This window comes from Schistocerca serialis, chromosome 3, assembly GCF_023864345.2.
Source record: "Schistocerca serialis cubense isolate TAMUIC-IGC-003099 chromosome 3, iqSchSeri2.2, whole genome shotgun sequence".
In the NCBI taxonomy this organism is placed as follows: Eukaryota; Metazoa; Arthropoda; class Insecta; order Orthoptera; family Acrididae; genus Schistocerca; species Schistocerca serialis.
Genome location: NC_064640.1, coordinates 938030946 through 938103034, shown reverse-complemented (window position 1 = coordinate 938103034; position 72089 = coordinate 938030946).

Sequence of the window (72089 nt, the reverse complement as noted above, 5' to 3'; positions counted from 1 at the left end):
AAAAAATGTGTAAAAGTCACACTACCGCTATTAAACAGCACGCTGATGCACGAAACTGAAGAAAACGTCCACAAAGTAGAAATGACATGCCCAAACCATTTATCAAAGTGTTATTAAGAGGAGAACTTCAAAGCGACTAGTTATCAATAAATATTTCCATATCCTGCCCAGAAAAGAACCAAGAAGCAAGTAAGAAGCAGAGAAAAAGCAGGAAGAAAAGAAGTTGAAGATTCGCAAGATTGAGACCAAGAAAGAAGATGAGTGAAGAATAGACGACATATCTTCCCAAATCCCTATCCTATTGTAAACTAGTCGTCTGCGAAGTATTACAATGAAAAACGACCGTTTTCAGCGACACATAACGATGACTTTCATGCATACAAAGCCAGTAAACCACGAGATTCTGCACTCACAGCTCCATTCCATTATGGGACCACGACAACAGCAACACACACTTGCAAAGCCAACAAGGAACGACAAACGAAGCTGTACATCAAATACTTGCCCACATCCATCTCACTCAAGTCCATCACCTTCGTGCAAAAAACATTCGGCAACCACATGCTTAAACATTCATAGGATTGTGTGAATGTATGAAATCAAATTATGTGATGTAGGAATTGTGCTAAATAAACGTGTGAAAAGCTAAATAAGTTAAGCATGCCAGACAGCTAATAAACTACAAAATAACAGTCATTGACTATGGACTTAAGTAAAAAACAGACTATCGATAAAAATAAGTCATCAGTTCTGAAATGGACAGTATATAAAGAACAAAAGTAAGGCATAATAAACACTAAAACTATATGCCACTTATTTTCTCCTCATAAAAATAAAAGAATAACTATATTTTACTCATTTTCTCCATATAAAAACAAAGAATAAAAAATTATCTTGTTGGATGTTTTCCGTTTTTTTTAACATTTGTACCATTTGTTAGGATAATATCTCAATAGTTGTGTATGTATATTTCTTTGTCAAAGCAATTCTTGGAAATAATTCTTATTTGTTAGTGAAACAATGTTGAAATGAGTGTCTAGAAACAAAAACATTTTACTTGTACATGACATTTAGAAAATGTGTTAGGAATAGATTTCACTTAATTGCTACATTTATAAAAACAATATTTCTAAGAAAATCGATGTGAAAGACTCCTCACTTTCGATAACAAACTTCTTAAAAAAAACTTCACAATTAAATAAAGAAAGAAAATAATTAAACTATAATAGTTATAATAAAATAAAAATATTCTTCTCTTGTCAATATAAACATATTTTTGATATAATGTGAAAGAATATAAAAATATAAATTAGTAATACAAACTAGCACAGAACAGAATAACGTGGCTGAACAGTAGGCAACAAAATTTAGATAATGGAATAATTTTTGACTGACTTAGACAACAATTCAATCATTGCCTAACTTCAGTGCAGAAATTAAGTTCGAAGGGTGGTGATATGTAAAGTGTCAGGCAAATCCAACACCTTCCACGAAAACCCTGACATGATAAGCAAATCCAGTAGTACGTCACACAGCTCCGAATAAATCGTGACACTTTCCACGAAAACCCTGACATGATAAGCAAATCCAGTAGTATGTCACATAGCTCCGAATAAATCGTGACATTAAATTAACCAAAGTAATACGAGTAACAAGTGAGCAAATGGAATACCACAAAGTAACACAAGAATGCCTAAATGCATGTCATACCTTCCCACCGTGAGACAGACGCAGTTCCGAGGGGAGAAACGAGAACAGAAGCCGAGAGCAGAACCGTGTTAAGCTGGAAGGCCCTACGATAAGGGATGAACACCCACGTCGCCAGCTAACCGCTAGGACCACCCCGCAGCCCACGTTAAAAGCTAGAGCCCTCCAGAAGAACAGTATGGATCTTACGATAACACTAAAAGGACCACACCAGCTGCAAGTTTTAGTGTGAGACTTTTTCGCGTCTCTGTTACATTGCAAACTTTAAAAACATTGCCCCACCATGAAAAGTATAACGTTTCTCATTGGATAGACAGAATTTTTGTAGGCGGAGCTTAAGGTCAACATTGAGACCCTGATTGGTCAGATAATAACACAGCCAGATAGTTTTTTTAAACCAACTTCGGTAAATTGTAGTAAGGAGAAGTTAGCAGAGAGTTGCTTCCAAGACCGCGAGGTGAGGGGAGCTGTGCTGATCGCCGCCCCCTGATGAACACCGACAAGGTAATGAACGCACGCGATGGCGCATAACAGCGCATAAAGCTTCACTCAGAACTGCAGAAGTCTCATCTGTTACACCCCCTTTTTGCGTAATACTAGTGTCGATCGTCAATTAAAGCTCACGGTGTTCACATTTGCCACTTGAAGTAAAAATCTGAAACGCGATGATTTTTCTGTTATATAGTTACTGAGAAGCCACATCAGCCACTGCAATTCACGGCAAGTTAGATAAGTAATTAAAGATAATTGAGGGTCACTGTAGACCATTTTGATAGTTTTCTCTTTTGTGAAACTTAATTTAAACCTAGATTATAGATGTGATATGGCATAGGTCATCCTTCGATCCATTATAGAACTTGGAAACCCATTCAGTGAATATTCGTTCACACTTTTGTTGAACGGAGTTGGTTTTTACCATCCTGTATTAAAACATTTCCTTTTATCAAAAGTGCAATTTATAAACAATGTTTTGTTAGTAGAATAAAATTTCCAATGGTAAACTTAACTGCTTTTTCGACGTTATTTTACCAGCTAACTAAAAATAGGAAAGCCTTGAACCCCTTCCACTAAATTTAGTTAGTATTAAGATTCTTTTACAGGGAGTGCAGTGGAGCTGACGCTGAAATCATTAAGTATTTCGTTATATCATCGCTAGTCTCACTCAACTCTTCTGAACTCTACATGTCATGTGTGGTCTGGCATCTCCTTACCAGCAACAGGTCCCAGGTTCAAACTAGTCAATTCCCTAAAAAACACGCTCAGAGCGTCGTTGCGCGAAAGTGGTAGGGAGACACGATATAGAACAAACAGACACCACGCAGAATGTTAGAGGTCTCATGGGGAGCGTTCAGGGCGCGCTATCCTCTGTGCCCTCCGAGGCTCAGATGGATAGAGCGTCTGCCACGTAAGCAGGAGAGACCGGATTAGAGTTCTGGTCGAGGCACACATTTTCAGCATGTCCCAAATGAAGTATATCAATGCCTGTTTGCATTTGGGTGTCCATTTAACTATCATTTCATTCTATCGGAGCTGCATGGTCCTCAACAGCAACTGTCCTTTTGGGAACAGATACTACCTTCATATACAGGCAAAATTATTTTTCGACGCCACTGTCGACAAAATGGGGCATTTTTCAACGTAGCAGCCATCCAAAGCCCGTTTAATCACCCTGTCACAAATGAAAGGCAAATTTTCGACGAACATATCACCTACAGACACACAAGGGAACGACGCATCTCTTGCAGCCTATTTTTCACAATTTGATAACAAATAATGTGCTTACTTGTACAAAAAATCTTATTTAATGAAAAGTATCTACTTCTATCATTATCTCAGAATTAAATATTTAAAAGCATTATTTACTTTTATACACACACCAAGAAAAGTTCTGCGTCACCTCGGTTACGAGAGTTCCGGAACCTGTACAGAAAACTGGAATAGAGATCAGCATAAACATCATTGCCACCCTTTTTATTGCTCATTGAAACCACAAATTGCATGTTGTACCACCATAGACCGAGTTCTTCAGTGGTGATGGTCCAGTTTGCTGTACACACCGGTACCACTAATACCCAGTAGTACGTTCTCTTGGACTGATGCCTGCCTGTATTCATCGTGGCATACTATCCGCAAGTTCATCAAGGCACTGTTGCTCCAGATTGTCCCATTCCTCAACGGCGATTCGGCGTATATCCCTCACAGTGGTTGGTGGTTCACGTCGTCCATGAACAGCCCTTTTGAATCTATCCTAGGCATGTTCGATACGGTTTATGTCTGGAGAACATGCTGGCCACTCTAGTCGAGCGATGTCGTTATCCTGAAGGAAGTAATTCTAAAGATGTGCACGATGGGGGCGCCATTTATCTTCCATGAAGACGAATGTCTCGCCAATATGCTGCCAATATGGTTGCACTGTCGGTCGGAGGATGGCATTCAGGTATCGTAAATCCGTAATAGTATGTGGCGGGAAGGGGTGTGGGAGGGTGCAGATCTGAACAAGACATGGCAAGGTATCACAGATATGCTCAACAATGTTCATAACTGGGGACTTTTGTGGCCAGCGGAAGTGTTTAAACACAGAAGAGTATTCCCGGAGCCACTCTGTAGGAATTCTGGATGTGTGGGATGTCGCATATTCCTGCTGGAATTGCCGAAGTCCATCGGAATGCACAATGGAAATGAATGGATGCAGGTGAGTAGTGGGACAAGACAGGCGCCACCCCACGTTTCATTGTTGTCAAATTTATTCAAGATGGCGGATCCAAGGTGGCGGCGATAGATATTTCCAATATTGCAATGACGTCATTTTGGGAAGTTCAAATTTGGCGGGAAAATAGGTCAATTCGGCTACCTCCACTAACCTAACCCCCTCCACTCCCCCGTCCCCGCCCTCCCCAAGAAAAAGGCGGGAATTCAAATTCCAGCAGGACAATGGAACACAGCATGGCTACCTCCACTAACCTAAGAAAATAGAGGGAAAAAAGTCACTTGGATTATCTCCAATAACCTAATTCATCCGACTGCCATTTCTTCCTAGGAATTGGCTGGGCATGGACAAAGAATGTTCTAGGATGCTGGATAGGATGGACTTAAGTCACCACAAAGTCCGTAGTCCAACTGACCTAGTACACAGTACCGCAACCAAGGGTGCTGTCGTCCCTTCCGTGATGTAATACAAAATGGAGGTCTGGTGTGGGGAATGGCGGGAAAATGACTCACCTTGTACTGAAATGCTGGAGAGAGGAAGGAGTGTACATTATTTATTTTTTGGAACAGTTTATTCAAGGATGAATTTCACATAGACTATTTACTACACTGATAAAAAACACTCACCCTGGCATGCTTGAGGTCACAGTAAATAGTCTACAGACCTGCAAACTACTCGTAAGTCACCGAAATAATGCAGTTCACTGATGTGCAGAGACGCAAACAACTCGTAAATTTTCAAAATGATGCATGTAAAAGGCTCTGCAAACACGCTTGCTAATCGTCAACTGTCGAAATAATGTATTCCACAGCCTACAGTCCTGTTCACAAAATAATGCGACAGACACGAAAACAACTCGTAAATCAACGAAATGATGTGTATATAATGCTCTGGCAACACGCTCACAATACTTAAACAGCTAAAAACAATGATCTGGACAAACACTCAGTGAATGTGAAAAACGCTTTCGAACTATGATCAACCGTGACGTATCAGGAACTGCTCCCCTACAGAACTCCAAGGCGTGCATGCTGGGCGGCATGCTCATGCTGGTCCCATACAGAAGATGCCTCTGGGCATGCATGTTTACCACTGCTGGTGCGATACGTGTGGTTACTGACGTCAGAGGCTGCGCTATAGAAATATGTGCCAGAATGACATCGACTGCTCTCTCCTTCACGATCCTACCAGGATGTGCCAGCTGTGTCTAGCCGTGTACACACGTTATTCTCCCCAGCATGACTGACACATCGATGCAAAATGTCCACATAGCTACACAACATCGCAAGGACATCTAAAAGGTTCTCAGTGCTATACTGATATCACATTGCTATGTGAAGTAAGAGCCAATTCATCCTCTCAGAAATGTATAGCTACCCAGAAATAGTTAACAGTCGCTTTTGTAGGAGCTTCCATGGTGTCTCAGCTTGGCTGCATAAAAATTCTTGTCCTAACAAAATGTGTTTACGAAAATAGTGCTGAATAACATCGAATGAATTCCTCCTGACGGTCCTAATGTGGCACCCCATCCAACATCCTGCAAATCTTTTAATTCCTGCCCTCAACAAACATCGCGAGCACGCCAACGTTCCCACTGCATCCCGGCACAAAGGATGACTTGTGAACTGACTGAGCTCTATCATTTGCTCTTGTTGAATTTACCCTCAGAACTACTGTCTTTCTTTTTCTTTCTGCAGATGAGACTTTCAGTGGCAAAAATCTTTTTTGTACAGATCACCGTATTCCACCAAGAATTAAACCCTGCAAAGTGGCCTACAGATAATCAAATACAGAAAGACTCTTACTCAATCACACTGCTCTGCCAGTGAAGATGGGGTCCTGAATGTTAGAGCATGAAACCGATCTCCAGCCCAGAAATATGTCACCGCGTACCATATCGATGTAGTGAACATACAATTTGTATCCTGTGCCATACAAAATCGCCCCTTTTACATTATTCGTATAGCTATCGGCTGCCAGACACTCTTACATATACCACGATAAAAGACAGCATAAGCACATGCACCATAGTTATAGTCCTCACAGTACTAGATATTTCCTGTGAGGTCAGTCAGTCATCCACTCCTGATGCATGACCAGTGTGCCCTCAGAGGACTGAAGTCACTCTCAGAACCATTCTACGAACACGGGGTTACTGCTTCTGGTCCCGACCTCCTTGGTTGCTTGTTTTTTTACACCCATTTCCAGACTCTGGGATTATAAGAACATATGTAATTTGGGATATCAAGCACATACGAATATCGCTTGCCTAGCAGTATCGCTAACGTAACATTACTCCAAAGATATAGACTGGAAATTATTTCTCTTGAAACCAGAAACTTTAGCAAGGTGGAGCATGTTGTTAGCCACTAAGTTGTTAGCCCGTAGTCTAGGGGTAGCGTCTTTGATTCATAATCAAAAACGTCTTCGGTCCCAGGTTCGATCCCCGCCACTGCCTAAATTTTGATAAATAATCAGCATTGGCGGCCGAAGACTTCTGGCATAAGAAGTCAGCCTCATTCTGCCAACGGCCTTGTCAAAGAGGGCGGAGTAGCGGATAGAGGTTCAGGGCACTCTCTTGTGCTAGGGGTGGGAAATTGCCCCTAAAGGCGGAAGAATCAGCAATGATCAACGACATGAGGATGCAGAACGCAATGGAAACCACTGCATTAAAGACACGTAACGTGTGTCCACAGGACATGTGGCCTGTAATTGAAGAAGTGTCATGATGATCTCTCCATTGGCAAAAGATTCCGGAATAGTCCCCCATTCGGATCTCCGGGAGGGGACTGCCAAGGGGGAGGTTACCATGAGAAAAAGATTGAATAATCAAAGAAAGGATAACGTTGTACGAGTCGGGGCGTGGAATGTCAGAAGCTTGAACGTGGTAGGGAAACTAGAAAATCTGAAAAGGGAAATGCAAAGGCTCAATCTAGATATAGTAGTGGTCAGTGAAGTGAAGTGGAAGGAAGACAAGGATTTCTGGTCAGATGAGTATCGGGTATTATCAACAGCAGCAGAAAATGGTATAACAGGTGTAGGATTCCTTATGAATAGGAAGGTAGGGCAGAGGGTGTGTTACTGTGAACAGTTCAGTGACCGGGTTGTTCTAATCAGAATCGACAGCAGACCAACACCGACAACGATAGTTCAGGTATACATGCCGACGTCGCAAGCTGAAGATGAACAGATAGAGAAAGTGTATGAGGATATTGAAAGGGTAATGCAGTATGTAAAGGGGGACGAAAATCTGATAGTCATGGGCGTCTGGAATGCAGTTGTAGGGGAAGGAGTAGAAGAAAAGGTTACAGGAGAATATGGGCTTGGGACAAAGAATGAAAGAGGAGAAAGACTAATTGAGTTCTGTAACAAGTTTCAGCTAGTAATAGCGAATACCCTGTTCAAGAATAACAAGAGGAGGAGGTATACTTGGAAAAGGACGGGAGATACGGGAAGATTTCAATTCGATTACATCATGGTCAGACAGAGATTCCGAAATCAGATACTGGATTGTAAGGCGTACCCAGGAGCAGATATAGACTCAGATCACAATATAATAGTGATGAAGAGTAGGCTGAAGTTCAAGACATTAGTCAGGAAGAATCAATACGCAAAGAAGTGGGATACGGAAGTACTAAAGAATGACGAGATACGTTTGAAGTTCTCTAACGATATAGATACAGCAATAAGGAATAGCGTAGTTGGCAGTACAGTTGAAGAGGAATGCACATCTCTAAAAAGGACCATCACAGAAGTTGGCAAGGAAAACATAGGTACAAAGAAGGTAGCTGCGAAGAAACCATGGGTAACAGAAGAAATACTTCAGTTGATTGATGAAAGGAGGAAGTACAAACATGTTCCGGGAAAATCAGGAATACAGAAATACAAGTCGCTGAGGAATGAAATAAATAGGAAGTGCAGGGAAGCTAAGACGAAACGGCTGCAGGAAAAATGTGAAGACATCGAAAAAGATATGATTGTCGGAAGGACAGACTCAGCATACAGGAAAGTCAAAACAACCTTTGGTCACATTAAAAGCAACGGTGGTAACATTAAGAGTGCAACGGGAATTCCACTGTTAAATGCAGAGGAGAGAGCAAATAGGTGGAAAGAAAACATTGAAAGCCTCTATGAGGGTGAAGATTTGTCTGATGTGATAGAAGAAGAAACAGGAGTCGATTTAGAAGAGATAGGGGATCCAGTATTAGAATCGGAATTTAAAAGAGCTTTGGAGGACTTGCGGTCAGATAAGGCAGAAGGGATAGATAACATTCCATCAGAATTTCTCAAATCATTGGGGGAAGTGGCAGCAAAACGACTATTCACGTTGGTGGTTAGAATATATGAGTCTGGCAATATACCATCTGACTTTCGGAAAAGCATCATCCACAGAATTCCGAAGACGGCAAGAGCTGACAAGTGCGAGAATTATCGCACAATCAGCTTAACAGCTCATGCATCGAAGCTGCTTACAAGAATAATATACAGAAGAATGGAAAAGAAAATTGAGAATGCGCTAGGTGACGATCAGTTTGGCTTTAGGAAAAGTAAAGGGACGAGAGAGGCAATTCTGACGTTACGGCTAATAATGGAAGCAAGGCTAAAGAAAAATCAAGACACTTTCATAGGATTTGTCGACCTGGAAAAAGCGTTCGACAATATAAAATGGTGCAAGCTGTTCGAGATTCTGAAAAAAGTAGGGGTAAGCTATAGGGAGAGACGGGTCTATACAATATGTACAACAACCAAGAGAGAATAATAAGAGTGGACGATCAAGAACGAAGTGCTCGTATTAAGAAGGGTGTAAGACAAGGCTGTAGCCTTTCGCCCCTACTCTTCAATCTGTACATCAAGGGAGTAATGATGGAAATAAAAGAAAGGTGCAGGAGTGGAATTAAAATACAAGGTGAAAGGATATCAATGATACGATTCGCTGACGACATTGCTATCCTGAGTGAAAGTGAAGAAGAATTAAATGATCTGCTGAACGGAATGAACAGTCTAATGAGTACACAGTATGGTTTGAGAGTAAATCGGACAAAGACGAAGGAAATGAGAAGTAGTAGAAAGGAGAACAGCGAGAAACTTAACATCAGGATTGATGGTCACGAAGTCAATGAAGTTAAGGAATTCTGCTAGCAAGGCGGTAAAATAACCAATGACGGACGGAGCAAGGAGGACATCAGAAGCAGACTCACTATGGCAAAAAAAGGAATTTCTGGCCGAGAGAAGTGTACTAATATCAAATACCGGCCTTAAATTGAGGAAGAAATTTCTGAGGATGTACGTCTGGAGTACAGCATTGTATGGTAGTGAAACATGGACCGTGGGAAAACCGGAACAGAAGTGAATCGAAGCATTTGAGATGTGGTGCTACAGACGAATGTTGAAAATTAGGTGGACTGATAAGGTAAGGAATGAGGAGGTTCTACGCAGAATCGGAGAGGAAAGGAATATGTGGAAAACACTGATAAGGAGACGGGACAAGATCATAGGACATCTGATAAGACATGAGGGAATGACTTCCATGGTACTAGAGGGAGCGGTAGAGGGCAAAAACTGTAGAGGAAGACAGAGATTGGAATACGTCAAGCAAATAATTGAGGACATAGGTTGCAAGTGCTACTGTGAGATGAAGAGGTTAGCACAGGAAAGGAATTCGTGGCGGGCGGCATCAAACCAGTCAGTAGACTGATGACAAAAAAAAAAAAAAAAAAAAAAAAAAAAAAAAAAAAAAAAAAAAAAAAGTAATTACAAACTTATCCGTCTGCAAAGACCTTTACATGAAAAGTCGAAAAAAATAGAGGAAACTGAAATTTCCACTTGCGAATGCTGTTGTCAGTGATGTAACAGATTCCAAATCTTCCCTATAATTTACAAAGTCAACTAAGGTGCTTCTCTTGTCTAGAGAACCAGCAAACGTGTCTTCCACCTGTCTTTCACCTGCTAGATGCACACACCACAATCGATGTTCCCTCAAATAAATAAAGGTGCGAAATGTGCAGAAACAATCAACTGGACAATTTACATGGAAGGTTCTAATGGTCCAGTGCCAACACACATACAAATTGAATCTTCTCAAATATCCACATGATTACAAAAGCTGCCCAACACATCCTTAGTACTAGTTCGCTATGCGGCCATCTAGAGGACAACGCAGTTAAGTCAGCTACACTCCTGCATCCCAATAGACCTTTCCATTTTGACAGCTCCTGCTGTTAATGAGCCACATGAATCATTCCTGCCACAGGCCAATGGCAGTGCAGGTAAAGCAGGCATAGGCAGAATCATCGTCCTAGGAAATCGGTCATATATATATTTTATCACTATACTTACAGTTAAATGTTACAATTGCGGTCTCAGTTGAACGATATTCGACAATGAGCAAAGTATCGAAAATACACCATGCCAACAGCTGTGATTCCGGAAAGAGAAATATCTGCACGAGTCTTATGACTTGACTACTATCACATTATTCCACATCAAATCCACACCTTTCTTACGACTGGACTTAGTCATTTCCTTTGCACATCTCGGAACACAAACACATACTTTATAAGCCTGATGCTCAAGGCAAACCTATCACACATCCCCTAGTATTAAGTATAATACTTCGTCAATAACTGTTTGCTGGCGATCTGAAATAATAGTGACCAAAAATCCATGACCCTGAATACAGATGCTGATCGCTGGAGTGTATAGTACCAGAGCAACAGTGTGGTACATGTTGGCGGCTGTGCAACCTAGTAATAAAATGATGGAATTTGGAAAGTGATTTGGCTAAGGGTCATGGTATGAAACCGATATTGGCAACTCCCTCACGCCGCCGCTAGATATTTCTCCAGTATTTGTAGTTCCTATGCATCTAGCAACTACCTAAAACGACATTGGAATTTTACTGTAGCAGATAGGTTCGATAAAAGTGACTTGTTTCGAGATATGAGAGTGCCAGAAATATGATTAGCCAATGGCTGTAATCATTAAAGGATTTCTCCATAGGATCCAATGAAGTTATGTGGTTGAATGGAAAGACTTGATTCCAAATCCTAAACTGCATTTCTACCGAAAGCGCAGCACTAGATATCTGAAAATCTAGTGTATATTTCTTACGACCACAATCAGCATGCCATTAACTACTGTTTGTGATCCTTTTCAATCAACCATCGTCTGTAACCCAGTCAATATATCGCCGAACCTCTGACATGGCATCGAGACATAATGTGTGAAAAATACGAGTACTGGAGAAATATCTTTTGGCGGTGGTGTGAGGGAGTCGCAGATACCGGTTTCATACCATGCTCCTTAGGCAAATCACTTTCAAAATTCGGTAATTTTATTACAAGGTTGCACAGTAGGCGATATGTAACGGCATTGTTGGTCTGATACTATACATTGCGGCGATCATTGTCTGTATTCAGTGTCAAGGTATTTGTCTGGAGAAAACCACTTCATTATTATATGTAGAGTTATAAAGCCGGTATAGCTTTTAATATGTATACTTGTATGAACCTTATAACCTAGAATATTTTCGGAATTATATCGCACAAGTGATACTGCTATGCAAGCGATATTGGTATGTGCTTGATATCGCGAAAATGGTATGATATTTTGGCAAACCATGCAAAATTACATACGTTCTAGTAATCAAAGAATCGCAGTTGACCACAGTTAGAAAGTGTTTGTACGTGCACTTTGTGTTTGTACAGTGCAATATTTTTGGCTGTTTAAGCGTCGTGAGTGTGTTGGCAGAGAATTATATACGCATTATTTCGCATTATTTTGTGAACAGGTCTGTAGGCTGTGCAATGCATGATTTCGACAGTTGACGATTAGCGAGCTCTTTGCAGAGCCATTTACATGCTTTTTATTTTGAAAATTTACTAGTTGTTTGCATCTCTGAACATCAGTGTACTACATTATTTCGGTGATTTACGAGTAGTTAGCAGGTCTGTAAACTATTTACTGCGACCTCAAGCACGCCAGGGCGAGTGTTTTGTATCAGTGTAATAAATAAACTATGTGAAATCCATCTGTAAACAAATTGTTCGAAAAACAAATATTGTACACTTCTTCCTCTCTCCAGCAGCCCAGTACAAGCTGAGTCGTTATCCCGCCATTCCTATTCACCCCTCCAAACCGCCATCTTGAAATACGTCATGGGAGGGATGACAGCCTGTGTTGGCAGTACTGTGTATTAGGTCAGTTGGACTCTGGACCTCATGGTGGAGACTCTGCATGGAGGTATTGCCTCTAACTGTTTAAATAAAGCTTGCCTACAAAATAAAGACTTACGTCCATCCTATCCAGCAGCCCAGCACAGGCTGAGTCCTTTTCCCACCATTCCACACACTAGACCGCCATCTTGGCTTACGTCACAGAAGGGACGACAGTACCTTCTAGTTGCGGTACCTTGTACTGGGTCAGTTGGACTCTGGACCGTGTGGTGAACACACTTTATAGTAGTGGCACTGCCTCTAATTGTTTAAGCAGAGACTGAAAATAAAGACTTATGTCCAGTCTATCCAGCACCCCAGCATGTTCTTAGTCCTTTCCCAGCCAATTCCTAGAAGGATGTGGTGGTCAGATGACTTAGGTTAGTGGAGGTAACCCAAGTGACCTTTTTCACGCCATTTTCTTAGGTTAGTGGAGATAGCTGTGGTGTTTTGCATGTCCTATTGGAATTTTAGCATCCCTCCACTTTCTTGGGGAGGGAGGGGAGGGGTGGAAGTGGGAGGGAGTTAGGTTAGTGGAAGTAGCCCAATTGACCTATCTTCCCGCCAAAATTTGAACTTCCTGCCATGACATCATTGTGACATTGCGATATCAATAGCTGCCATCTTGGATCTGCCATCTTGAATAAATTTGGCGACAATGCAACTTGAGATGACGTTCCTGTTGTCCCACTACCCGGGTAATCAGGCACGATGATTACATTCGTGTCACCTGTCAGAGTCGCATCTAGAAGTATCAGAGGTCCCATATCACTCCAACTCCATACACCCCACACCATGACAGAGCCTCCACCAGCTTGAAGAGTCACCTGCTGATATGCAGAGTCCATGGTTAAAAAATGGTTCAAATGGCTCTGAGCAGTATGGGACTTAACTTCTGAGGTCGTCAGTCCCCTAGAACTTAGAAATACTTAAACCTAACTAACCTAAGGACATCACAAACATCCATGCCCGAGGCAGGATTCGAAACTGCGACCGTAGCGGTCGTGCGGTTCCAGACTGTAGGGCCTAGAACCGCTCGGCCACCCCGTCCGGCGCAGGATCCATGGATTCATGGTCCATAACTATACACGTCTTTCTGTTCGATGTGATGTGAAAGATATTTGGTCTGACCAGTCAACATGTTTCCAGTCCTCAATAGTCCAATGTCAGTGTTGACGGGCCTAGACGATGCATAGTGCTTTGTATAATGCAGTCATCAAGGGTACACCAGGGGACCCTCGGCTCCAAAACCCATATTGATGATTTTTCGTTGAGTGGTTCGCACTCTGACACTTGTTGATGGCCTAGAATTGAAATCTACAACAATTTGCGGTAGGGTTGCACTTCTTTCATGACGTACGCTTCTGTTCAGTCGTCGTTGGTCCCGTTCTTGCAGGATCTTTTTCTTGTCGCAGCAGTGTCAGAGCTTTGATGTTTTACCGGATTACTGATATTCACGGTACACTCGTGAAATGGTCGTGTGCGAAAATGCCCAGTTGATCACTACCTCGGAGTTGCTGTGTCCCATCGCTCGTGCGCCGACTATAACAGCATGTTCAAACCCACTTAAATGTTCATTATCAGCAATTGTAGCAGCAGTAACCGATCTAACAACTGCACCAGACACTTGTTGTCATATATAGACGTTACCGACACCAGCGTCTTATTCTGCCTGTTTTCATATCTGTGTATTTGAATATGCCTGTGCCAATTTCTTGCTCTCTTCGAAGTATAATGTGATGTTAAATTATCGTTTGGTATCATTTACAATTTCCAATGTTGTTAGTCCGTATTAATCCGTATGTGTTGCCCTGGAGATGCGTTCATTCGATCTTTATGATTCATATGGTCGATATTCAGTATTCATTCGCACACATTTATCACTCATACTTTGCATTTTGTGATCTATATGTGTGTGTTTACAGAGTGTAGTGTTGCCAACTTTTGTTCATGTTGTTTGTGTGGTATGATAATTTTCATTTTTTGTGTTTGTGTATATTTTGTTAAGTGTCGTTCCTTGTGAGAGAAGTTTTTTTTTTAATATGTGTATATTAGAGTGTGTGTGTGTGTGTGTGTGTTTGTGTGTGTGTGTGTGTGTGTGTGTGTGTGTGTGTGTGTGTATGTATGTGTATTTGTGTGTGTAAGATAGGGAAAGGGGTGTAGGGATAGAGAGAGAAAGATATGTATGGGGATGGATAGAAAGACAGAGGGAGAGAGAGAGAGAGACACACAGAGAGAGAGCTATATAACGACAGAGAGAGAGAGAGAAAGGGGGGGGGGGGACTCAATAAGAAAAGGAGATGGAGATGCGTTAATTATGTACTCTGGTTGTCTTTCAGTTTTCTGTTTGTTATTGTCGTTGTGGCTCACATTACCAGGGAGGTATCTCTTGAATCGATTTGGTCATTAATTACTTTCTTGCCACTGCTGTTTGTATGTGAAAGTTTTCTATTCTCTAATAATTTTTGTGTCTTGTTTCATGTTGGATAGTTCATGTCCATGTTTTATCACGTGTTCAGGAAAGGCAGAATGGCTAGTTGAATAATTGCAGCTCCTTGCTCCATGCAGAGCCTTGTATGCTATAGACCCAGAATCAGCTGGGACAATGAATGTCATTCTGTGGAGTTCAGCATGAGTCTCGCTTCTGTCTGTCTCCTTCAGATCGAGGCCAAAGTGTCTATAGGCGAACTTGTGAATTTTCACGGCATAGCTCGTCATCTCCCGGAATTATAGTGTGAGTAGTTATTGGAAACGACAGGAAAACTGATTTTGTAGTCGACAATAAGTGAAAAGGATAGTAAACTTCAATGTCATACCCTTCGTGACCGCGGTACCAATGGCCTGTTGTAGTGGGATAATGTAAATTGACACCACCAACGCCTCGAATAATGGACAGGTCCTTGACAGCATCCTCCAGTAACCTAGATCTTTTGCACGACGCGATGGGTTGAAGTACAGTTCCACACCTGACTCCAGCCAGCAATCCTCATCAAATGTCTCTGCATGTGTTTCAGATATTGCAAGATATTCCTCAAGATGACAGTAGGATGGTGTTTGCTTCCATGCCACAATGAATATTTGTGACAGTGGTCAGTGGAGCTAACATCACACACTGATTTTAATCACGAACATCATTTACCAATTAAATGATACTTTAATACAAGTTATGGAACAAACAACTCCAAGAAAACTCGATGAACATCGCACCGGTGCTTCAGAGTTAGTATTGCCACATTCTTGTTGTACCCTGTAAGGGACCAATGCTCAGCTGAAAGAAAAAAACAAAAGGGAATTTCATTTTTTACCTGTGATAAATGAAATACAAATGTTTTTGTGATTTATTGGCCTTTGTTAAATTTTAATGAAGAAAGTGTGAGTTTTAATATGATTTTGTTAGAATTTACATATTAAAAAAATCAATGCAGGTACAATCATAATTGAAAATGGCCATTAATTCACTTTTTATAAAATTATGGGTACATTTATTTCGTACATCATTGCATTTTAATGCCCTCTGTGAATAAACCCTTTGTAGGGAGTGGTTGGAACTAAGAAGACTAAAGACGAACGGTAATACGTTAGAGATTTCATTCTTGGAAATCATTTCCATGATTTTCTTCCATTTCTCAATCGCACTCTTAATTTTGTCATCAAAAGACTACGCCATGTCCAGGCTTCGTTTAATTATTTGAAATTCTTCGTATAATGAGTCCATGTTCAGTTGATCGATTCTTAAAAGTTCCGCAGCTTTTGGAAGATAGTCGTAACTTTTTGATGATTTTAAGTTAAAGACCAGCATCTTGTAAAGGATATTGTTTCCTTAGAAATCATAACGTGGTAGCAAATATCCGATAAAATTGGTGCAGCACTGTAGATAATCGTTCAGAATAGATTATTTTGCGTTAGTGCTTAATTCACCAATTGTTTCTCTCGTCTTACTTTCGAAAAATTGTCTTTTATCCTTTATTCAGTCTTTTCCCAAATCCCGTACATTTCAGCATGTATCTCAACAACTGACAGAGAATCTGACTCAGTTTCCTTCATTGTGGTTTCTACCGAAAACATAACTTTATGCAGAAACGCCAAATACGCCTCAGTTTTTTTCTCCTCTTCTTCACATGTGGTTATCTTTTCTAATAGACTAGGACATTCATTGCGGAATTCCAGAAAATGAAATTTTAGTGCAGGCCATGTCTGTCATACTCTTTCGACAGCAGAACCAAGACATAAAAATCTCATGGCATCATGTTTTAATATTTCTTCCTATTGCATCTCATTCGCTTCAAACTGGCGTTGCAAGTCCTCTCTTCGTTTCGCATATGTGCTGAAGTAGCTGTATATTTTGGATAACAAACTTTCTACGTCCATTTACAGTGTACCAGTACTGTATTTTGCAGCATTGTGGAGAATATGGAAGAGCAACCAGATTTGACAATTTTATCATTTATACACTACTGACCCTAAAAATTGCTACACCACGAAGATGACGTGCTACAGACGTGAAGAAAATACTGTGATATGCAAATGATTAGCTTTTCAGAGCATTCACACAAGGTTGGCGCCGGTGGCAACACCTACAACATCCTGACATGAGGAAAGTTTCAAACCGATTTCTCGTACACAAACAGCAGTTGACCGGCGTTGCCTGGTGAAACGTTGTTCTGATGCCTCGTGCAAGGAGGAGAAATGCGTACCATCACGATTCCGACTTTGATAAAGGTCGGATTGCAGCCTATTACGATTGCGGTTTATCGTATCGCGACATTGCTGCTCGCGTTTGTCGAGATCCAATGACTTAGCAGAATATGAAATCGGTGGGTTCAGGAGGGTAATACGGAACACCGTGCTGGATCCCAACGGCCTCGTATCACTAGCAGTCGAGATGTCCGCCCCGGTAGCTGAGTGGTCAGCGTGACAGACTGTCAATCCCAAGGGCCCGGGTTCGATTCCCGGCTGGGTCGGGTATTTTCTCCGCTCAGGGAGTGGGTGTTGTGTTGTCCTAATCATCATCATTTCATCCCCATCGACGTGCAGGTCGCCGAAGTGGCGTCAAATCGAAAGACCTGCACCAGGCGAACGGTCTACCCGACGGGAGGCCCTAGCCACACGACATTTCCATTACTAGCAGTCGAGATGAGAGGCACCTTATCAGCATAGCAGTTACGGATCGTGCAGCCACGTCTCGATTCCTGAGTCAACACATGGGGACGTTTTGCAAGACAACAACCATCTACACGAAAAGCTCGACGACGTTTGCAGCAGCATGTACTATCAGTTCGGAGACCATGGCTGCGGTTACCATTGACGCTGCATCACAGACAGGAGCGCCTGCGATGTTGTACTCAACGACGAACCTGGGTGCACGAATGGCAAAACGTCATTTTTTCCCGATGAATCCAAGTTCTGTTTACAGCATCATGATGGTCGCATCCGTGTTTGGCGACATCGCGGTGAACGCACATTGGAAGCGTGTATTCGTCATCGACATACTGGCGTATTACCCGGCGTGATGGTATGGGGTGCCATTGGTTACACGTCTCAGTCACCTCTTGTTCGCATTGACTGCACTTTGAACAGTGGACGTTACATTTTAGATGTGTTACGACCCGTGGGTCTACCCTTCATTCGATCCCTTGCGAAACCCTACATTTCAGCAGGATAATGCACGACCGCATGTTGCAGGTCCTTTACGGGCCTTTCTGGATACAGAAAATGTTCGAATGCTGCCCTGGCCAGCACATTCTCCATATCTGTCACCAATTGAAAACGTGTGGTCAATGGTGGCCGAGCAACTGGTTCGTCACAAAACGCCAGTCACTCCTCTTGATGAACTGTGGTATCGCGTTGTAGCTACATGGGCAGCTGTACTTGTACACGTCACCCAAGCTCTGTTAGACTCAATGCCCAGGAGTATCAAGGCCGTTATTACGGCCAGAGGTGGTTGTTCTGGGTCTGATTTCTCAAGATCTATGCACCCAAATTGCGTGAAAATATAATCACATGTCAGTTCTAGTATAATATCTTTGTTCAATGAATACTCGTTTAACATCTGAATTTCTTCTTGGTGTAGCAATTTTAATGGCCAGTTGTGTAGATAAAAATAGTGTATAAATGGATTTTACATAATGTGAAGGACAATCAAACAGCGTAAAATCAGAGATGGTAAAACATTCTATATTAAATGTGAGTGATGATGATGACTGCCATACTCCTTTACAGAGCGTAGGGGAACGATGCAGGAGACCCGCACCGCTTTACTAGGCAAGGTCCTAGTTTTGTGGTTTGCCATTGCCTTCCTCCGACCGTAATGGGGTGAATGATGATGATGAAGACGACACAACAACACCCAGTCATCTCGAGGCAGGAAAAAATCCCTGACCCCGCCGGGAATCGAACCCGGGACCCCGTGGCTCGGGAAGCGAGAATGCTACCGCGAGACCACGAGCTGCGGACTAAATGTGAGTGAAAATCCAAATCTGCAATAGCTTTTTACTCTGTTTTCACTATGTCACGACCGGTTTCATAGTTCGCAGGGATATCTGCAGGTCATATCTGCATATAGAATAAATGTAAATAAGTAAAAGCACTAGTTGTCAACATAACCTATCGAACAACGTAGACACTAAAGTGATGTACTCACATAACTAATACTTCATGTGCCACGAATTCCAAGACACAAGTGCGCGTAAAAACATGTCAACCTTGGTTAAACCTCGGATGAAACGGTAGATGGGCATCCGATCCGAACTATGCACACATGTCCAAAACACAGTCAAAAGACGAGCCCAGACAGGACATGACAATCCACATATGACATGATGAAATCTATGAGCACAAAACATTGCAGAATGAACGTAATGTAAATTAAAACACAGCTCGTGATGTTAGAGTACAAAAGAGAAGAAACCCACCATCATCAAAATCCACGGGAGAAGCAAAGGATTAAAAAACACACAATACTTGGGAGTAATAAACATACTAACTACAGAACTACACGTTACATTGCTAGCCACACACTGAATACTGTGAAGTCAAGTACGCTCCACCCTGTCGCGCGTTGAAGATCGCGACATCTAGCAGTAGAAACCAAATTAAAAGGACATGCAGGTAGGACCTCGGGAATTACAGTAACAAAATGGATCGCAATGTCAAATAACAATCCAGTACAAGAGACAGAAAATATTAACCGTATTTATGAGAAGCAAGATGCAACTATAAAAACTTACAGCTAAGGAAACTGAACTACCTGGTTCCATCCACAACAACATAACAGAAACTGACTGAAGTTCTTGTCCTTAATGGCAAAATATATTAAACCAATAAAAATATAAAAAAATTATAAGAATGTAAGAAATATAAAAACAAAATATCTAAAATGGTTCTAAGTAATACTAGACCAAGTTAACGTAAATATCGACCCTATCACTCTTTTAAACATTCCAAATTAATATAGAGAATACACAGACCATAAGATGGATCTTAGAGAAACCAGACCAGAGCTGAGAAAGACTAATTCATGGACCAAAACCCTCCTAAAACTAATCTCTCAAACTTGGCCAAAAACACACGCAGGAGGGATGAGGGGTGGTAAGGGGGAATGGGGAGCTAGGGAGAAGGCAGATGTGGTTGGGAATAGAGATGGGAAATAGGAGAACTGGATGTAGGCGACAGGAAAAATTATTTATACTGCATGCATTGAAACACACGTGGACCCTATCAATAGTGAGAAGAGTGTAAGTAGTCGAGATTCAGTAATAGATACCAATGTTCAGACCCGTCTGCCTTTTTCAATATCTGTAAAGGGGACTTCTTGATAGCTCTAAAAATGTGTATCTCTTCTAAAATTTCTAACACTGTCCCTTTATTCACAATGCATAAAATGTCAACGTTGTTTTCTACACTCGTTAGTGAATGTCCAGTTTCCCACAAATGTAACGACAACGTGGGTTATTCACACTGAGGTTTTACTTACACCGCGTACTAAAACCTCTATCTGTGTGACCTATATAAGTGTCCCTATAATCATTAACTGTGTATGCCCGACGTATGATATAAATGGAATAGTTTCTTCCGAAACTTTATTTAAAGACAATCCATTCTTCTCCAGTGTGACTATTAATAACTTCGAAACTTGATTTGCACAATCATCATTACGTTCCACAACTTCCAGTGGACGAATTACAACCCCATTATCATAATCAAACAATTGTAAGTAAATTGGAAACATTTCCCTTTTTTCACATTATTTGAATCCGTCGCTATAGAAAGGTATAGATTTTTTTCTTGGATGGGCTTCAAAACATTTTTAACAGATTCTTTAGCCACTATTTCGCATACAATAGCTTCCGCTTTTGTTCTTTCGCAGCTAAGACTTTTCATTTTTGAATCACGGCAGATATATGGTACGTAATAATTTCTGTGAACAGTCCATTCTATTGTAACTAAGAGAATGCTTTATCCTGTGATAAACAGATGCTATTCCTCTAGCAATAATCTTGTCCGCCTCCTAGGTAGGCTTCGAGAAATATTTGGATAAGGTACTTGATGCTGTGTTTCTAACAATGGCCACGTGAGATTTAGTAGGTGCGTGTTGTTTTACATCAGCAACGCCTCCAAGAGCACACGAGAAATCGTTATTGCACAGGTCACAGTACGTCTTGTACTAGTTTTCATTTACTTGTCTTAACCAGCAATGACTATTTTCCAGCCGGCCGTGGTGGTCTCGCGGTTCTAGGCGCGCGGTCCGGAACCGCGCGACTGCTACGGTCGCAGGTTCGAATCTTGCCTCGGGCATGGATGTGTGTGATGTCCTTGAGTTAGTTAGGTTTGAGTAGTTCTAAGTTCTAGGGGACTGATGACCACAGTAGTTAAGTGGCATAGTGCTCAGAGCCATTTGAACCATTTTTGAACTATTTTCCAGTTTGAATTAACTTAGTGAGCTTTTTGGTTTTCTTAGAAGATATTGCACCGTTTCTAGACAAATTATCTGTGTCACTTTCACTTAAATCACTCATTTTGTCTATAGTTTTAGAAATAATTCACAAGCGTAACACGTTCAACACTCAGCGGTTCTCGCGGAACAAACGAAGTTTTAAACTGATATGACAATCAAGAATGGAATTAAAAAACCCTTCCAGTATTGTTAACACGCTTTGACATAGCATTTAAACGAGTTAGCAAAAGAACAAAAATGTTTAACACAAAATCGTAGAAAGAAAGTCAGGATACAAGATGACTGGGACAGGATTTGTGATTGGTGTAAAGAATGGCAGCTAACTGTAAAAATAGATAAATGTAAATTAATGCAGATGAATAGGAAAAAATATCCTGTACTGTTTGAATACTCAATTAGTAGTGTAGCGCTTGACACAGTCACGTCGAATAAATATTTGGGCGTAACACTGCAGAGCGATATGAAGTGGGACAAGCATGTAATAGCAGTTGTGGGGTAGGCAAGTAGTCGTTTCGGTGCATTGGTAGAATTTTGGGAAGATGTGGTTCATCTGTAAAGGAGACCGCTTATAAAACACTAATACGACCTATTCTTGAGTACTGCTCGAGCGTTTGGGATTCCTATTAGGTCGGATTGATGGAGGACATAGAAGCAATTCAGAGGCGGGCTGCTAGATTTGTTACCGATAGGTTTGATCATCACGCGAGTGTTACGGAAATGCTTCAGGAACTCGGGGGGAGTCTCTAGAGGAAAGGAGGCGTTCTTTTCGTGAATCGCTACTGAGGAAATTTAGAGAACCAGCATTTGAGGCTGACTGCAGTACAATTTTACTGCCGCCAACTTACATTTCTGGAAAGACCACAAAGATAAGATAAGAGAGATTAGGGCTCGTACAGAGGCATATAGGCAGTCATTTTTCCCTCGTTCTGTTTAGGAGTGGAACAGGGAGAGAAGATGCTAGTTGTGGTACGAGGTACCCTCCGCCAAGCACCGTATGGTGGATTGCGGGGTATGTATGTAGATGTAGATGTAAGCGGGTAATAAACAAATAGAAGAATGTAAAACAGACAGGCAGAGGAAAATAGAAAGGCACGGCGCCGCGCGAGAGGGCGAGAATCTGTGAATATCGGCTACACTCGGCACTATGATAAACTAATAGGCGAGCTAGTCGTATCTTCATGCGGTACGTGCGTAGATAATAGGTACTTGCCAGCCGTAGCGCGAAGAATTTCTCAATAATAGTCGAACTAGGCTGAAATACGGGACAGAACTTGTCTCGGCGGGACTTTTAAATGATGCCGGAAATAACGGGACGTCGCGGGTAATACAGGACGTCTGGCAGTACTATTGAGAGGGTAACACTTCCCATTTCAGTCAATGTACGTCACCCACTTTCGCAGCGGAACAGGAATCCACGCGTATACTGATTACTGGATAGGACACCTTCGACTGGTCTCCGTGCTGAAACGGCCGAATGCTGAGATCGGAACTCGTGGACTCTTTTAACGAGATTTCTTTGTCGTCACTTTCCGTCGACCATCTTAAATGCCGTTTACTGAAGAGCTGCGGGTGCGGAGGAACATCTGGCCGATGAAGAGTCGTGATAGTTAGAAGGCAAATGACGGCTAAGAGGAGTCTGCGGCGAAGTGAGCGGGCCGTAAGTTAGGTAAGTGGGCGAGCAGTTAGCGGAGCGGCGCTGGGCGCAGCTGCAGGCGCAGGCGGCAGGCGGCGCACGTGCGCCCAAGGCCACGCGGAACAGGTTCTGGCCTGCAGGGGCGCTGCCGACGACGACGCCGCTTCCGCGACGCCGAGTCCGTGCGTCAGCTTCGGCGCTCGCGTCTTCCGCGACCCAGGAAACATTACACGTCTCGGACCAGACTACAACTAACATCTAATGAGAACTGCGAGAAATGTGTCCATCGTGTAAGTAGATCGTTGTACGCAAAATTCAGATACCGAAGCTGCCGTGGGTCATAGTCAATAACAATGATACGAGACATATACAGAAACAGTCTTTTATCTTATTTATTGGCCTACCCCTTACATCGTACAGGCATCTTATTCTTACAGAAAATACACTACTGGCCATTAAAATTGCTACATCAAGAATAAATGCAGATGATAAACGGGTATTCATTGGACAAATATATTATACTCGAAATGACATGTGATTACATTTTCCGCAATTTGGGTGCATAGACCCTGAGAAATCAGTACCCAGAACAAGTAGCCCTGGCCGTAATAACGGCCTTGAGCCGCCTGTGCACGGAGTCAAACAGAGCTTATATGGCGTGTACAGGTACAGCTGCCCATGCAGTTTCAACACGATACCACAGTTCAACAAGGGTAGTGACTGGCGTATTGTGACGAGCCAGTTGCTCGGCCACCATTGACGAGACGTTTTCAATTGGTGAGAGATCTGGAGAATGTGCTGGCCAGGGCAGCAGTCGAACATTTTCGATATCCAGTAAGGCCCGAACAGGACCTGCAACATGCGGTCGTCCATTATCCTGCTGAAATGTAGGGTTTCGCAGGGATCGAATGAAGGTAGAGCCACGGTCGTAACACATCTGAAGTGTAACGGCCACTGTTCAACGTGCCATCAATGCGAACAAGAGGTGACCGAGACGTGTAACAAATGGCACCCCATACCATCACGCCGGGAGAAAGGCCAGTGTTGCGATGACGAATACACGCTTCCAATGTGCGTTCACCGCGAAGTCGCCAAACACGGATGCGACCATCATGATGCTGTAAACAGAACCCGGATGAATCCGAAAAAATGACGTTTTGCCATTCGTGCACCCAGGTTCGTCGTTGAGTATACCATCGCAGGCGCTCGTGTCTGTGATGCAGCGTCAAGGGTAACCGCAGCCATGGTCTCCGTGCTGATAGTCCATGCTGCTGCAAACGTCGTCGAACTGTTCGTGCAGATGGTTGTTGTCTTGCAAACGTGCCCATCTGTTGACTCAGGGATCGAGACGTGGCTGCACGATCCGTTACAGCCATGCTGATAAGATGCCTGTCATCTCGACTGCTAGTGATACGAGGCCGTTGGGATCAAGCACGGCGTTCCATATTACCCTCCTGAACCCACCGATTCCATATTCTGCTAACAGTCATTGGATTTCAATCAACGCGAGCAGCAAAGTCGCGATACGATAAACCGCAATCGCGATAGGCTACAATGCGACCTTTATCAAAGTCGGAAACGTTATGGTACGCATTTCTCCTCCTTACACGAGGCATCACAACAACGTTTCACCAGGCAACGCCGGTCAGCTGCTGTTTGTGTACGAGAAATCGGTTGGAAACTTTCCTCATGTCAGGATGTTGTAGGTGTCACCACCGGCGCCAACCTTGTATGAATGTTCTGAAAGTCTAATCATTTGCATATCACAGCATCTTCTTCATGTCAGTTATATTTCGCAGCTGTAGCACGTCATCTTCGTGGTGTAGCAATTTTAATGGCCAATAGTGTATATGATTTTAGTAGATCGTTAGTACTATAATATTTATATCTGTTTGCACATAACCATATACACTCATGATGGTGACACACACACTATTGTCCATTAAACTTGCAGCACCACAAAGGCGTCATGCAAAAAACAAACTGCCATCTGTAGGTAACGAAAGTATTATGTTGTCGATTTCCCATTCAGAAATCGCATTTGAGTACTCGAATCGCCTCATGGTACATGGCTGTACCATGTACCACTGCTAGTGGTCCTGTTCCACTTGGAAAAGGGTCAGGGAGAAACGACTATCCTTATGCCCCCGTACAAGCCTTAATTTCTCTCTCTTGTCTTAGCTGTCCTTACACGAAATGTACATTAGCGGCAGTAGACTCTATTTGCGATCAGTCGTAAATGCCACTTCTCTACATCTTCACATTAATGTATCTCAAGAAGAACCTCCTGTTCCCTCCTGGGATTCTCATTTGAGTCCACCAAGCATCTCTGTAATACTCGCGTGTCTATCTAAAAATTGTAACAGTCCCACTCTGAGTGGTCACGATATCCTCCCTGGTGCGGATCCCAGGTGCTCGAGCAGTGCTCAAAGACGGGTAACACTGAAGTTCTATTGGACATCTCTTTTATTCTTGAACTACACTTTCCTAGAATTGCCCGAATAAACCGAAGTCGACCATTCGCCTTCATTATTAACGATCTTACGTGTCCGGTCCATTTCTTACTGCTTTGCAACGTTACCCCCAGATATTTACATGACGTGGCTGTGCCATTACAGCACACCATTAATACCGTATTCCAACAGTACAGGACTATTTCTCCTACACATCTGCAGTAATGTACTTTTTCCTACATTTATACTAAGTTACCTGGATATCGTGCGAAAATAGGGAAAACTGAGATTTGCACGAGCGATAATTTCTAAATCGGTGCTGACTTCTGGACAGAAGCGTTTCTGTCGCAAAGAAATTTATTATATACGAACTTAGAATATGATGAACAATTCTGCAGCAAACCGAGCTTCAGGATATTGTACCGTAATTTTGCGGGTCCTATCTTTCGCCCTTCTTAAATACAGGAGTTACCTGAGCTTCTTTCCAGCCGCAATGGAGTTTGCGATGGCGAAACATTCGCGATGAGTGCAAGCTGACTGTAAGAAAAAGCAACGTATACCAGCATGTGGAGAAATTGGACAGCGGTAGCACGGTCGTTTATCGAAATCACCGTATATTATTCCGCTACATCGCCGATCGCGTTCGTCACTAATAAAGAACTGTGTTGTGAATAGACTTGTCACCAAGAACATTATAACCACCGACCTACTATCGATATGAACCCGTCCAGGCAATAGCAGCGACACCTAGCGAGAAACGGCTGCCAGTCAAACACAAGCACGGTGCATGTAGTATCAGTGAGCGAGATGTCCGTGTCTAGAATGGGGAAGGCGCGCGATCTATCTGAGTTTGACCGAGGGCAGATCGTGATGCTCGGAAGCTTGGCACGAGCATTTGCGGAACGGCACGGCCTGTCGAGTGTCTTCAACATGTGGCGAAACCAAGGTGAAACAACGTCCAGACTACATGGGGTTGGGCGGCCACCCCTCATAACAGATGTTGGAAGTCGTAGGCTGACTGGTAAAGCAGGACAGGCGGCGAACTGTGGCGGATCTAACATCAGACTTGAATGATGGGCAGAGTATAAGTGTGTCTGAACACACAGTGCACCGAACACTCCTAACGATGGGCCTCCGCAACTGACGACTCTTGCATTTGCCAATGTTAACACTACGACATCGGAAACTACGGCTGAAATGGGACCGTAACCATCGGCTGTGGACGTTGACGCAGTTGCAGAGCTTTGCATGGTCTGAAGAATCCCGATACCTCCTTCATCATGCGGATGGAAGGGCGTGAATTCGTCGTCTTCCAGGGGAACAGCTCCTTGACACCTGTACTGCGGGACAGAGACAATCTGGCGGTGGCGCCATTATGCTCTGGGAAACATTTACTTCGGCATCCATAGGTCGAGTGGAACTCTTTCTCAACAAGACAATGTGCCATGTGTTAGGCCAGGTGTGTGATGGAGTGGTCCGAGGAGCACAATGGCGAGTTCCAGTTCCCCCCTACCCCCAACTCGCCAGATCTGAACTCGATCGAACACATCCGGGATGTACCTGAATGTGGCCCCAGAACTCATTCCTCCCCCCCCCCCCCCCGCTCCCGTTCCCCACCGTCCTCCCCGAATTTACGGGAATTAGGTGATTTGTGTGTGCAGATGTGGTGGCAGCTCCAACCAGCGGCCTACCAAGGACTCATTGCTTCTATGCCACGACGCGTCGCCGCTATTATCCGTGCCAAAGGTGGACAACCCGCCTATTACGTAGATGGTCGTAATGTTCTGGCCGATCAATGTACGAAATCGATGGCTTCAGGAGGGTCATACTCAACGGACTGCAGAATCTCAACGGCTCCATGTGGCTAGGTTCCGAGAGGACCGACATATTTGTGACTCCGCCAGGCAGATCGTACAGCCAAATCATGTACCTTAGGTCAGGAAATGAACTTGTTTGGACAAGACAAAAATCTGCTCGGATGGTGTCACGACGTCTGGAACAGCATGACAACCACCGCTACCGCCTCCCTTCACGCGCCACATGGGAGAGGCGCCGATCATGATGCGTCCAATGACCGCTAATGTCCAGTGATATATTTTTCAGTCGGGTATACTGAAACATAATCGTTTCTTGTTGTTCTGTTATGAAGACACATGTTCTGTGCAAGCAGAACGTGGTTACACCTTGTTCTGCTGGGGCTTTGTGTCACCAGTTCGCAGAACGATAGATATGGCGGTGTTGTTAGCAAGTATCTTAACTTCGCTAATTTTGCCGAGAGTATCCGCAATTCGCAGCATTCGTGGTCCTGGGCTGAACCTTTGGGGTTTATAGTACTGACATTCTCGCAATTTTAGAGTAACGTTTAGAAACGTATCACGGGCGTGACACAGAAAATAGCGACATTTCAAGCAGCAAAGAGAGCGAGAATACTACTAATGAACTCGGTCTGAAATCTGATCGCATAGTGGGATAAATTCAGTTTATTTTTGGTTGACGTCATGAACAAATACGCCTCACATGTCTAATGAGTCTCCGTGTACACATCCCAGCTTCACTATCCAAACAAGCACAACCGCTATATCTGGCGCGCCAAGCGGCATAATTTATTCATCATACTCCTAGATGCATACACTATGCATGTATGAAAAGTATCCGGACACCCCCAAAAACATACGTTTTTCTTATTAGGTGCATTGTACTGCCACCTCCTGCCAGGTACTCCATATCAGCGACGTCAGTAGTCATTAGACATCGTAAGAGAGCAGAATAAGCCACTCCGCGGAACTCACGGACTTCGAACGTGGTCAGGTTATTGGGTTTCACTTGTGTCATACGTCTGTACGCGAGATTTCCTCACTCCTTAACATGCCTAGATCCACTGTTTCCGATGTGATAGTGAAGTGGAAACGGGAAGAGACACGTACAGCACAAAAGCGTACAGGCAGACCTCGTCTGTTGACTGACAGAGACTGCAAGTACTGTGACAATCAGGCGGGAGGTGAGAAAACTTGGATTTCATGGACGAGCGGCTGCTCGTAAGCCACACATCACGCCAGTAAATGCCACACGACGCCTCACTTGGAGTAAAGAGCGTAAACATTGGACGATTGAACAGTGGAAAAGCGTTGTGTGAAGTGACGAATCACGGTACACAACGTGGCGATTCGATGGCAGGGTGTTGGTATGGCGAATGCCCGGTGAACGTCATCTGAAATCGCGTGTAGTGCCAACAGTAAAATTCGGAGACGGTGGTGTTATGGTGTGGTCGTATTTTTCATGGCTCTGAACACTATGGGACTAAACATCTGTGGTCATCAGTCCCCTAGAACTTAGAACTACTGAAACCTAACTAACCTAAGGACATCACACACATCCATGCCCGAGGCAGGATTCGAACCTGCAACCGTAGCAGTCGTGTTTTTAATGAATGGGGCTTGTACCGCTTCTTTTTTTGCGTGGCACTATCACAGCACAGGCCTACATTGATGTTTTAAGCACCTTCGTGCTTCCCACTGTTGAAGACAACTCGGGGATAGCGATTGCATCTGTCAACACGATCGAGCACCTGTTCGTAATGCGTAGCCTGTGGCGGACTGGTTACACGACAATAACATCCCTGGAGTGAGTAGCCTGCACAGAGTGCTGACCTGATTCCTATAGAACAACTTTGGGATGTTTTGGAACGACGGCTTCGTGCCAGGCCTCACCGACCGACATCGATACCTCTCCTCAGTACAGCGCTCCGTGAAGAATGGGCTGCCATTCACCAAGGAAGTTTGCAGCACCTGATTGATCGTATGCCTGCGAGAGTGGAAGCTGTCATCAAGGCTAAGGGTGGGCCAACACCGTACAGAATTGCAGCATTACCGATGGAGGGTGCGACGAACTTTTAAGCCATTTTCAGCCAGGTGTCCGGTTACTTTTGATCACATAGTGTATTTCAGTACGATTCACTATCACCTTTGCCCTTAATGTCTAAGAACGGCAGAAATTGGGTTTCTTCTATGGCTTATGCTTTACCCAAAGTGTCATCAAATATAATGTGTGGATTAATGTTACCAGGGAATTGGCCTACGTTAATGTCACGGTAGTGAACACCGGCGAAACATGGAGGCAGATCGAGGGAACGCGGCAGGCTTATATATCAGGATGGCACTAGTCCCTGACGGATTGTACACCAATAGCTTAAAAAACCTTGTTATTTCGCAAAAATGTCACCAACGTACCTTTCGTGACTGTAATGCAGGTCTATTGCTCTGAAATTTTAAGAGTTTTTGTCGCTTTTGGTGATATACAGAGTAGGTTTTGATTTCTTCTCCTGAGTCCTTAATCATGCTGACAATTTTTGTCTTGGTGTATATACTCAAAAACAACACTTCACTTCAGTGGTGAAGGAGGTTGGCCTCGCATAAGTATGCGATATCGCTGACATCCTTAAACTGTGCCATGGAATATTGTGTAACAGCTGTGTTTCCTATACTCAGAAATACTGACCCAACAGATTAAATCTGATGCAAAAGCGGCCGGTTGTTTGATGATAGAGCCTTCAAGCAAAGAGCTCTGGTGGCATGCATCTAGTGATGTTAAAGGAAAGAAGTGGTTGTAGCGTAACACCAGTGCGCAAATGGAGCAGAGAACGGAAGCGACGGGAAGCCTTGAACCGTATGGCTGCGGCAGCAGTCACGACTACATCATTATATACACCGATCCGTGCTCTCCGTTATTGCAATTAATAAATTAGAAACTCCGCTCGGTGTAGTCGCCTGGATGCCATCAAATCTCGTTACGATTAATACGATATATAGGCTACTATTAAAGATATATTTGCGAGCGTGGAGTTCATAATGTTCATAATTTAATGAGATGAATATACAATGCTGTTGCTTCCGTCAAAATAAACTGTACTTAAAACTTCTTCGTATGATTATTCAGCGTGTTAAATATTCGACTCTTTTGATATTACGGCAACTGCTAAGGGAAGGAGCAAGTCGGTTGTACCTTATGTCAGCGCTGTTTGTCGCTCTTGCATGAAAACGTTCCCAATTTATCACAGCTGAAAGTTAACGCAAATCCCCAACTTTTAATGTATGATGTTAGAAACGAAACTTCGGACGTGATGTTTGTCAGAAATGTTGAAATCCTAAAGGCCCCAACCGTTGGCTGGTTAATTGTTTCAAGTTCCATGGATCCTTTGCGCGGTATACCGTGATGATGTGAAACGAGTCATTTTATGTTCACATTACAAATTATTTTGTAAATATGGCTACATGCCGATTATCTGCGGTACCATGGGACACAGAAGTCACTTTTTCTAATTGCAGCATCCGGTAGAATGAGGAAGTCCTAGTAGCTTCATATGTCGCAGAGTGGCGGCTTGGCATATCGAATTTTGAAGTCCGATGACAGTCTCGCTGTGAACAACAAGAATGATGGTTTAAGAATCGTGGAAGAAGTTTGTACACGTGGAAGGGACCTGGGGATCGCGGAAGTTATAGAGTGACTATTTATTGACAAGACAAAAGACAGAGCCGGCCGGGGTGGCCGAGCGGTTCTACGCGCTACAGTCTGGAACCGCGTTACCGCTACGGTCGCAGGTTCGAATCCTGCCTCGGGCATGGATGTGTGTGATGTCCTTAGGTTAGTTAGGTTTAAGTAGTTCTAAGTTCTAGGGACTGATGACCTTAGAAATTAAGTCCCATAGCGCTCAGAGCCATTTGAACCATTTGAACAAAAGACAGACATTTACATGGGCAAATCTGGACTGTTGCAATAATTTATTGGTTATGTATTGCAGGTTAAACCCGAGTAGATTGCAATAAGATAGAAAATGAGGGATGTGAGACCTGCATGAAGTGAAAGAACCTGAAATTGTTAAATGTTTCAGAGCGAGCACAAGAAACATTGGAAAGAAACAGGGAAAGTAATATAACAGAAGTCGACTGGGTAGCTTTCAGTGATGAAATAGTGAAGGCAAAAAGAAAAGGCCTATAGGAATCCATGGATAACACAAGATATGTTATATTTGACTGATGAAAGGAGAAAATATGAAAATGCAAACAAATGAACTACGTAAAAAGATGAGATTGACGGAAAGTCCAAAATGGCTAAGCAGAAATTGCTGGGGGACTAATGCAGCACTGTAAAAGAATGCGTGACTGGGGGAAATAAAGTTGCCGCCTATGGAAAAAGGGTAGATAACTTTGGAAAAGAGAGAAGCAGTTTGTATAATTACCAAGGGCTCGCACGGCAAACCATTACTAAGCATAGAAAGGCTAATCTGAAAGGTGGGAGAAATATTCAGAAGGGCTACGCAAGTGACTCGGACTTGAAGGGAATATTATAGATAGGGAAGAGGAAGTAAATGAAGACGAATTGGGAGATATCATGCAGCGAGGAGATTTTGACAGAGCACTGAAAGACATAAGTGGAAGCAAGGACTCTGGAGTAGGCTGCCTCCCTTCAGTATTATTGATATCCTTGGGAAAGCCAGCCATGACAAAACTATTCCACCCGGTGTGCAAGAAACATGAGAGAGGGAGAATGCCCTCAGGCTTCAAGAAGAACGTAGTAAATCAAATTACTGAAATGGCAGGTGCTGACAGGTGTGAATACGACCGAACTGTCAGTTCAGTCATCGTTGCAAAACACTGAATCGAATAGGTTACTGACCCGAATTATTCACTGAGGAATAGAAAACTGGTGGAAGCTGGTTTTGTGGGAAATCAGTTAAGGTTCCAGAGAAATATAACAGCAAGTGAGGCAACAGTGACCCTTCTCATCTTAGAAGATAGCCTGAAGAAAGACAAGCATCCGCAGATTTACAGAAAGTTGCAGACAATGTTGACTGGAATAGACTCTTTGAAAAGCTGATGGTAGCAGGGAAAAATACAGGGAGAGAAAGTTTATTTATGACTTGTACTGAAACCAGACTACTGTTATAAGTGAAACCAGACTGCTGTTATCAGAGTCGAAGAACATGAAAGGGAAGAAGCAGTTGTGAACTGAGCGAAACAGGATTGTGCCCTGTCCCCGATATTATTAAAACTTTTACCAAGCGCTAAAGGAAACCAGAGAGATCTCTCGAGAAGTAATAAAACTTTATGGCTTGCTGACGAAATTGTAATTACACCAGAGATGGAAAGAAGCATGGAAGAGCACTTGAACAGAATGGACAGTCTTGGAAGAGGTTAAAAGGTGAACATCGACGAAAGTAGAACAAGGGCAATCGATTTAGTCGAATTAAATCAGCAGATGCTGAGGGAATTATTTAGGGAAGGCCAACGTACAGGGGATACAAAGGGTGACAAGTATTGAACAATATGAAATAATATCATCATAACTTCTAAACGGTTGGCGTTAGGACATTCAGAATGCACGGTTGGCCGCGGGGCATGATGAGAATTAGGATGCGCTGAACGGTTTGGTTTAGCGACAAAGCTCAATTTCATTTGGATGGGTTCGTCAATAAGAAAAATTGGTACATTTGGGGAAGTGAGAATCCTTATTTCGCGATTGAGACGTCTCTTCACCCTCAACGGATGAGTGTGCGGTGTGGAACGTCCAGTCATGGAATAATCGGTGCGATATTCCTTGATGGCACAGTGACTACCGAACGATACTCGAACGTTTTGGAAGATGATTTCATCCCCTTTATCCATAGTAACCCTGGTTTCTAGAAGATGTGGTGCGTGTAAGACGTAACTGGAGCCCATCGAAGCAGGAAAGTGTTTGATGTCATGGAGGAGTACTTTGGGGACCGCATTCTGGTTCTGGGGTACCAGAGGCCACTGGCGTGGGTCTCGATTGGCCGCCATATTCTCCGCATCTGACCACATGCGACACTTTTTGTGGGGATAGGTTAAAGACGAGGTGTACAGCAATAACCCCAAAACCATTGCTGATCTGAAAACAGCCATTCAGGAGGTCAACGACAGCGATATTCCGACACTTCAGCGGGTCATGCAGAATTTCGCTATTCGTCTGCTCCAAGTCGTCGCCAATGATGGTTGGCATATCGACCATGTCATAACCTAAATCCGATTATCTTTAGTGACGTTTACATGTTGAATAAAGTGTGCAGTGTGGGCACGCCGTAGTTTGTGACTAATTTACTTCTTTTTCTCATCTAGTTCAATAATTGTCACCCTGTAAAATGCAGACAGGCAACAGCAAGAAAAGTATTTCTGAAGGAGAGAATCCTATTAACATCTATTGCAAATTTGGAAGTCTTTTCTGAAGGTATTTGTTTGGACTGTAGGCTTGTATGGGAGTGAAACGTGGACGATAATCGGTTCACGAAGGGAAAAATAGAAGCGTTTGAAATGTGGTGCTGCAAAAGAGTGCCGAAGAGTAGGTGGGTAAATCGAGTAACTAAGGGTAAGGTACTGAATCGAATTGGCGGAAAAGACAGTTATGACATAACTTCACTAAGAGAAAGGGTAGGTTTATAGGACACGTCTTGAGGAGATCAAGGCTTGAATACTGTAAACATGTTCGAATAGAAGTAGGTTTCAGAAGTTATTCAGAGATGAAGAGTCCTGCTCGGGATAAATTAACGTGCTGAGCTGCATCAAACCAATCTTTGGAATGAAGTCCTCAATAACAGCGGTGCAGTGGGAACAGTCCATAATCGAATTTGTTGGTGGTGATTTGGGGGCATGTCGTTGTTGTTGTTGTTGTTGTCTTCAGTCCTAAGACTGGTTTGATGCAGCTCTCCATGCTACTCTACCCCGTGCAAGTCTTTTCATCACCTAGTAACTACTGCAACCTATATGCTTCTGAATCTGCTTCTGATCTTTTTGTCTCACTTTACGATTTTTATCCCTCATGCTTCTCTCCAGTTCTAAGTTGGTGCTCTCCAATTCTATTCATTACCTCCTCATCAGTTATGAGATCTACCCATCTAATCTTCAGCATTCTTCTGTAGCACCACATTTCAAAAGTTTCTGTTCTATACTTGTCTAAACTGTTTCATTTCCATACATATATTTTCAGAAAATACTTCCTGACACTTAAATCTATACACAGTGTTAACAAATTTCCCTTCTTCGTTATCGCTTTTCTTGCCATTGGCAGTCTACATTTTATATTCTCTCTACTTCGACCATCATTAGTTATTTTTCTGTACAAATAGCAAACCTCATATCCTACTTGAAGTATCACATTTCCTAATCTAGTTTCCTCAGCATTACCTGAATTAATTCGACTACATTCAATTATGCTTGTTTTGCTTTTGTTGATGTTCATCTTATATCTTCCTCTCAAGAAGATGTCCATTCCCTTTTTTGCCTTCGAGAGAATTACAGTGTCATCGGCAAACCTCAAGTTTTTAGTTCTTCTCTGGACTTTAATTTCTACTCTAAATTTTTCACTTGTTCCCTTTTGCTCATTGCTCAGTATACAGATTGAGTAACACTGGGGGTAAACTACAGCCCTGTCTCCCTCCCTTCTCAACCACTGCTTCCCTTTCACGATCCTCGACTCTATTAACTGCCATGTGGTTTCTGTACAAACCGTAAATATACTTTCACTCGTTGTATTTTACCCCTACCACCTTTACTCTTTGAAAGAACGTATTCCAGTCAACAAGGTCAAAAGCTTTCTCTATGTCAAAAAATGCTATAAAAGTAGGTTTGCCTTTCCTTGACCTATCTTATATGAGAAATCGTAGAGTCAGTATAGCCTCGACTGTTCCTGCATATCTCCGAAATCCAAATTGTCCCGAAGTTGACTTCTACCAGTTTTTCCATCTGCTCTAAACAATTCGTGTCAGTATTTTTGCAACCGTGACTTATTAACCTGGCTATTCGGTAATTCTCGCACTTGTCGGCACCTGCTTTCTTTGGAATTGGAATTATTGTATTTTTCTTGAAGTCTGAGGGTATTTCGTCAGTCTCATACATCTTGATCACCAGATGAAAGAGTTTTGTCATGGCTAGCTTTCCCCAAGGCTATCAGTACTTCTAACGAAATGTTGTCTACTCCCGGGGCCTTGTCTTGGCCTAGGTCTTCCATTGCTCTGTCAAATTCTTCACACAGTGTCATATTTTCCATCTCATCTTCATCTGCCTCCTCTTCCATTTCCGTAATATTGCCCTCAAGTACATCTCCCTTGTATAGACCCTCTATACAGGGTGGTCCATTGATAGTGACCGGGCCAAATATCTCACGAAATAAGCTTCAAACGAAAAAACTACAAAGAACGAAATTCGTCTAGCTTGAAGGGAGAAACCAGATGGTGCTTTGGTTGGCCCGCCACATGGTGCTGCCGTAGATCAAACGGACATCAACTGCGTTTTTTTAATAGGAACCCTCTTTTTTATTACATATGCGTGTAGAAACATGAATGTTTTAGTTGGACCATTTTTTTCGCTTTGTGATAGATGGCGCTGTAATAGTTACAAACGTATAAGTACGTGGTATCACGTAACATTCCGCAAGTACGGACGGTATTTGCTTCGTGATACATTACATTACATTACCCGTGTTAAAATGGACCGTTTACCAATTGCGGAAAAGGTCGATATCGTGTTGATGTATGGCTATTGTGATGAAAGTGCCCAACGGGCGTGTGCTATGTATGCTGCTCGGTATCCTGGACGACATCATCCATGTGTCCGGACCGTTTGCCGGATAGTTACGTTATTTAAGGAAACAGGAAGTGTTCAGCCACATGTGAAACGTCAACCACGACCTGCAACAAATGATGATGCCCAAGTAGGTGTTTTAGCTGCTGTCGCGGCTAATCCGCACATCAGTAGCAGACAAATTGCGCGAGAATCGGGAATCTCAAAAACGTCGGTGTTGAGAATGCTACATCAAAATCGATTGCACCCTTACCATATTTCTATGCACCAGGAATTACATTCCGACGACTTTGAACGTCGTGAACAGTTCTGCCACTGGACACAAGAGAAATTACGGGACGGTGACAAATTTTTTGCAGGCGTTCTATTTAGCGACGAAGCGTCATTCACCAACAGCGGTAACGTAGACCGGTGTAATATGTACTATTGGGCAACGGAAAATCCACGACAAGTGGAACATCAGCGACCTTGGCGGGTTAATGTATGATGCGGCATTATGGGAGAAAGGATAATTGGCCCCCATTTTATCGATGGCAATCTAAATGGTGTAATGTATGCTGATTTACTACGTAATGTTCTACCGATGTTACTACAAGATGTTTGACTACATGACAGAATGGCGATGTACTTCCAACATGATGGATGTCCGGCAAATAGCTCGCGTGCAGTTGAAGCGGCATTGAATAGCATATTTCATGACAGGTGGATTGGTTGTCGAACCACCATACCATGGCCCGCACGTTCACCGGATCTAACGTCCCAGGATTTCTTTCTATGGGGAAAGTTGAAGGAAATTTGCTATCGTGATCCACCGACGACGCCTGACAACATGCGTCAGCGCATTGTCAATGCATGTGCGAACATTACGGAAGGCGAACTACTCGCTGTTGAAAGGAATGTCGTTACACGTATTGCCAAATGCATTGAGGTTGAAGGACATCATTTTGAGCATTTATTGAATTAATGTGGTATTTACAGGTAATCACACTGTAACAGCATGCGTCCTCAGAAATGGTAAGTTCACAAAGGTGCATGTACCACATTTGAACAACCGAAATAAAATGTTCAAACGTACCTACGTTCTGTATTTTAATTTAAAAAACGTACCTGTTACCAACTGTTCGTCTAAAATTGTGAGCCATATGTTTGTGACTATTACAGCGCCATCTATCACAAAGCGAAAAAAGTAGTCCAACTAAAACATTTGTATTTCTTTACGTACTACACGAATATGTAATAAAAATGGGGTTTCCTATTTAAAAAAACGCAGTTGACATCCGTTTGACCTATGACAGCGCCATCTAGCGGGCTAACCATAGCGCCATCTGGTTTCTCCCTTCAAGCTAGATAAATTTCGTTCTTTGTAGTTTTTTTGTTTGACGTTTATTTCGTGAGATATTTGGCCTGGTCACCATCAATGGACCACCCTGTATACCCCTTTCATCTTTCTTCTTTCCCTTCTTTGCTTAGAAGTGGTTTTCCATCCGACCTCTTGATGTTCATACATGTGGTATCTTTCCTCTAGCCATTCCTGCTTAATCATTTTGCACTGTCAATCTCTTTTTTTTTTTTTTTTTTACTTTTGTATTCCCTCTCGTCTGCTTCGTTTACTGCAATTTTATATTTTCTCTTTTACTCACTTAAATTCAATGTCTCTTGTGTTATACAAGGAGTTCCGCTAGTACTCGTCTTTTTACCTACTTGGCCCTCTGCTGCCTTCACTGTTTCATCTGTCAGTGCTCCTTGTTCTTTGTTCTACTTATTCCTTTCCCTTGTTCTTTTCAATCGTCCCCTAGTGCTCCCTCTGAAACTCCCTACAACTGTGGTTCTTTGAGTTTATCAAGATCCCTTCTTCTTAAATTTCTACCTTTTTGCAGTTTCTTCAGTTTTCATATAGAGTTCATAAGCAATAAATTGTGATCAAAGTCCACATATGCCCTGGAAACGTCTTAAAATTTAAAATCTGTTTCCGAAATCTCCGTCTTACCTTCCAGTGTCTCCAGGTCCCTTCCGCGTATACAACCTTCTTTCATGACTCCTAAAATTAAGTGTTAACAATGATTAAATTATGCTCTGTGCAAAATTCTTCCAGGCTGCTTCCTCTTTCATTCCTTTCCCCCAGTCCACCTACCATTTTTCCTTGCCTTCTTTTTCCTATTATCGTCTTCCAGTCTCCCGTGACTATCAAATTCTCTCCCCTCACTATCTGAATAATTTCTTTCGTCTCATCATAGTGCATCATCATCTGCGGAGCTAGTCGGTATAAAAGCTTGTACTACAGCGGTGGGAGTGGGCTTCGTGTCTATTTTGGCTGCAATAATGCGTCCACTATGCTGTTCGTAGTAGCTTATCTGCGTTCCAATTTTTTACTGATTATTAAACCTTATCCAGCATTACCCCTATCTGATTTTATATTTATAACCCTGTATTCACCTGACCAGAAGTCCCGTTTCTTCTGCCACCGAACTTTATTAACTCCCACTCTGTCTAACTTTAATCTATAAATTTCCCTTGTAAATTTTATAACATACCTGCCCGATCAAGGGATCTGACATTCCACGCTCCGATCCGTAGAATGCCAATTTTGTTTCTCCTGGGGCATACAGGGTGCTAAATTTAGCAGCGCGGAGTAGCCACGTGGTTAGAGGCACCATGTCACAAATTGCACCTCCCCTCTGCCTGAGTTTCGAGTCCTCCCTCGGGTATGAGTGTGTGTACTGTCCTTAGAATAAGTTAGTTTAAATTAGATTAAGTAGTGTGTAAGTCTAGAGACCGATGACCTCAGCACTTTTGTCCCTTAGGAATTCACACACATTTTGCTAAATTTAAAGAAGTGATACGCAGCCTCTGCTAGCAACAGTAGCTCTAATCCAGCACATAATCGAGTTGATTTGAGAGCGTGTAACAGATAACAGTACGTTAATTCATGCTGCTTCAGCTTTACAGCAGTACAGCGCGGACAATACACTGTCTTGCCGAAAGATAACGTCACGGAGACATCGACTGGCCTCAACACGTCAGAAATGTAGCATCTGCCTTCCAAATTAACGTATATACGATCGCCAAGTAACCGTGTTCCGTACCCATTGACAGTCCATACCATCACGACAGCATGTGAGATTCTTTGTAGGGAAGGTGAATTTACTTTGAGAATTTTGGGAAAGTGTGTTTCATCCGTAAAGGAGACCACATATAGTGCGCTAGTGCGACCTATTCTTGAGTACTGCTCGAGTGTTTGGGGGCAGTACGAAGGCAGACTAAAGGTACACAACGAAGCAGTTCAGAGGAAGGAGGTTAGATTTGATTCTGGTAGGTTCGGACAACACGCAAGTGCTACGGAGATGCTTTGGGAACTCAAATGAGAATGCCTGGAGGCAAGGCGACGTTCTTTTCGAGGAACATTGTTGTTGGAAAGTTAGAAAACCGGCATTTGAAGCTGACAGCATAAACGATTCTACTGCCGCCAACATACAATCCACTTAAGAACCACGATGATAAGGTACGAGAAATCACACCTCGTACGGAAGCGTATGGATAGACGTTTTCCCTCGCTCTGTTTGCGAGTGGAACAGGAAAGCCAATGACTATTAGTGGTACAGGATACCGTCCGTCGCGTACCATATAATGGCTTGAGGAATATGTATTTAGATGTAGATGTAGACGGGTGCCAGGCTGCACTGACGATGATGAAAAAAATATAGCAATGTCCGTTTTCCTCGGAGACTCCGCTCGCGGATACGTGCATCTGGATGCAGTACGTGAAAATGGGTCTCGTCTGACGAGACGACACGGTGCTACTCCTGGGTCCAATATTTCTGTCGGGTACTTTACTGTGGGCGCGGCGCTCCTCTATCTGGCGTCGCATCAACTGAAGCCGATGCAATGATCGCCGTATCGACAATCCGTGGTCTCCCAGACGTCGTTACACTCTCCACGCGGATACTTGTTTTTCTGCAATCAAGCCCATGTCCTGAATCAAGTCATGTGACGCCCTAAAACTCTACACGTCGGAGTGAACAACATGTCTGTCCTATCAAGCCCTAGTTTTGTGGAACTGTTGAGATTGTGCTGAAGCCCATATCTACATGATCGTCGTAGTATCTCCACCAGTGGGAGTAACAATACCCCTGAATGATAAACCAAAGTGTCGGTAGGCCATGACCCTGCCCTTGTCGATTTCCGTCATGGGTTGTTACACGTTTTTCCTTGTTACACGAGACATAACACCATCTGCTCACGAACTATCAACACTGAAGTGAAGTTTATGAATGAGGAAACCACTGCGTAATATTTACCTATATACAGATGGCATTACTCTTACATACTTTGCGTGGTTGTGTTGGGATGCAAATCATTTGCATATCAATGCATGTAATATTATTCATGCCAATTTGACGTTTGTACATGACGACTACATGGGGTTGCAGTTTTAATGACCAACAGTGTACAACATGTAAGAGAGAAGTGTCTCGCATCGCCACGGTATCGGACTTCAGCTGAGTGTGGCGCTGTTTCACGTACTTGCGCTCCTATCGTAACTTTATCCAAGGACCGAGCGATCGATCTCTCATAGACAGAGGAACATGTACTGCTGTTATTCGAGGAACCTGTATCTCTTCAGGTGACTCTGCTCTTGTCTAAGAAAACTCTAAACTGAATGTTACCTGACACTTTACTGTTAAACGAGCATTTCGGGGAAAGTTGAGCGCTTTTTTAAGAGAGATGGTACTATTGCAGACTATTCCATGGATACTGAATTCCTATTCTGAATGATGCGTCTGCTTATGAATGAAATTAAACAGTTACATGCTTCAATTATGTATTTTATTTACATCCACTACCGATTTTCATTTATGAACTTCTGCTGGAGGACAACTGGTTGCAGTTGTAAAACTATACACTCATAAAGCAACTTTAGCTGCCTGAAGATAAGACTGAAAACCCTAGGAACACGTCATGGGTTTTACCGGAAAATACGACTTCCGCGGTGAACTCTTTTATTTGGTTGTGTTGTAGTTTAACACTTCGCGTCACAGAGCCGTATGATTACCAGTAATCCCGGAGCTTAGCTCTTAATAGCCGTATGAGGAATATGAGGAATAAAGTTACTATTTGTAAAGTTCCGAGCAACTTGGGAAACGCACAAAGGAATTAATGACATTAGCTGCCAGTGGGCACTGATTTGAATCAACAGAGCAAGTTAAATAAATTATTATGGACTGGGATCCGAAACAGGGTCTCCTGCTTACAAGCAAATGTACTGACAACTGCGCCCCGCAAACACAGTAATTCTCGCAACCGCGCGGACTACCCTAGTACGCCTTCGGTCAGACCCAACTTCTTAACATAGCCACACACTACTGATGTAGTGCCCCTGCCCATTATCCTCTTTACTTGCGGTAATTCACCGATTCCCGTAAGATTTCGAGCTTGGTATCCATCCGCACCGAAGCGATCATTGGGCCCCTTCGCCTTAATTATATACGTGGTGTCTGTTCTTTCGGACATGTCTGAAAGAATAGACACCACATACACATATACGAATGGTTATAATTAAACTTTCGCTGCTCAACACTTTACAACGCGGAAAGCATTAATGTCAAGGATACGGGGAAGATAAATAATGTGGAATCAATTCAACTGAAACACTTTAAGTGTGCTGCTACGGCACATCATACCATTACATTCCAGTACGCTTACTCCTACAAAAGAGACTCAGTATGGCTCCCATAAATGTCAAGAAGAATCTGAAAGCACAGGACTGCATTGTCCACGGCAGAACGCACCATGTTCGTAGGTATGCTGGCTATCTCTCTCGATACGCTGCGCTTCAGATCACAGCATGTGGGAATGTTCCCTGGTAAACCCTGTCCTTCAGGTAGGCCCACAACCAGAAATCACAGGGCGTGAGATCAGGCGATCGTGCTGGCCAAGCATTTGGAAACCATCGGATGATAACTCGATCGTTTCCAAATGTGTTTTGGAGAAGCAGGTGAGCGAAGTGCGGTGGTGCCCTATGCTGCATGGAAACTGTTGAGTTCAATGTGCCTCTCTCCTGTAGGGCGCGTATGACATGCTGGCGAAGCATATCGCAGTAACTCTGGCCAGTCACACTGCGCGTCTTTGGTCTTTCCGTTCAAAACAGAATGAGCCAATGATAAATGCTGACGTGAAGCCATACCGTACGGTGACATGTTCACCATACAGAGCAACTTCATGCACAGTGACTGGAGGTGAAGGTCCCCACACTCGGCAATTCTGTGTGTTCACCTCAACCGTCAGAGAAAAATGAGCTTCGTCTATCCATAGGATGGTCCAGGGCCAGCCCTTGTGAAGTTCACTCCTTCTGAGAAAGTGGAGAGCGACGTCAACACTTCGGTCTGTGTCCTGTGGTGCAAGCTGCTGTGTGATAGGGATCTTGTACGGATACCGTTTGAGAATGGTTCGAAGCACCTTCTGTACAGTGGACCAATGGATATTCAACTGTCGTGACACAGCACACACACTGCCTGACGATCGGGAATTGCACGCAGCGTTGTCTTACATAGCAGCAGCGATTTCATCAACCACCTGTCGTACAACCGGTCGTCAGCCTCTTCCCGGCGCGACGCCTAATTCTCCAGTTGATTCGAAATTCTTCATCATGCTCCGCACAGCAGGTGGAAACTTGGAAATTTGTGGCGAGGTCTTATGGGACCAAACTGCTACGGTCATCGGTCTTTAAGCTTACACAATACTTAATCTAACTTAAACAAACTTACACACACCCATCCAGGAGGGGAGGGACGATACGAACACCTCCTACGGGGGCAGGGGGGGGGGGGGGGACAGGGGAGCTGCACCAACCGCGGGAAGGCGCTTGAGACCGCTCGGCTACCCCGTGCGGCACAGCTGATGGAGAAAGACGACCCTTCCGTAACCCTTTCAGCCGGCGATAGTCTCGGAGTGCACCTGCAGCATTACTGTTGGTTTGAGAACAGAGCTTCACCAGTAATGCCTTGCTCCTCGTGTCCAAGCTCATGTTGACACGCCAACAGTGCACTGCGACTGGTCAGGTGTGTGAGACTATGAATCACAATGACTGATGACGGGACCTGGTGGCCAGAGATGGAACTCGACGGTGAATCTGTGACGCATGGAAATCATGCACCCCATACTCTGGACATTAATGTTACCAAGTTAGGTACTCGTACGGTAATTAATTTCCGTGTTATAAAGTTTTAAATAAGGAAAGTTTAATTATAACCACCCAGTACACAGGAAAGGTGTTTCATTCGTTATTAGGAATTACGATGGCTAATCTTAACAACCTCCTGAAGTGAACATGCACAGTATCGTCAGAGTTTTGCTACCGTATCGTAATTTTTTTGTACCACATTTTAGTGACAATCCAGGACAGACTGCATTACCAATTATAATTCCGTACATCCGATTCTAAAAGTTGCAGGATTAAGTGATGGTATAATAAAAAGGTGATCCCTACGGGTTAGCAATAATATCTCAAGAAGTCAGTGATAAAAGCGAAAATCTAAAGATTGCTAAATAGGCCGAGAAGCAGAGTGACTAGAAGAAAGATACACGAGTAATAATGAGGTATCCCAGTGAAGACTCTACAAAATGCAATGTTGATCAAAGATTCAACCCAAAGTAGCCACGTTACTGCACTTATGACATGTTAAATGTCTGTAGTTTATTTTAAACCACGTAAATCATCTTAGTTTAGTTACTGTTGTTGTTTATTCTGTTCTTATTTTCGAAAAAATTAGGGATATACGATCGACAAGTGCGAATTCAAAAACCAAGTTTTCCTAACTCAAATTTTGCACGTATAAAGAATTTCAGGTCTTAAATTAGTGCCCTAATTTCGTAAATAAATCATGAGATTACACAGCAACGGTGAAGGCCAGCATTCGTACTCGAGAATGTGCAGATTCTATACCAATGAGAGCAACTGTGAAGTAATAGCGTTTCTGATACACTCTGTACTAACACTAACACTTTCCAGACAACGTGCTATCATCATTTATTCTGGTACTCGTTCGTCATTAACTTTCAGAAAGATTTCAGTTAAGATGCTAGGTAAAAACTACATATTACCTTAGTTTTGCTCCTGTTCTTTAAAGAAAGGCAAAGTAACTGGAATCGTGTCTGCTACCATGTCATTACAGTCGTATTACACGGCCGTAAAGGCCCCGTCATGCTCTTAAACCTTTGTAGCAATTCTTTTGTCTAGTAGGAGTTGGGTTCTCAACCTTCAACTTCAGATTTGTTTCGAGGAAGGCGAAGTATTTTCTGAGAGTAGCGCATGTTGCAACAGAATCATAGAAACATTCTCTAAAGAACTCCCTTTTAGTTTTACTCGTCTCCTGAGTCTGCTGTTTCGTTCAAGGAATTTGGGGATACAGTGCGTAAAATCCAATGAGAATAGCGATGCTGATAATCGGATCCTTTCTCGTGAATACAATGTTGCGTCCATCCGCTCCGGAAACTATACAAGGTGTAGAAGAACAACCTCTACAAAATTTTAATGTGTTTAGAAGAGACCAAAAGGAACAATGTTTCTATAATGTGTTTAGAAGAGACAAAAAGGAACAATGTTTCTATGTAACAAAAAAGTCGCACGTGCACGTGAATTTTTTGGCGCTAGTGATATTCAAAGACAAACTGCAGTGTGATAAATACTGTTTTAGAGGCTTTGCCGAAACTGTCGTCTTGAATCAATGAACAACTGGCATCTGTGTGCTAGTGATTGCCTAACACGCTCGAAACAAACCATATGTTTTCACGAATAATGTATGCAGTTTCAGTCAAACGGGTAACAAGCTCTTCTCGAGTCTCTGTCGGTGGCTCGTACATTAAACGCTTCGTGTTCCAAAAAGAAATCGTAAGTGATGTGGTAACATCCCTAAACAATAGCCATCATACCGGGGGCTTTAACAACGTGTCTGAAAACCAGTAGCCCAGAGACATTCATGGATCCTAGAGAGGAAGAAGTGCAAACGTGACATTTTTGTCACATAAAAATGTGGTGTCACCGCCAGACACCACACTTGCTAGGTGGTAGCCTTTAAATCGGCCGCGGTCCGTTAGTATACGTCGGACCCGCGTATCGCCACTATCAGTGATTGCAGACCGAGCGCCGCCACACGGCAGGTCTAGAGAGGCTTCCTAGCACTCGCCCCAGTTGTACAGCCAACTTTGCTAGCGATGGTTCACTGACAAATTACGCTCTCATTTGCCGAGATGATAGTTAGCATAGCCTTCAGCTACGTCATTTGCTACGACCTAGCAAGGCGCCATTACCAGTTACTATTGATGCTGTAAAACATGTACCGTCAAGAGCGATGTTCACCAGTTATGGATTAAAGTTAAGTATTCCGGCAGCTACGTACGTTTTTTGTTAGTCTCATTTCCTTGACCTGTTCCAGACCTCACGCCAGCCTGCGTGAGCTAAAACGCGTGCCTTTCGGCTTCCTCTCATAGTGGGTTGGCTCTCTTGCCAATCCACAACAAAAAATAGCATTCCTTTTTATCTTCTGAACATACTCTACAATTTTGTATGCGTATTTTTTTTTATATTCTGTATAATAATGTTAAAGCAGGTGGTCTGCCGCAGTATTGTTCTGATCGTAAAGATAATATTCAGTACGAAACTACATGACATGCGAACATCAGATAACGAAAATCAGCGTTTTGGAGTTACACATAATTGGAGTATATTTAGGATGGACGTTTTAGAGGGAGATAATGCATAACCATTTACTGACTGTAACTTTTTGTTAAAGTAACTTATTTACGCATATCTTTGACACCGGACGGGTATCTTAAAACGTACAAAAGCTTTGAAGTTAATCGAGATTTCAATAGAAAAGGTAGAAAGTGGCTACGATATTACTTTTCCTAGATAAAATGGCATGGATTAGGTTTTCGCAACCTTTTGTATTATTTAAACTGCACTTTTCGACAATAAATGTGAAGCATACAGAAGATATTGTCGTGCATATATACCTTCGGTGGGTATGTAAATGATTAGAGTTGCAGGTCTCGGTGACATGTAGAGTGCAGAAATGTTTTCTGTGTTTCGTATTACTACCAGGCCTGGTATGGTATATATGGGGCGTTAATGGACTCGGATGGTGAGTGATCACTGTAATAATAATTAGCGTATGGCATTGGTGGCCGGGAGACCCCTCAAGGGGCGGTTCGGCCGCCTCTCCATAAGTTCTTTAACGCCACTACGGCGACTTGCGAGTGAAGAAGGACGAAAGGCACACAACACCCAGTCATCTCGAGGCAGAGAAAATCCCTGACCCCACCGGGAACCGCGCCCAGGAAGCGAGAACGCTACCGCAAGACCACGAGACACGGACAGTGATCACTGTGAAGGACACGGAGATGACGAGTACTCGTGTGGCACAGCGTTACCAGGATCCGACAGAGTTCGAAAGAATCCTCATGGTGGGTCTCCATTTGGCCGTCTGGTCGACTCGTCAAATATTAAGATTTATGGAGCAATGATGTGACAATGATCCTGCGTGTGACTGCATGGGAACGTGAGGCAGGTCGACTACTTCTGACCACCACAAAGAAGGATCTACGTATCGTGCCCTACTGTTTTCAAATCTGCACCTGCAATTCGAGACTCTGTGCAACATCTTGCATCATGCCATGCCTTTGTTCGGAGGGTAGCGGCGACCGGTCTAGGGAATTACTGTCCCGTGCGTGGGCTGTTGTTAACACCATTAACACCACAACACAAACGGCTGCGTCTAGAGTGATCAAGATTCATGGACTGCTCATGAATAACGTCGCGCTGTGTTCAGAAATGAAATACGGTTCTACACTACTCCAGATGACCATAATCGACGAGTATGGCGCCGACCTGACAAGAAGTCCAGTGTTTTAGAGAGTCACAGCGGTGACACTCCTTACCGTCACGGTGAGGGGAGCCATCGAGTATGACTTCTGTTCAGGGCTGAGGGAACTCTAAGGGCACACTGCTATGTCGTGGAAATCCTACGTCGTAATGTGTTAGATCTAATGCGATGGTTTTGGGTACCATTTTACATCAACACAGTGCTCATCAAAACATGACAAACGTCCTTATGAACTGTCTATGCCATGTTCAAATGGTTCAAATGGCTCTGAGCACTATGGGACTTAACATCAATGGTCATCAGTCCCCTAGAACTTAGAACTACTTAAACCTAACTAACCTAAGGACAGCACACAACACCCAGACATCACGAGGCAGAGAAATTCCCTGACCCCGCCGGGAATCGAACCCTGGAACCCGGGCGTGGGAAGCGAGAACGCTACCGCACGACCACGAGCTGCGGACAATACCATGTTGAGATACTCATGTGGCCAGTAGTATCCCCAGATCTGTTACCAATGGAACATGGATGAGACCAGCTCGGACGTCAACCATGCTCCAGTGCCAGTATCTAGGGTATCAAGTACCAACAACAGCAGTTGTGGGCCAGCTTGTCTCAGGATAAGATACAGTGGCTTCATGACACCCGTCCGAACCGAATCACTGCATGTATCCAGGTCAGAAGACGCTCAGCGCCATAGTAGTAAATGGGCTCATACTATCAAGCTTGTTTTAAACTTCACTCGATAGCTTCAATCACTAAAATAACTTCACATACCCTCTCAACCCGAGGAGTTTCATTTCGTTTCCTACTTCTTGTCTGGATTCTTCGCTTATTTTGTCAGACAGTTTATGTGTTGTTCGAAACACCTCAAGCAGCTATATGATATGCTGCTTCTGTCATATAGAGGTGTTCAAAAAGAGTCTGAAAAGCTTGTAAGGGTGTTGTTGGGTAGACTGAGCTGAAAAATAATAGTTCAGAGAAAAATTAGATAAGTTGCACTATTTTCTAGTTAATTAGCATTGAAGTTAGGCAATCAGATAGATGCACGCACTAATTCCAACGGCCTGTCAGATACAGTTATTGTCAATTGGTCTCATAGCGTGGCGTAGACAATAGCGCACGAAACTGCAAAACCTTTAGCTAGGGTTCGATCCTTACTAATAGACCATGTCCTATTTTTGTATCACTTTCTTGTTTGATTAGGAAATCAAACGAAAACTTGTTTGGTGATACTGTCTCCGGCATGCAGCTTGAATTTGCACACACAGTGACCTGATTGGCTACCGTAAATGCTAATCAAATTGGAAATGGTCCAACGTCTCGTATATATTTCTTATAAATTATTTCTTAGCGCAACCTACCCTGTAACAACCTTACAAGAACAACTTTACAAGATGACCGCCCTACGTATCACAAGACAGATTATTATTTATACTTACATATGCTCTGATAAGCCATAACATTATAACCACTGCCCACCGCGACATTGGACACCGCCTGGTGGCGTTGTGGACATGTGACGCAGTATCGAAAGTACACTATGTGATCAAAAGCATCCACACGCCCCCAAAAACATACGTTTTTCATATTAGGTGCATTGTGCTGCCACCCACAGCCAGGTACTGCATATCAGCGACCTCAGTAGTCATTCGAATTCGTGAGAGAGCAGAATGGGGCGGTCCGCAGAACTCACGGACTTCGAACGTGGCGAGGTTAATAGGTGTCACTTGTGTCATATGTCTGTACGCGAGATTTCCACACTCCTAAACATTACTAGGTCCACTGTTTCCGATGTAATAGTGAAGTGTAAACGTGAATTGACACGTAAAGCACACAAGCATACAGGCAGACCTCGTCTGTTGACTGACAGAGGTCGCCGTCTGTTGAAGAGGGTCGTAATGTGTAATAGGCAGACATTTATCCAGACCATCACACAGGAATTCCAGACTGGATCAGAATCCACTGCAAGTAGGATGACAGTTAGGCGGGAGGTGAGAAAAATGGGATTTCATTGCCGCCCGGCTGCTCATAAACCACACATCACGCCAGTAAATGCCAAAAGACGCCTCGCTTGGTGAAAGGAGCGTAAACATTGGACGATTTAACAGTGGAAAAACGTTGTGTGCAGTGACGAATCACGGTACACAATGTGGCGATCCGATGGCAGGGTGTTGCTATGGTGAATGCCCGGTGAACGTCATCTGCAGGTGTGTGTAATGCCAATAGTAAAATTCGGAGGCGGTAGTGTTATAGTGTGGTCGTGTTTTTCATGGAGGGGTCTTGTACCCCTTGTTGTTTTGCGTGGCACTATCACAGCAGAGGCCTACATTGATGTTTCAAGCACCTTCTTGCTTCCTACTGTTGAAGATCAGTTAGGGGATAGCGATGGCATCTGTCAACACGATCGAGCACCTGTTGATAATGCACGGCCTGTGGCGGGCTGGTTACACGAGAATAACATCCCTGTAATGGACTGGCCTGCACAGAGTGCTGACCCGAATATTATAGAACACCTTTGAGATGTTTTGGAACGCCGACTTCGTGCCAGGCTCCACCGACCGATATCGATACCTCTCCTTAGTGCAGTACTCCGTGAAGAATTGGATGCCATTCCCAAGAAACCTTCCGGCACCTGGTTGAACGTATGCCTGTGTGAGTGGAAGCTGTCATCAAGATTAAGGGTGGGCCAACAACATATTGAATACCCGCATTACCGATGGAGGGCGCCACAAACTTTTAAGTCATTTACAGCCACGTGTTCAAATGAGTGTGAAATCTTATGGGACTTAACTGCTAAGGTCATCAATCCCTAATCTTACACACTCTTGAACCTAATTGATCCTAAGGACAAACACACACACCCATGCCCGAGGGAGGACTCGAACCTCTGCCAGGACCAGCCACACAGTCCATAATTGCAGGGCCTGAGACCGCTCGGCTAATCCCGCGCGGCTCAGTCAGGTGTCGGGATACTTTCGATCGCATAGTGTACGCAAGCCGACTATACACGAACGAGGTAACCGTTTTGAACGAATATCTCTAAAAAGGCGAAGCTGGTCGAATGTTCACATCCTACTATCATGAGCATCTATGGAAAGAGGTATTTGTAGGAGGACAGAGCAACTGCCGCTAGGCGCCAAATGAGTGGACGTCCAGCACTCTTCATACGATATGGTGTTCGAAGGCTCGCCTGCTCTGTAAAATAGGATAGATGGCGATCTGTGGTATCTCTGCAGAATGAACACAATGCTGGTGCACGCACAAGTGTTTCGAAGCACACTGCGCATCATACATTGTTGAACACGGAGCTCCACAGCAGGCTATCCCTCCGTGTTCACATGTCGACTGAACGACATCGTCAATTACTGCTGAAGTGAGCACAGAGCCATCGGGATTCGATCGTCGATCAGTGGAATCCTGTCGGTTCATCGGATGAATCACGTAAGCAGTGTAGACACCGACGAGGTATCACACTAACAAAGATATCATCTGCAAATTGGGATAGCTATTGAGATAAGCGACATTGACAAATGGCAGATTATTATGTTATTACACAGGCGTTTTGAACGATTATCTCGAAAACGGTGGAGCTGGTCGAATGTTCACATGTTACTATCATGAGCATCTACAGAAAGGGGTCTCCATGAATGTTGTCATACAGGCGATCGGCGGCTCGAAACCTGATAATACGATAATCCAGGCCCATCATTTACGCGAATTATATGACTTGTGCTTAGACATTTAATGCCAGATACCTCCACAAACCTACCAAAAAGCTGTCGGATCACTGATATGCAGAATCACTGAGATATTTCGTTCCGAAGGCGGACAATCATGCTATTAAGCAGGTGGTCATAATGTTTTGGCTCATTAGAGTAGTAGTGGGACGACCTTCGTGTCACTACACTCTCTATTGTTGCCAGATGTATCCAAGATGGCGGCTATGACGTCATCCACGATGATGGTGTGTAGACTTGGCAACAGTGCATGACATCATTCAAGATGGCGGCTTTGACGTCATCCGAGATGGCGGATTGTGGTGGGAAGTTTGAATTTTGGCTAGAGGAAAGTCAATGGGGCTACTTCCACTAGTCTAACACCCTAACCCTGGAAACTGGCAGGAAGTTCAAATTCCAACAGGATAATACATCACACCTCTACTAACCTAAGAAAATCGCGGGAAGATAAGTCACTTGGGCTACTTCCACTAACCTAAGTCACCTGACTGCCACCTCTTCCTAGGAATTGGCGCCAAGTTCGAATTTTGGTGGTAAAGAAAGGTCAATTTGCGTATCTCTACTAAGCTAAAAAAATGGCGCGAAGGGAAGGACACTTGGACTACCTCCACTAACCTAAGTCACCCGACCGCCACCTCCTCCTAGGGATTTGTGGGAAAAGGACTCAGCGTGCACTGGGCTGCTGGAGAGACGAAGGTTCATATGGCTCTGAGCACTATGGGACTTAACATCTGTGGGCATCAGTCCCCTAGAACGTAGAACTACTTAAACCTAACTAACCTAAGGCCATCACACACATCCATGACCGAAGCAGGATTCGAACCTGCAACCGTAGCAGTCACGCAGTTCCAGACTGAAGTGCCTAGAACCGCACGGCCACACCGGCCGGCTGAGAGAGGAAGGAGTGTACTTTATTTATTTTGGAACAATTTATTTAGATATGGAGTACATTTATCACAGTGATACAGAACTCATGCTCTGACATGCCATACAGCATACAGACCTGTGAACTGCTCCTAAATAACTTGCTAATTGTAAACTGTCAAAATAACGCATTGCACAGCCTACAGACATTCAAATCACTATTAAATAATGCAATATATTTACGTCCAGAGAGCCAAACAACTCGTAAATTGTCAAAATAATAACGCATATAAGAGACTCTGCAAACATGCTTCCTAAACATCGACTGTCAAAATCATACACCAGTCTTTATTTAAACAATTAGAGACAGCACCACCATCCAATGTGTTTCTCAGGTGGTCCACACTACAACTGACCTAATATACAGTACCACCACTAGAGGGCATTGTTATCTGTTATGTGACATAATCCAAGATGGCAGCCATGACATCAGCTGATGAGGCAAGTACCGTTATCCAAGATGGTGGCATACATTGTGTTCACCACGTGGTCTAGTACCCAGAGGGCGCTGTCGTCCAAGATCGCGGAAAACAGTGTGTTCACAACATGGTTTGGTACACAGTACCACAAGAGTGTGCTGTCGTCTGTTTTGTGATGTAATCCGATATGGTGAGGGGGAAGTGGCGGGAAAACGACTCTCCATGTGCTGGATGTAGGTTTTTATTTTGCAGGCAGTGTCTCCACGACGAGAGCTAGACTCCAACTGATGTAATACACATTACTGCGACCAGAGGGTGCTGTTATCCCTCCTGTGACAAAATCCAAGATGGTGGTCTGGAGAGAAAATGGCTTGAATATAATTCAGCCTGTGCTGGGCTGCTCGATAGAGTGAGGAAGGAGTGTACTCTCTTTATTTTGGAACAATTTATTTATAGATGGAGTCTATTTACTACACTGATGTGTAGACACGCTCAGTACTCGTAGAATGTCCAAGTAACTTTACAATGCAATATATACACATTTTACACAACGTAAGCCACAGTAACTTTACAGTACAATATATACATATTTCACACAAACAGTGCAGTTATCTATATCTGTCCTTGATACCCAAAAAATTCCTCTCGAAATTCGTGTTCACCTATGCACCATTGCTTACACGACCAGGCGGGAGTGCAGATGCTCCAGGGGCGTGCATGCAGTCAAAGCCACCAGCCGCCACCGGACGCAGGTGAAAGTTGCCTCTATTTTTGGGTATACAGTCAGTATGCATCAGAGAACTCCAAGGCGCGCTCACACAGCTCCCATATGGGAGACATCTCCAGGGAGCACATGTCTTTGCCGTTGATGACAGTGTAGCACAGGGTGCATTGTTCCTAGCGTGACATGAGAGACGTGTCTCACCATGCTTAACTGCAAATAGCGCAGAATAACATCGAATGCACTCTGCCCAGCAGTCCTAATGTGATACTCCAGTCCATCATGTCTTTCCCTTCCTGCTTTCAACACACACAAACGTTCCCACTGGTATGTAGAGGCACCTATACCCCAGCACAATGGATGTGAATGAACTGAGCATTATGATTGGCCCTTATCGAATTTACCCACCGAATTACTGATGCCACCTGTATCAAAGTACCATCCACCTTTCTTTCCTTTCTGCAGATTGGACTTTCAGTGGTAAAATTATTTTGCAAAGATTGCTAAATTGCATTGACAGTTAAACCTGCAAACTTGTCTACAGATCATCAAATATATATGAGACTCACAAGAATATTGGAAGCCAGGAACATATTTACCAGTGTAATTACAATTAGATATTATGTTTGCTGCTACAGTCTGACACCGATCGATGTACAGGTAATGTCTCCTCTTGACGGCTCTGCTTCTGGAACAGGTCTCAGTATCTATAGCACACATAATTTTGCATGTAAAAGATCTCTCTCATACCCTTGCGGTTATCGGAGTGCTGAATCTGTATGTCCCTCACGATAGGACACACAGTCATCCTCTCTAGTCGTGCCATAACATAAATCACAGTAACTTTACAATGCAATATATACACATTTTACACAACGTAAGCCACAGTAACTTTACAATAGAATATATACATATTTTACACAAACAGTGCAGTTATCTATATCTGTACAGCACCCAAAAAAAATATGGTATGCCTACACTCACACCGGCTATATGTCACAATGCTCCTCAGTCCTAGGGAAGCACCATCCACCTTTTCTTTCTGTCTACAGACGTGACATTGAGCGGCAGGAAAGTATGTTACGCTGATCGCCATATTGCACTGATAACTAGACCTCACAAACTGCCATACATATCGTCAAATACGGAAAGACTCTTACTCAGTTATACTGCTCTCCCATTGAGGACAGGAGCTTGAATATTATAGCGTGAAACCAATGTCCAATCCTGCAATATATCACCACGTACCATGTCGATGTAGTAAACATATAATTCACATCCTCCCCCATACAAAATCATCCCTTTTACATCAGAAGACCATCAGTGGATTAAAGTCACTCTCAGAACGATTCTACAAATTCGGGCTCATTTCCCCTCGGCACAAACATGTCACTGTTTCTGCTCTGAACCTGCTTCCTTGCTTGCTCGCTTTTCTACACACATCTCCAGACTTGGGAATTATAAGAATATATTTAATTTCGCATGGTTTGTACACAGCAGTATCCTACCGATTCCTAATGCAACATAATTCCCAAGATATAGACTGCCAATTATTTCTACACAAAATAAAAACTTTAGCTAGGTGGAGCATGCTGTAGACCACTGAGTAAATAGAAACAAACAGACGAAAAATGATATTTCCAACCTGAATACCGATCTCGGTGACATAACAGATTCGAAATCATCCCTATAATTTACTAGGTCAACTAAGGTGTTTATCACATCCAGAGAACCGACAAACGTGTCGTCCACATGCTAGATGCACACCCCACAATCGATCTTCTCTCAACTAAATAAAGGAGCGAAATGTGCAGAAGCAGTCAACTGAACAATTTATATGGGAGGGAATAAAGTTCCAGTGCAAATGCACCTCCATATCCAATCTTTTCCAATTTCCACGCAATCACGAAAGCTATCCAACACATACTAAGTGTTAGTTCGCTCTTCGGTAATCTAGAGGACAACATGGTTAATTCATCTACAGCCGGCTGTAGTGGCCGAGTGGTTCTAGTCACTTCAGTCTGGAACCACGCGACCTCTGTGGTCGCAGGTTCAAATCCTGCCTTGGACATGGATGTGTGTGATGTCCTTCGAATAGTTAGGTTTAAGTAGTTCTAAGTTCTAAGGGACTGATGAAATCAGATGGTAAGTCCCATAGTGCTCAGTGCCATTTGAACCAATTCATCTACATTCCTACACTCCAACAGGCATCTCCAGTCTGACAGATCCTATTGTCAACGGTAAACGTGAATTACCCCGGCACAGGTCACCAGAGCCACAGGCCGAGGACGCACAAGTAGAATGTTTGTTCTAAGAAATCGGTCACATATATATTTTACCACTGTACTTACAAGTAAACGTTTCAATCGAAGTCTCAGTTGAACGACATTTAACAATGAGCGAAGTATCAGAAAAACATTCTGTTGAAGGCTGTGCCTCTGGAAATGGAAATATCGGTACCACTCTAATGACTTGACATACTCTTCTCGTGCTATCACAGTACTCTATGTCTAATCCATACCTTCCTTCGGACTGGACATAGTAATTTCCTTTGCACAAACATATGCTTTATAAGCCTGATGCTCAACACGAACCTATCACGCATCTCTACTACTAAGTATAATACTTGGTCAATGATTGATGCCTGGCAATACGAAATAATACTGAGAGCGTTTGCTCTGTTTTCTGTATGTCTGTGTATATGCATGTCTCGCAGATGCCTCCCAGGACCCAGTCCCCTCTCCTGGTGGACCAAACTTCGAACAAGTCCGGACGTAACGCGTGGTTGGTCCACCTGCGAACCCTATCGCACATGTCGTGCGTGGTGGATCCACCTCAGAATATAGGTCCAAATATATAGTCAGCAGCAGATCCATGGAGTGGCCATGCGGTTCTAGGCGCTACAGTCTGGAACCGAGCGACCTCCACGGTCACAGGTTCGAATCCTGCCTCGAGCATGGATGTGTGTGCTGTCCTTAGGTTAGTTAGATTTAATTAGTTCTAAGTTATAGGCGACTGATGACCCCAGAAGTTAAGTCGCACAGTGCTCAGAGCCATTTGAACCATTTGAACCAGCAGATCTACACTGGAACGCTAACTCAGATGTGGTATATTGTGGATCCGCATCTCAACATTGCTCCGGATATAACGCATGGTGGATCCACATTCGAACGCTAACTCAGGCCTACTGAGCGTGCTGGAAGCCTTCCACGAGACATGCATGTACACAGACATACAGAAAACAGAGCAAACGCTCTCCGAATGTGGAGGTCACTGGACACAGTCAAATACAGTGCTATATTACACCTCACGATCAGTGCATTTGGGCTAGGTGTGGGCAGCTGTGCTACATTTACAAGCAATTTTAGAACACAGAACGTTATGTCATGATCGCATGGATAGATCTGGCATAAAATCGATATAATTGTGAAAAATGAAGAGGAAATAGGTATAAATTGACCGAATATACACCGAAATGCGGGGAAATTGAGAAAGTAATTGCGTCTTTTCTGGCTCGCGCCGAGTTATTTGTAAATGGGAACAAGTATGCGGCAACAAGAGGAATCCTAGAAAACGTTTTGGAACTCTCAAATGCAAACAGAAACGCACAGAATGTTCAAGAGAAACCTTCAAATACAGAAGAGAAAGGAGGAAGAACACGTAACTTGTAGTTTCTGCAACACCAAATATCACGAGCCGGGATCAGAGAAGAAAGGGGAATGGATCAGCTGTGATAAGTGCAAGGTGTGATTTCATGAAATTTTTCTGGGCGGTGCTGGTCGTTAACAATTCCGCTGTGGGAAATGCATAGACAGTTAAAAACTTTAATCTCCAAAATTGTGTATAACTGTATGACAGTTTAAATTTAGTCAGCTAGCCCAACTAACGATTCAAATAACCCCCCAGATTTTTTAATGTTTGCGGTTTTTCAACATTTTTAATTTTGCCTGTTACAATGAAGAAGAGTAGAACATTAAGCAATCTACATTTATCACAGAAAATTAATGCCTTTTATCTGTTCATAATCACAATTAAACTTACGTGATAAAATATCTTCTACCCGTCTGGGTCTCAAAAATTTGGAATGATTCATTTAGTTCCGCGGTAGCCAATACTAAAAACATCTCGGAAAGGACTGAAGGTTTATTCACAGAGTGGAGCTACAGTTTTTGTGAATTAAAAGCAAGTATGTTAAACGCAGTGTAAAAAAGGGGCAGTCAAATGATATCGAGGCATATGGAAAAAAAGTAAATAAACTCTCGATTATATCAAAAGAAATCACCATAACTATTCACACATTTATCTCACTGTAAGACAAGACAGTGAACACCTTCATGAAAAAATGTTTGTGGTTACCTACGGAAACATGATCGTACATAGACGTGCACCACTTCGTCCGAAGCAAATCGACTGCCACGTATGCCTTTCTTCAGGGCTCCAAAAATATGAAAATGGCATTTGGAGAATTTGTAAGGGCATTCAGCGAAGTTGAACCTTGGTAACATGTAGCCGGGCTCAACGAAATTCAAATGGGCCACAGGTTGCCAAGGGTATTTCACGTACGCTGCAGAAATTTTGCTGGGAAGCCCTTACACATACTCTGTACAGTCCCAATCTCTCCCCATGCGCTTTCCATATTTTTTGGAGTCCCGATGAAAGACATTTGTAACCATCGATCTATTTCGGACGAAGATGTGCGCGTCTTGTTACGATCATAATTCCGCAGGTAATCGCAAACATTTTTCCATGGAGGCAAGGAGTGTCTTGTCTCACACTGAGAAAAGTGTGTTAACAGTTGTAGCAATTACTTTAGAAATAATTAATAGTGTACCTACTTCTTTCCATGTCTTATTTTCATTTGACGGCCCCTTATACAGGGTGGGGAAAATAAAAGTGGCCTGGGCGAAACCATTTGTGGCAGCATTAACGGAGGAGGAAAAGAGGACCGAACCTTGGAGCACATTTGCACAGTCTTCACGCCTGACAGAGCTGTTAGCAGAGGTGAGTCAGGTCGCGGCTCTAGTTGACCACCCAGGTCACCTGATCTGTCAGTATGGGTTTACTTTGTGTGGGGAGCCCTCAAGTCTAAGGTGTATCGCAGCAGTCCTCATAGTATTCATAACAGAACATTTTGGATGAGACTGCAGCAATTCCAGCAGTCCGGCTTCTATTCTCCTTCAACAACTTGCTGACCAGGGCTCAAAAGTGCCAGAGATGAATGGTGAACACGTTCAGCATCTGCTGTAGTCAGATTATTCCTGTATTTCCTTTCCTCTGCTGTGTTTCTTTGTACCCTGCAGCTCTGTTCTCCAGGTCACTTTTATTTGCCCCACGCCTAAAACATGCACCGCAAGTTTGGCGGAAATGGAAAGTGCTATTGATGGTGGTTTTCACACAATAGGTTGGTAGTCAGGGGCTCGTATTGTTAGCCAATCAACAAATTGTAATAATACTTAGGATTATTTTTTGCGCAAACACACACTTTTTAAAGGAAACAATACCTTTTGGAACGACCAAATTAGAAGTTGGGTAAATTAGAATGTCAATGGCATTTGTTGCAGGGTTCTAGAGCGAGTCGCTTGTGAGATGTGATATTGTGAAAAATTCCCACACAGACAGTTGTAAAATACCTGTCGTAGCACACACTCAAGAACAACGTAAGTGCATACACTAGTTATGGGGATTATGACCAGCAACGAGACAATTGACCATCACAAGTTGCGTTAAAAACTACAAACGGCAGCGGCAATACACGTTTCCAGTCTGGTATGGAACGACTGCTTCACACGTGCTAACATTTCAGGGAAGATGTCAGAGCAGACTGCACTAATATATCGTATCAGCGAGTGTATTTGGTATGTCCTTGTAGATGGCGTCTTTCAGCTCACCCCACAGGAAAAAGTATACAGATGTCGTATCTGGGGTAAGGGCCGGCTAAGGTATAGGTCTTCTGCGTCCAGTCCAAAGATCTGGAAACAATTCGTGAGGACATGCTGCAATATTTCATGCATTACGGGCTATACAACTATGAAGTTAGTAACACAGATTCCTCCTAGACTGCAGAGGAACGTCTTCTGGCATTTATTGAAGATTGTCTGTTACAAGGCTGCGGTACCTGTGAGCGTCCAGTATTCTGTCTGTGAAATACGGACCTATAAGCTGATCGTTCACTATTCCACACCACACGCTTACAGTCCAAGGACGCTGATGTTCCGCCTGATGAAGGCAACGGGGATGGTCAGCAAATCAATAGTGAATGTTTCTGCGGTTTACCTGGCCTTTGATTGGTAAATGTAGCTTCATCAGTAAACAAGATACGTGATACATCCGTAGTACCCTTTCTTAATTGCCATGTGCAGAACGTAAAACGATATCCCTGCAGCTCTTGATGGAGAGAGATGTGATAGGGGTGGAACTTCGGTATGTCGGAGGAGAATGCGAAGGAAACGTGCCAGATTCGTGCCACTTCCTCGTACGATTGCGTGAGAGTTCACGTGTGTCTCAACTGTAACAGGAGTAAGAACATTAATTTCCCTCTCTTTTGTCGTCACTTGTCTCCTTGTGTTACGTTGTCTGTTTATTACACTACCACTTTCAAGTAAATGGTTAAAGAGATTGATAAATAATTGCCGATTTGGTTGACCTATTTTGGGATATCTTGCTGCATGTATCGTACAAGAACGAACAGCATTCTTCCTACACTCTCCCACACTATGAGCACGTCGGCTTTTTCTGCACTGGTAAATCTCATTGTCCACTCACAACCTACTGCTTGGACAGTCACACCCTGATTGAGTAGTAAGTCGCACTGCACTGGAAGGCTTGCCGGGGTGGCCGAGCGGTTCTAGGCGCTATAGTCTGGAACCGCGCGACCGCTACGGTCGCAGGTTCAAATCCTGCCTCGGCCATGGATGTGTGTGATGTCCTTAGGTTAGTTAGGTTTAAGTAGTTCTAAGTTCTAGGGGACTGGTGTCCTCAGAAGTTAAGTCCCATAGTGCTCAGAGTCATTTGATTTTTTTTTTTTGCACTGAAGGAAAACATAAGCACCATGAAAGCAAACATAACAACATCGTATCTAGCAGCTACGTAGGTGGAATGGCACAAACAAGTGTCAGTGTGGAAACTTTGCACGATTCGATGTCTCGTAAACGACTCGCACTTGACTGCTGCAACAAAAACCACTGACATTCTAATTTACCTTGCTTTCAGTTTGTCAATGTCAATAGGAATTGTTTCAGTAGAAAGTGTATGTTTGCGCAAAAAATACACTTCTTAAGTGTTATTACAATCTGTTGATTAGCTAACAATACGAACTCCTCACTACCAATCCATTCTGTGAAAACCGCACATCAATAGCGCTTTCCATTTCCGCTGTATTTACTGTGCAAGTTTTAGGTCATTCAACCTGTATATTGAATGTTTGGTCAGATGTAAGAGTGGACCTCACGACCCTAATCTTCTCAGAATGAATAAACATTTTCACAAAGGCACGCCGCTGTCAGTAGTTAGCCGCGCGGGATTAGCCGAGCGGTCACCGGCGCTCTAGTGCGGCTGGTCCCGGCGGACGTTCGAGTCCTCCCTCAGGCATGGGTGTGTGTGTGTTTGTCCTTAGGATAATTTCGGTTAAGTAGTGTGTAAGCTTTGGGACTGATGACCTTAGCAGTTAAGTCTCATAAGATTTCACACACATTTATTTTTTTTAGTTATCTGCTTAGTTCTCCATAAAACTTCATAGTTCCCACGAGGAAGCAACCTACTAATAACGCTTTGCTCATTCTTAATCCCCTTAATTTATCAAGAAATAACCAGCTCTTCTCTCATAATGTTTCTGTACTTCCCCACTTCAACCCTCTAAATGGTGCTCTGAATAGTTTCATCCTTTCAGGCAGCGCTTCTCTGAATGACGGTTGTAGATCATGATCTGCGCGAGAAGGAACAACATTTATTAATACGTTTCTATAATGAAATAAAAATATAATTACTTGCTCTACACGACTACCTTTCCAGACCAGCGCGGCAGTGTTTCTTTCTTAGATGAAGCTGGGATGGAAATGTCAGGGCTATAGCACGGCTACGTTGTTGAATATGGAGAGCATGTCAGCCTTAGGCTTTCACGTCTGGGTGGCGTATGTATGCAACGGCCTGGGGGATAATGCCTAACAGCTTTCTGAGGAGGACGTCACTGGGCACATGTGTCGCTTCCCGCTGAAAGAACGACTTGGGCGTAATCTAAGTGTCTTGCACAAAGGTGACGAACCGGTCTGACTCGTTGGAGTGCCGTATGCCAGCGACCATAAAAAGAAATGTGTAACACGAAAGACGCGATACAGATACGTCGAGGCGGTGAGCTAGTGGTTCGGGGGGACGTTCGAGTTTTAAAGGCACCAGCCGAGAAAGATATGTAGGAATTTTTGTCAAAAGTGCCGGCTAAACAGTAGATGCGGCATGAGTGCACTGCTGCGTGGCCTAGTGGAACGTCATTGTCTGAGCTGGCATCAAGAATTGCCACTAGCTGCATTACGTTGAACACGAGTAAGTGACCCACAGCTCCTTGTATAACAGCGCCAACGTCCTGGTGACGAACCCGCTTCCGGTGAACGCACGTGGGCCCTGTACCCGCCCCACCTTCTGCTTGGCGTATCACTGTTATTACGCGACACAAGTACATTTGTAGGCAACGCTTTCCGCCACGCTCTGGCTGCTGGCTGCGGGATAATGTTCAAAGCTCGGAGCCTGTTTTCTAAACCGGCTTTATATGCAGTGCTGGCGCGGCATGTCGCCAGTAATTTGATCATTTCTTGTTTCCACCGCAAGCAGGCCGCCTGCCTCGGCAGCTAACCGACCTCCTTTTTATGGCTTCGGACCCAGCAGCGGTCATCGTTGAAGTAATCGAGTCACGTACGACGTTACCAAGACGCAGCTTGTCAGGAGCTCTCAACTTCCGCAGATCGATATAAAAGTTCGTAAATTTCGTTTTGATCCATACACCGTCGTAATTTTTTCATATTCCCAACCGAATTGGATAAGACTATCGGAATATTGGAAGACACGGGAACGCAGCAGTTGCTGACAATTAAGATTAGTTTCGATTTATAAACTAAATTTTTAGTATTACGTGCCGACGGCGATGGACACTGTGCAGCAGAATAAAAGGATCACTCTTTCAAAACCACGTAGTTGTCTCCCATTGCGGAGCCTAAGTTTCAAATTTCGCTCAAAGGTATCTATCACGTCCCTCTGTCGCGGCGTAAAAGCGTGGCGCCTTACGACGTGACCCTAGGGCTCGGCAACACTTCAGACAGCCAGATGTTGACACATGCAACAAAGAGACCACAGCTCGGAATGTTGGGTGAGCTGTAACGTCGGTTAATAATATCACATTGTCATCAAATTTCACCACTATTCTGCCCAACAAACCATGGAATTGTGATTACATGGAAAAGTCGTCACAGCCCTTCTTACCCATATTTCACGGCTTCTTTCGACGTCTCTGTCGTGTAGCTGAAAACTCCGACGCCTAGCGTTGAAATCGCGCGGTTTTATTATGGGTGGCCAAGTAAAACGTTTCAGATACACTGCCCCTCAGAAATCAACACGGAAATACCGCAGGAGGTGGCAAAAAGGACGTCAGTGAAATCATCCCTCTCCCTGAGGCGTTCATTCCCACACATTTCGCGTCGAAAACGACAGTTCACTCTGCGATGAACAGCAAGAAGATATCGTTGACAACCTTTGACACTGATGACTCCCTCGGACGTATCAACCCTTCTCTACGGACACTGTAGGCCTGCATCCCCGCTGAACGTAATCGGACACCTCTGGAATGTATGTTGGTCGCAATTTTTGCTCTTGTGTGCAGGTTAGAGCTTCTAAGGACCATTCAAAACCATCCAAACCACTCGACGCTGTTTTAACTTTATCCAAAGCAGCAAAGGGTACTTATCCTTTTTCAATCCTCTTGCTCTCCGTCCACCTTTGGCGTGAGCAGGTGCAAATGCAATATAAACACGTGGATGAATGAAACAGCAAATGGTCTCTCTAAGAGCCCCACCCACTTCAGTTCAGCAACACCCTCGGTGCCACCCACGTGACATTGTTGAGCAAGCTGTAAACATGTCTGACATAAACTTTGGCACCATTTCAGCTTGGCGGCAGCTCTAGCGCCTGAAAGTAGGCAAACCGCACTCAAAGTGTGTCGCAGAGGTTGCTTAACCCTCAGGTGCCAGAGCAGCTGCCAGGCTGATTTGGTGTCGAATTTCTAAAGTTACATTTCTAACGTGCTCAACAAAGCTGCAGGATGGTACCGAGGGTGTAGCCAATGTGGAGGTCTTAGAAGGAACCTTTGCTATTTTATTCACGCACATGTTAATGTTGTACTCCCACTTGCTCACGCCACAGCAGTGCAAAAAGCAAGAGGGCTGAAAGGGCGTAAGTGCCTCGGATCACGTTCAACTTTTGTCGAATGGTTCCAACCTGTACCCAAGGGCAAAAATTGCGGTCGCAGTGCTCTACAGAAATGTGTGACCACATTCAATGGGAGTTCAGGCCTACAAAGTTCTCAGAGAACGGCTGAAACGTCAGAGAGTGTCAGCAGTATTGAATGTTGTTGTTCACTGCACTGTGGATTGTCGTCTTCGACAGCGAAACGTGTGGAAATTAACGCCCCAGGGAAAGGGAAGGTTTCATTGACGTGCTTTATGCCACTCCGTGAGGCATTTTCGTGTCGACTCTGAGGGTTGGTGTATCTGATATGTTTTACTTAGCCGTCCATAGGAAAACCGCGTTATTTCAACGCTGGGTGTGATGGTTTTCACCTACACGACAGTGACATCGAAAGAAGGTGTGAAATATGGGTAAGAAAGGCTGTGACGACTTTCCCATCGTGTGACACATCCATGGTGGTGTTGAGCAGAATTGTGGTGAAACTAGGTGAAAATGTGACATCATCAACCACCTTATAGCTCACATGAACTTCTGAGCTGTGGCCACTTTATCGAATGTTTTGACACCTCGCAGTCTGAAGTTTCGCTGAACCCTAGGGTGAAGTCGTATGACGCCACGCTTTTACACCGTTACAGAGGAAGGTTGTAGGCACCTTTGACGGAAATTTAAAAATTATGCGATACAATGGGAGAAAATTACGGGGTTATAATTTTGTTGCACTTTATGGTTATTTAAAAATCTTATCGTACGATGACACAGCTGTACTTGTCCTGTATTTTAACAACAAAATTCGGTTAGTTTTGAAACCAGCTTACTGTTTGCAGACTGAAGTTTACCTTGCAGCGCAGAGTGCCCAGGAATCTGACTTGAACATGGGACATTTGCCTTTGTCAGTCACGTGCTCTACCAACTCAGCTATTTCTATATTAATAACTAAATATTTTATTATACTGAAATACACTGAGTTACAACGAAGTATAAATGTTCCCCCATTTTCTGTTGTAGTATATTTCACAAATTCGATCACGGTTTTGAAGACAATAGGTAGTCTGATTAACGTCTCTAAGCCGAAACACGTTGAGAGAGTGAAGAGATTTGTAGAAAATTCAGTTTTTGCTTTCGTACATAAGTAAGAAATTTTCTACCAAAAACAGACAGTATAATTCGCTAACACTGTTCTTTGAAACGTTAAGTAGTCGCGTTTCAAGTTAGTACATTGCTCCTGTTTAATTTTGAATCCACTGAATAGCTATATTTTACCTATCCAACTCCAATATTGCAACTGAACGTCTGTCAGTAACACATTTTCGGCAACTGATACTTGTTAATGTCTCGATTTTTATTAATTGTCTTTTACTTTTAGCGGGTATGATTCAATTCATATTATTTGCGCAATGTTTAAGGAATCTTCTTGTATAATCATGTTTAAAGCAAGAAAGATTTCCGTTAACAGTATTATCCATTTGATCTACGCATCTCTCTGAGCCACTGGACCTCATCTGTTACTTCTCTATAATATTGGCAGTGTGCTACAGTGGTAGATCAAATTTTATCAACTGTGTCCAAAACGCTCACTCGTATTCAAATACAGTGATATGTAAACAGGCAGAATACAGCGCTGCGGTCGTCAACGCCTCTATAAGACAACAAGCGTCTGGCGCAGTTGTTAGGTCGGTTACTGCTGCTACAATGGCAGGTTATCCCGATTTAAGTGAGTTTGAACGTGGTGTTATGGGCGGCGCACGAGCGCTGGAACACAGCATCTCCGAGGTAGCGATGAAGTGGGAATTTTCCCGTACGACCATTTCACTTGTGTATCGTGAATATCAGGTATCCCGTAAAACATCAAATCCTGACATAGCTGCTACTGGAAAAAGATCCTGCAAGAACGGAACCACCGACGACTGAAGAGAGTGGTTCAACGCGACAGAAGTGCAGTCCTTCCGCAAGCTGCGAACAACTGCTGTCTGAGAAAGGGATAAATGGTTCAAATGGCTCTGATCACTATGAGACTTAACTGCTGTGGTCATCAGTACCCTAGAACTTAGAACTACTTAAACGTAACGAACCTAAGGACATCACACACACCCATGCCAGAGGCAGGATTCGAAGCTGCGACCGTAGCGGTCACGCGGCTCCAGACTGTAGCACCTAGAACCGATCGGCCACTCCGGCCGGCTAAGAATGGGATATATTATTATATATATTATTATAAAACTCATGATAAAGTGGAAGGATGTAGTTCTTAATCATCTTAAGATTTTTACATTTCTCAAATTTTATTTCAAACTCATCTTGACGTAAAGGGTGCGGAAGAAGTTGTGATGGGGACAACATTAGGTCTCTATAAGCTCAAGATCACGATTCAGTGAATACTCAACTGCATTGTTAGAGGACTTTCTTTAGTAACATAGGGCATCCACGAGTTTGATCGAAAGTTTTCTGTTTTCATTTCCGCTTTTGAAAACTTCCTGCTGACCTACTTCGTTGCTTCCTCCCTGTCATATGGAGCAACTATATGTTTGAAGTGTTTGCCTTTTCACAGAGACCAAAGTCTTCATCACATGCCACACATTTATGGACAGGTTCAAGGACCCTCTGATCCAGTGTATCAGTATGATGATTTTGCCTCGAAGTGTTCAAGTGCCATTTAAAATATGATTAAATATTACTTCCTCGAGTACTCTTAAAAGCATAAAGACTAGGCTACTGCAGTACTTCCAAAAAATAAGTACGTGAACCATCGTTAAAGACAGCAGCAATTCTTCCGCTGTCCGCCATTTCACTTACACTAGTTGTATTCTAAGTGCAGTTGACTAAGAGCTTAAACTTTATCGTCACAGAGTGCAGAACTACGTAGGTAATCACTTATACTTTTCTTACTTTCGAATGTGTATTTAAATTATTTTATTGTCAAATTTCACTAGTACTCTCAGCCCTTCAGTTGATATGTAACATGTACAAATAGCTATTGCTACCACCACAAAGATGACTTAAACTGCACTGAAGAGTAAAAGTAATTGGTACACCTGCCTAATATCATGTAGGACCCCAGCGCACACTCAAGAGTGCCGCAACACGACGTGTCATGGACTCGACTAATGTCTGTAGTACTGATAGAGGTAATGCACACCATGAATCCTGAAGGGCTGTCTATAAATCCGTAAGAGTGCGAGGGGGTGGAGATACCTTCTGAACAGCACGTTGCGTGGCATCCCAGATATGCTCAATAATGTTCATGTCTGGGGAGTTTGGTGGCCGAAGGAAGTGTTAAACTCAGAAGAGCGTACCTGGCGCCACTCTGTAGCGATTCTGGACGTGTGGGGTGTCGCATTGTGCTGCTGGAATTGTCCAAGTCCGTCGGCATGCACAATGGACATGAATGGATGCAGGTGATCAGACGGGATTGCTTACGTACGTGTCACTTGTCAGAATCGTATCTAGACGTACAAGGGGTCCCAAATCACTACAACTGCACACGCCCCTCACCATTACATAGCCTCCACCAGCTGCTGACACGCAGGGTCCGTGGATTCATGAAGTTGTCTCCATAAATAAATACAATTTGAAATGAGACTCGTCCGACCAGGCCACATGTTTCCAGTCATCAACAATCCAATGTCGGTGTTGACGGGCCCTGGCGAGGCGTGAAGCTTTGTGTCGTGCAGTCATCAAGGGTACACGAGTGGGCCCTCGGCTCCGAAAGCCGATATAGATGATGTTTCGCTGAATGGCTCGCGCGGACACTTGTTGGTGGCTCAGCATTGAAATCTGTAGCAATTTGTGGAAGGATTGCACTTCTGTCACGCTGAACGATCCTCTTCAGTCGTCGTTGGTCCCGTTCTTGCAGGATCTTTTTCCAGCCGCAGCGATGTCAGAGATTTGATGTTTTACCGGATTCCTGATATTCACGGTACACTCGTGAAATGGTCTTACGGGAAAATACCCACTTCATCGCTACCTCGGAGATGCTGTGTTCCATCGCTCGTGTGCCTCCCATAACACCACGTTCAAACTCACTTAAATCTTGATAACCTGCCACTGTAGCAGCAGTAACCGACATAACAACTGCGCCAGACGCTTGTTGTCTTGTACAGGCGTTGACGACCGCAGCGCTGTATTCTGCCTGTTGACATATCACTGTATTTGAATACGTATGCTTATACCAATTAGTATAGTAGTGATGAAGAGTAGGTTGAAGTTCAAGACATTAGTCAGGAAGAATCAATACCCAAAGAAGTGGGATACGGAAGTACTAAGGGATGACGAGGTACGTTTGAAGTTCTCCAACGCTATAGCGCAGTAGGCAGTACAGTTGAAGAGGAATGGCCATCTCTAAAAAGGGCCATCACAGAAATTGGGAAGGAAAACATAGGTACAAAGAAGGTAGCTGCGAAGAAACCATGGGTAACAGAAGAAATACTTCAGTTGATTGATGAAAGGAGGAAGTGCAAACATGTTCCTGGAAAATCAGGAATACAGAAATACAAGTCGCTGAGGAATGAAATAAATAGGAAGTGCAGGGAAGCTAAGACGAAATCGCTGCAGGAAAAATGTGAAGACATCGAAAAGGTATGATTGTCGGAAGGACAGACTCAGCATACAGGAAAGTCAAAACAACCATTGGTCACGTTAAAAGCAACGGTGGTAACATTAAGAGTGCAACGGGAATTCCACTGTTAAATGCAGAGGAGAGAGCAGATAGGTAGAAAGAATATATTGAAAGCCTCTATGAGGGTGAAGATTTGTCTGATGTGATAGAAGACGAAACAGGAGTCGATTTAGAAGAGATAGGGGATCCAGTATTAGAATCGGAATTTAAAAGAGCTTTGGAGGACTTACGGTCAGATAAGGCATAAGGGATAGATAACATTCCATCTGAATTTCTCAAATCATTGGGGGAAGTGGCAAAAAAACGACTATTCACGTTGGTGTGTAGAATATATGAGTCTGGCGATATACCATCTGACTTTAGGAAAAGCGTCATCCACACAATTCCGAAGACGGCAAGAGCTGACAAGTGCGAGAATTATCGCACAATCAGCTTAACAGCTCATGCATCGAAGCTGCTTACAAGAATAATATACAGAAGAATGGAAAAGAAAATTGAGAATGCGCTAGGTGACGATCAGTTTGGCTTTAGGAAAAGTAAAGGGACGAGAGAGGCAATTCTGACGTTACGGCTAATAATGGAAGCAAGGCTAAAGAAAAATCAAGTCACTTTCATAGGATTTGTCGACCTGGAAAAAGCGTTCGACAATATAAAATGGTGCAAGCTGTTCGAGATTCTGAAAAAAGTAGAGGTAAGCTATAGGGAGAGACGGGTCATATACAGTATGTACAACCAAGAGGGAATAATAAAAGTCGACGATCAAGAACGAAGTGCTCGTATTAAGAAGGGTGTAAGACAAGGCTGTAGCCATTCGCCCCTACTCTTCAATCTGTACATCGAGGAAGTAATGATGGAAATAAAAAAAAAGTTCAGGAGTGGAATTAAAATACAAGGTGAAAGGATATCAATGATACGATTCGCTGATGACATTGCTATCCTGAGTGAAAGTGAAGAAGAATTAAATGATCTGCTGAACGGAATGAACAGTCTAATGAGTACAAAGTATGGTTTGAGAGTAAATCGGAGAAAGACGAAGGAAATGAGAAGTAGTAGAAATGAGAACAGCGAGAAACTTAACATCAGGATTGATGGTCACGAAGTCAATGAAGTTAAGGAATTCTGCTACCTAGGCAGTAAAATAACCAATGACGGACGGAGCAAGGAGGACATCAAAAGCTGACTCGCTATGGCAAAAAAGGCATTTCTGGCCAAGAGAAGTCTACTAATATCAAATACCGGCCTTAAATTGAGGAAGAAATTTCTGAGGATGTACGTCTGGAGTACGGCATTGTATGGTAGTGAAACATGGACTGAGGGAAAACCGGAACAGAAGAGAATCGAAGCATTTGAGATGTGGTGCTATAGACGAATGTTGAAAATTAGGTGGACTGTTAAGGTATGGAATGAGGAGGTTCTACGCAGAATCGGAGAGGAAAGGAATATGTGGAAAACACTGATAAGGAGAAGGGACAGGATGATAGGACATCTGCTAAGACATGAGGGAATGACTTCCATAGTACTAGAGGGAGCTGTAGAGGGCAAAAACTTCAGAGGAAGACAGAGATTGGAATACGTCAAGCAAATAATTGAGGACGTAGGTTGCAAGTGCTACTCTGAGATGAAGAGGTTAGCACAGGAAAGGAATTCGTGGCGGGCCGCATCAAACCAGTCAGTAGACTGATGACCAATAAAAAAAAAATACCAATTTCTTTGGCGCTTCAGTGTATACAGAACATTAGCAGGTAATTTTTGAAGAGAGGACACTATCAAGTATAATTTTGGAGAATGGAAAACATGCGAAACACACGACCAAGCTTCTCGGTCCATTCATGCACCGGAGCTGCAATGTCATCACGAAGGCATAAGGGTATCGTTGATAGCATGGAGTATTAAACGTTTCTTTCTACATAAATGGAAACATATTCAAGGCAACAAAATATCATAATTGTCAGTAAACGCTGTTCCAACTTGTTTGAACTGCATCTGGCACAATATCACTGTTAAAATTCAGATGTTTGTTCTTAGTTTTAAGATCCTTAGTAGTATCTACGGTAAAATTCAAGTACAGGCGTTTTCGTAAACATCAGGCCACTGTTTATAGTGGAGATATCTTTCTGTTCATGTTGAGAAGAAGAGGAAGCGGACCGTCTTTCTTTTGAAAGCTCCATACGACATTAGAGTACAGCAATATCAGTTTACGGAACTGTCACTTTCGATCACCTGTTGCCAAGGAGAGTGCCAGTTCCGTCACAGTGCCAGTTCCGAGACTACACAACGCGACACGTGATATTCAGGTGCAGAGCCACAGTCGACACTGAAATCTGGCAGCAGTATTTTGCAGGTAATGGACGAAAATTTTATTGTATAATCCTGTTAATTTACATTGTGCCGACTTCTGTCTGCACAATGAGGATGGTCCGTAAATATGCATTACTGTTTTATAATAAATCCTTGAAAATGGTCTATCACCTGTGAGAATAAGCTTGTTTCATTGAGAAAGCTTAATATCAGTATGAACGGTATATTTAATTACAAGTAGTTGATACTGAGCAATTCCCATATATCTAACTGTATTGTGAATGAGTACGTGGCCGGCCACGGTGGCCGAGCGGTTCTAGGCGCTTCAGTCCGGAACCGCGCGAATGCTACGGTCGCAGGTTCGAATCCTGCCTCGGGCATGGATGTGTGTGATGTCCTTAGGTTAATTAGGTTTAAGTAGTTCTATGTTCTAGGGGACTGATGACCTCAGATGTTAAGTCACATAGAGCTCAGAGCCATTTGAACCATTTTTGAAATAAGTATGTTAAGCAAAACACCCATATAATATGAATGAGGTCACTGGACAAACTACGCTGTCCAGTCACATAATTGTGACCACCCATCAAGAGAGTGAATAACAACATTTGCAGCGTTGACCGCTGCGAAGTGTGCAGGAAGTGCATGATGTTCAGGGGGTAACCGACGGGGATGTGGGGCCAAGCCGACTATAGTGCTGTGGCCAGCTGCATTTGGTTTCTTGATCGAGGTTCCGTCGAGCGAACAGCAGAATCCAGTGGACACACAGATTATCGAGTGGGTTTTAATGTGGGAGACATGTGGTCAGGGGAGTGCGATAAATTCATTCTGGTGCTCTTCGAACCACGTACTGCGCTGTCCCCGCCCCACTGATGAGTTTTATTATTTGCGTAGTTCGGCTCTGTCTTAATGTTGACTAAATTCGTCGAGTGAAAGAGGGGACGGTGCAGCTGATGAAGATCATTCACCAGTAACTGACGCTCTCTGACTGCTTCTCGTAATAACTCTTATTCAGAACTCCTTTTTACAATAGTTACAGCGATTTATATCTGATACCTACAGGGTGTTTCAAAAATGACCGGTATATTTGAAACGGCAATAAAAACTAAACGAGCAGCGATAGAAATACACCGTTTGTTGCAATATGCTTGGGACAACAGTACATTTTCAGGCGGACAAACTTTCGAAATTAGAGTAGTTACAACTTTCAACAACAGATGGCGCTGCGGTCTGGGAAACTCTATAGTACGATATTTTCCACATATCCATCATGCGTAGCAATAATATGGCGTAGTCTCTGAATGAAATTACCCGAAACCTTTGACAACGTGTCTGGCGGAATGGCTTCACATGCAGATGAGATGTATTGCTTCAGCTGTTCAATTGTTTCTGGATTCTGGCGGTACACCTGGTCTTTCAAGTGTCCCCACAGAAAGAAGTCACAGGGGTTCATATCTGGCGAATAGGGAGGCCAATCCACGCCGCCTCCTGTATGTTTCGGATAGCCCAAAGCAATCACACGATCATCGAAATATTCATTCAGGAAATTAAAGACGTCGGCCGTGCGATGTGGCCGGGCACCATCTTGCATAAACCACGAGGTGTTCGCAGTGTCGTCTAAGGCAGTTTGTACCGCCACAAATTCACGAAGAATATCCAGATAGCGTGATGCAGTAATCGTTTCGGATCTGAAAAATGGGCCAATGATTCCTTTGGAAGAAATGGCGGCCCAGACCAGTACTTTTTGAGGATGCAGGGACGATGGGACTGCAACATGGGGCTTTTCGGTTCCCCCATATGCGCCAG